Source organism: Mytilus galloprovincialis, chromosome 6 (genome assembly GCF_965363235.1).
Source record: "Mytilus galloprovincialis chromosome 6, xbMytGall1.hap1.1, whole genome shotgun sequence".
Taxonomy (NCBI): Eukaryota; Metazoa; Mollusca; class Bivalvia; order Mytilida; family Mytilidae; genus Mytilus; species Mytilus galloprovincialis.
Genome location: NC_134843.1, coordinates 55730362 through 55802450, shown reverse-complemented (window position 1 = coordinate 55802450; position 72089 = coordinate 55730362). Strand labels below are relative to the sequence as shown.

Genomic DNA, 72089 nt, shown 5'->3' with positions numbered 1-72089 from the left:
TGACTATAAAGGTCAATAACTCCTAAAGGGGTCAACTGACCATTTTGGTCATGTTGACTTATTTGTAAATCTTACTTTGCTGAACATTATTGCTGTTTACAGTTTATCTCTATCTATAATAATATTCAAGATAATAGCCAAAAACAGCAAAAATTCCCTACAATTACCAGTTCAGGGGCAGCAACCCAATAACGGGTTGTCGGATTCATCTGAAAATTTGAGGGCAGATAGATCTTGACCTGATAAACAATTTTACCCCATGTCAGATTTGCTCTAAATGCTTTGGTTTTTGAGTTATAAGCCAAAAACTGCATTTTACCCTATGTTCTATTTTTAGCCATGGCGGCCATCTTGGTTGGTCGGCCGGGTCACGCCACATATTTTTTAAACTAGATACCCCAATGATGATTGTGGCCAAGTTTGGTTTAATTTGGCCCAGTAGTTTCAGAGGATAAGATTTTTGTAAAAGTTAACGACGACGGACGATGGACGACGACGGACGACGACGACGACGGACGCCGGACGCCAAGTGATGGGAAAATCTCACTTGGCCCTTCGGGCCAGGTGAGCTAAAAAGGGCCGAGTACAAAAAATAAATAAATGGTTCAGACGGCAAGAAATTAGGTTTTCACCCATATCAGTAATACTGAATGAGAAAGGTACCATTCGTTGATGAATACCCGATTAAATCTGTATAAAAGGTGAGTTTATACACTTCAAGCATTGATATTTAAACCAAACTTTCATCTTCACAAGTATTATAGATGCTGTGCTATGAAAAGAAAAGAGTAAAAATAACTATGAACTGTTACTTAAGAGTCAATGTTGAATTAAGATACATATATGCACACATATTAATTAATACAATATATATACAATATTACAAATTTACAAATTTACACTCTTCTAATTAATTACCATGATTACTAGTCTACCTTTTCATATCTGTCACTTTGTATGCTGTAAGTGTCTATATCTGGTTGAACCTCTAAATACTCAGGTGATGTGACATTATAACATCTGTTTGACTGGTATGGTACTAATTCATTGTATGGCATACCAGCAGTGTCATGATCCCTAGTTGCTCTGTTTGGTACGAGATCATTGCATGGCCTACCAGTAGTGTCATATTGATGAGTAGCTATTTGGTCTGGTTCGTATATTTGCAGGTAACTGAACACAATAATGAAAAATATCTTCAATACAACATTATGTTTTTGAAAATAAAAGATTTACGTACTTATACAACAAAGCTTCTTTGTGTCATGATCCATATAGCAATCGACGATATACTATAGGTAAAACGCCAACCATCAACCAATGATATTACTAGGTAAAAGTGTTAATAAATACAGGTGATCGCATGACTTTCAACAATGAGCAAACAAAATATGGTATTCTAATCTTCAATCAGCCCAAAAGTTAAAACAAAACATAACTCGACGGCCTTATCACATATGAAATTGCAGTCAAATAATTATGCAAAAAGAAAACTAAAACAGGAACATTGTCGTTAAACATTCTATACACAAAGATTTGTTAGAAATCACATTAGTTTTCTTTTCTCTTTCAAAGTTGTGCTATAAGAGACTAAAATCTTAATAATCGCCAGTATAAAATAACGTACCATTTAGTAAATTAAAGATGTTGTTTAAACTATAGCTACATAACACCAATGAAATTATAATCAAATCTAACTCTCTTACCGTTCATTTGTAGAATTTGTAGGATGGCCAACATCTTCAAGCTGGACAGTATGTGAGGCTGTTGAAAGAACAGTTATTGAAATAAAAATATGCTGAATGTTTGATAGGATATATTTGAATTCTTTAGAATAGTAACTAATGACATTTCCCAGACAAAGATTACCTTAGCCGTATTTGGCACAACTTTTTTTGGAATTTTGGATCCTTTATGCTCTTTAACTTTGAACTTGTTTGGTTTTATAAATATTTTGATATGAGGGCTAGCGTCACTGATGAGTCTTATGAAGACGAAACGCGCGTCTGGCGTACTAAATTATAATCCTGCGATAACTACTATAACGCTCGTTTATCAAGGATTGAGGATCCGTAATTTCTATATTCATGAATATTCTAGACATTTTTCATTATATCTTACGATAACGCTGTAAAACTCTCATGAAATTATTTTTTCTGTTGAATATATTTGTAATTATATGAGCGCTTTATTCTTTACATTCTTCATTCGATGATGTTCAACATTTATTCTATTTACTTTTGCAGCCCATTATGCTCTATTCTGTATTGGGAGCCTCGGTGACCGAGTGGTCTAAGTTGTTACTACTATAATTACTAGCCACTCAGCACTAAAGTTGTGAGTTCACACCCCGCTCGTGAGCGTGCACTCGACTTCTATCTTAATTGACAAGGATTGTCAGTTTTTTATCGAAGGTCGTGGTTTTGGTCGGTGGTTTTCTCCGGGCACTCCGGCTTCCGTCACCAATAAAAACTAGCCGCCACGAAAAAGCCCAAAGTGGTGCTCCAAAGTGGCGTTAAAACACAAACAATCAAATCAAATCAAATCTATAATTCTTCATTTTGTTTTTGTTTTTTCCCTATACATTTTTTATTGTGCTAACCTCATTCAGAACCTCATACACTGATAAGGACACTATTAATTGAAGAAATGTAATGATATTAGTAGTCCTTTCGTAATAATATGACACCTTAATTATATTATATTACTATAGCGATGTTTGGTATTATAGCGATGTGTGGAATACCCATTGGTGGCCTTGGGCTGTTTTATGATCATTAGTAGGGTTGTTATTTCTTTGACACATTTCCATTTTCCATTCCCAATTTTATGTTTTTTCATTCATTTTTGTTTTGTTTTTGTTTTTATGTTTGAATATTTTGTATACTTGACTATCCCAGCTTTTTGTTCAGATTTATACCTACTGATTTTTCTAAAGCAAATGGCATGCTCCCTGAAATCAAAATCAAGTAAATAAAATGTAAATACAACCTCCTTTAAAGTGTTTTTTCATAACTCCTACTAATGTCAGGACAATGGCAACAGCTATTACACTAGGTACTATAAAAAGCATTATCCAAAAGACGCTGAAACCCTTTCCTCCTTAAAAGAATACATATATATCAACATATTTTAATAACACAAAATAAGTAATTAATAATCATAAGTATATTGTATTCAATGGATACCAAACATAAACTATATTGTTATACCTTGTTAGCTCTGTTTAATTTATTTATGTATGTTTAAAAGAAATGACATGAGTATACCGTGTAAATTTCTTTCAAATGTTTATTGCTGTCTGTTATAGAAATTGATAAAAAATTAAAACAAATCTATTCAGTATATTAATGATATTTATGGAAGATGTGTTTATGTGTTAAAATTCATGTTTTCCTTAGTGTGACGTTCCGTTTAGCATCATTATTTCATATCACATTGAAAACAACAAGAATGCCGACGTCTCTAAAAACACGACAGTAAAATGTTGATTTATTTTTCTTATGTAGTTGCTAAATACAATGTTTTGTCTTAACTTTAAGGACAAGGACGGGACATAAGAAATCTCAGCACTTTTGACAAAAATGCATCATGACTGAGTGATGAACTGAGTTAACAAGAATGATACCCTGTTCCAGTAAAAGGGTGGCTTTCTTACTTTAGTTGAAGAATAAGAATCATTTAGATCAGGAGGTTTCTGTATTGGTCCCGGTACGATTGAGAGCAGCTACATTGAGCCAGTTAATTTAGTTCATATACTATAAATAAAAAAGTAGATGTGGTATGATTGCCAATGAGACAACTCTCCACAAATATTGTATTACCTTTAGTGAACAAAAAACTAAATAAATATCGTATTACCTTTAGTGAACACAATTTTCTCACATATTACAGCATAATCATTAGACAAGCAGATGCCATAATTGTCATTTAAACACTGATTACTGTGTGTTGAAAGGTAAGTCTTGTATACAGAAAGTGATATTTGTTTGCTATAAATCTCGATATCTGTAGGTGTTTCCTCGAGGTTACTCCCGATGATTGAACTATTCATTGGCTTTCCATTGCATTGCCAGTTTACAGATACCAGGGAAGAACTTGTATAAAACGTCACCTTTATTTGCTGACCAATATCAATTTCCTCCACCATTTTACTCAAAATAATCGGGGGTCCTTAAATGAAAACATATCTTAAGTCAGGAATCTGATGTACAGTAGTTGTTTTCTGCTTATGTAGTTCATACGTGTTTCTCGTTTCTCGTTTTTATATAGATTAGACCGTTGGTTTTCCCGTTTGAATGGTTGTACAATTTAGTACTTTTTGGGACCCTTGCTAGCTTGGTGTTCGGTGTGTGTCAGGGCTCAGTGTTGAAAGTCTTACCTTGACCTATAATAGTTTACTTTTATAAATTGTTATTTGTCTCATTGGCACACATTCCTAGATAAAAATAAAAAGACCTGGTATGATTGCCAATAAGCAACAATGAGATGACATTTACCGTACGGTCAGCTATAAAAGGTCCCCAACATGAAAAATATGAAACAATAGACCACGTTCGAGTTCATCCGTCATCGGAAAAAAACTCGTCAGTTATACGCGCCTTTGTGACGTCATTTACCAGATAGAGGGGCTCGCCTGTATCCCTGCACTATTTACGTTCATCAAGCGTCTTAGTGATCGTCATTGTGCAGGATAAACTAGAAATAAAGTGTGTTCAGTAGGTACTCAATCACAATAACCTAATGACAGCGGTGCAGATTGTCAATTATCAGAATTTTAAGTTTTGCCGAATAATACGTGCAATATAGCTTTTAAAGTTTTTCAACCACTCGCTCAACATGGAAACGGAAGTAACGACGCACCTAAACGCTCGAGTGACGTTCACTAAAACCAAAGTTTTTATACGGAAATGCACCGAACTCGAAAGTTGTCTATTGAATCGAAAAAAATTAACGGCATAATTTATAACAAAACATTTTACGAAAATCAAAAATGACAGACATGAACCAACGACAACCAATCATGCCAATGAAATACAGATTCCTGACTCCTGTTTGTGAGCGCTCAACCATTCCTTAACCCCAGATTGGGAATAAAAGTACATGATAAGATCAACCTTAAAAATTAGTTAAACAAGACTCATCAGATGGATACAACTATAAATACATCAGACTGAAACAGAGTGGACGTGTACGGTTACTTTTACATCATTAAATCAAAAGGACAGTAAGTACATAATTATGTTAGTTTCAGATACCTTATTAACTCAGATGCTCCATTACTCGAGTACTCGTTAACATCCCTATATATAAGTGAAAAGGTTACATCTCATATCTTCCAGTACATATATACATACCAGCAAACGTTAATGTAGTTGTTAAGTTTTCCAAAAAAATGCTGTCTCCATCATTATTCCAGACGGAACATGTATAGTCCCCTCCGTCTTTAAAGCTGCACTCCTTGATAATAAGAAGTGAAATATATTTGTCAGTTGTTCCAGGTAAAGAACGAATGTATTGACCATCAACGCTGTGTGTCCATTGTGCGAAACCAAACACTCCAAGGCCTCCTCTTACTGAACACACTAGAGCTACAGCTCCAGAACTGTTGCAATGAAATTCTGTATTCAAAGTCAAAATTGGCTTATCTGTAAAATGAAGTAACATACATGATTCACCTACTACTGATAATTATTATAGATTATCGTTGATCATCTCAACGAGATTGATTTTCTCACTTGAGCCGGGACGGCCAAAGCGAGCAAAGCATTCGAGTTGAGATGACTAATGATAATCTGTTTATCGCTATTTTACCTATGCCTAGCAATGCCACCTTGCTCCCTTAGTTTCTTATCACTCGACTCCGCTGAGAAGGAAAATTCGCAGACAGTAAGATCAAACTTGAAGATAAAATTTGTAAAATAGCGATAATATAAAATTCCAATCTTACATTGACCTATCGCATTGGAATATCTAAACAATTGTTGACCATTACAATGCTTTCTGTCAGAACTTTTTTTGATAATACAATCTTATGTTTTGTACAGAGTTAATAATATCATGAATTTTAGGCTGAATTGAAAACTAGTATCCTTAGTCTGTATCTTAGCAACTTATGAGATTGTAAACAAGGTATTGGATAAAGAAGTATCGATGTTAAGTAAAAAAAATTAACAATAGACAAATATATATATTGTAAACGCGTTCCTTGTCCGATAGTCAGTCTAGCTGTTGTTAATGGAATGTACACTACCCTTCAATCAATGGCATGTTCAAGTGAGAAGGCTAAGCTAAATTCGGGATATTTGTGTCTGCGTCTTCAACGCGTTTACATAATGAATAAACTGAGTATTATGCAAAATAAGAAATTGTATAATTAAGCATCCTGTTAATTGAAAATGTGTTCCCACTGTTTCATGTTGTAAATTTAATAATGAATAAAACAATCAGTAATAATAGTTATAATAATAATTATAATCCAATATTGTGTTTATTATAATTGTCTATGATAGAATATTAGGTTTGAAGACAAAATTATCGACCCAGCCTCGGTTAAAGATCAAGAAACTGTATCTCAACTGCTAGAATACTATTAACGTATTTACAGAAAAAAAATATTGTGTGTCTTAATCAGAGTAAAACAAAAAACTGCGTATTTGTCCAAATGATCCATCAGGAACGACTGGATTAATCTTTATGTTTTTCCTCAATGCGTATGTTTTTGTATGTCAGTTTCTGCTAATTGGTTCACTACTACTTCAGTGTTTGAACTAGTTTTTGTTCCCCGATCTTGTAATCAAAACGAGCCACAATAAATAAACTTACTTCGAACATTTAAAATGATAAAGTCAGACACTGCAAAATCTACTTCTCTGGCATGTAAACTGCAAATACATTGGATACCATTATACGTTGCATCTATTTTCAACTCCAGAGTTGACCAGGCAAATGTTAAATTATACATTGTATCCTTTTGATATGTGACATGACCACATCTCCATACAATAAAAAAACTTGAATTGCTCTTTGGTGCAGAACAAATCAAATTCACAGACGTCCCAGATATCAGTGGCAAGCTTTCATTAACTTGTATTTTCGGGGAGGAAATATCTTGAAAAGAATAACGAAGAGTTTCTCTGTTAATTAATCAGTTGAAATTAATATTTTTCAAACTAGCAAAACATTCTAAAATTCATAACCATTATTTGTTATGGATTTCATTCGAGACTAACATTTTTTGTTGATTGTATTTTATTTTGACCATAAAGCTTGATCTTTAAAGAATTGTTTTGCCTTCTGCAATATATATATATTATCACCTAAATAGTGTCTTTCTATGTTGAGATGTTACACTATTGTTTCAAATAAGGGAGAAGGTTTGGTACCATTCAAACGTTTAATCCCGCTGAAATTGTTTGCACCTATCCTAATTCAGGAATCTGATGTTCAGTAGTTGTCGTATGTTTATGTGGTTCATAAGTGTTTCTCGTTTCTCGTTTTTTATATAGATTATACCGTTAGGTTTCCCGTTTGAATGGTTTTACACTTAGTCTAGTATTTCTTTTTGGGCCCTTAATAGCTTGCTGTCAAGTGTGAGCCAAGGCTCGTATTGAAGACCGTACTCTAACCTGTAATGGTTTACTTTTATAAATTGTGAATTGGATGGAGATTTGACTCATTGGCACTCATACCATATCTTTCTATATCTACAATATTATATATGTTTGGTCTATTGATATCAACTGAGACTATGAACATTGAACTATATAGTGACTAATGGGTCTTCAGTGAGAACATACCACACCCGGAGGCATGCTTCAGCTGGCCCCTTAATGAAAATAGTACTAGTTCAGTTTAGATCTCAACCCTCCCCTGTGCCTCTAGCCAAAGTAAAAAACAACAAACAGCAACGTTTTACTAAGTTATTGTTTGTGCGTTCATTTTTTCTTGACGAATTACTTACCTATTATCGTTGCAACAATCTCCTGGGATAATACTACGCTACCACCACTAAATTTCATTCTACACATAAGATTAATGTATTTACTATTGTATGGTGGTTTGAAAATCGCCATATACGATTTTTTATTCACTGCACATCTACATGTATCATTGCCGCATGTTTCTTTTTGTTTCGTATCAAAACAAACCAAATTGTGTTGCCGAATATTTGTTAACGTCATATTATTGACCAAAAATTCTGCGGCTTGCCCGACGGGCACAACATCTGAAGAACAATTAAGCTTTAGTTTTTGTCCTCTTTGTGTATATGTATTCGCAGTAAGCACTACTGTTTCCATCTTCGCACCTAAATGAAAGGAAATATATAAATGGATACTTGGAAACATTACTTACTTTTATATAAGTTAACAGAAAGTGCTTGCCAATGGCTTAATGAAACAGGACATCGCGATAGTTTAGTTGATACATATGTAACTTTCATTCCTAATTTAACAAATATTTCTGCATCGAATGTCCTAAACGGTGATAGAATATATACGGAAATTCGTTGTTAAAAAAAACATCAGAATTTGACAAACTGTTATTGTTCTGGAAACTAGCCTTATTGTATTAACCTTAACCAGAAAAAGAACAGGATCAACAGCTTCGACAGCATAAACTGTACGGACACCAATTAAACAAAATAGTATCAGAAGATACCTATAACAAATAGCAAAAAATAATCCAATCAAAATTTTAAGTTCTTTTATATGTTGAATTTTGCTTTTATTTGTATGTCCTTTTTTTGTTATATTTTCTCTATCGTTTCGATTGTTACACATACTTAGTTTTCAAATATACGACTTTGAGCAATCTGATGGAAGTAAATCATGAAAAAAAAACCGGTTTGTACGCCCGACATTTGTTCAATGCAGTTTCTAAATAAGCACATGAATCTCGAACATTCGAACCAACAGATGAAAGAATTAACGCGAGAACATGTGCATTACTTTTGTGAAGCACCTTTCCCGGACATATCACACGGTCTGTATAAACTTGTAATATCGATTTAAGTGCGTGCATATACATTTCATACTTGTCGTTCATAAAACAGAAAACAAAATGAGTATGAATATAAATTACTTTTACAAGATATTATTGCGTTCTTAGTTTTCATTTCATAATTTATAATTAGCAAAAGCATCTGTATTCTAAATCCAATTGTCAGTTGATGAGTAATAACGGCGATGATAGTCTACTAGTAACATCTAGTACTCTGTTATAGTAATACAAAACAGGATAAACGACTTTTCAAAGTATAAGTCAAAATTAAACGACTACAGCGTTCAGCATGGCAAATAATGACGAACAGGAAGCAGCTGTGTAAACATTCTACACAGACATTATAAAACTGATTGACTCGAATTCCAACAACAAACTTGGAAGTAATTGTTACAGAAAGGGATGCCAATTTTTCACAGAACTAAAGTTTGGAAAACCAGAGCATGTTATTACACATAGAGACAGTTGTTGGTGTATCGACGAGTGTATTTTTTTCAGTTACAATTACAAGATAATTATCACCTCTAGTATTTTAGACCACCAGTAAAGATATCAACTTAGCAAGTTAAAGAAATGGAACATATAAAAAGCTTGTCAATTGATGAATATGAAGTTTTTAAAAAAACTATCAAACATTGTATTGACATGTATTGCGATTTTTTATATTCTTTGTCAAGAATACTTTCAGAATTCAATTACAAAATATCATTTTGTATAAATCGACAATGTTTTGTTAAAACAAGTGAAAGGTAAAGATACAGCCAAGAAATATTACGTAAAAATAACTTACTGTTGAAAATGCAAAATAAAATCGAGATTACAAAGAGTGACTCCATTATTTTACTGTAATGAAGCAATTGAAAATTTCCAATCTCTATGGAACTTCTACGAATAAAACAAATTATATATTTGAGATTAAAACAATAACAAATCTAAAATTGGTTAATTGGTATTTCCGCGTAGGTACATGTATTTATAAACATTTACAATTGATTTACAGGAAGCGGAATATCAAAGCTGGCCTAGATTATATAAATCTAGATTTCTATTGCTTTATATTTGATAAATCATTAAAAATATTATTAATAAATATTATAACTGCATTTTCAATGGAGTATTTTTGTAATGGTTTCATCGTCTGTTAATCCTGTTGCCCAACTTTTTGCTAAACTTTGTATAGATAACGTTTCTTTTGTTCATTTTTTGTGAAATAACTGACACCGACTGCAACTACTCGCAAGAATATTAGCATTCCTTAAACATGGTGATGTTAAGTAATCTGGCTTTGTGATTGTGGCATTTATTTTTGACTGAGTTTTGATTCGCATGATAAGGGATTTGTGTAAACTAAGAGTTGTTACCTTGTCTTCACACCAAATGTAAGGCATTTCGGGTTCACCCGATTCTCTTATTTTCTGATTCTGATTTTACCATTCAAATGAATTTATGAGATTTCAACATCGATTAGCTATTGTAGGAAATTCGTAGATTAGACACTACTTCAATGCTGTTGAAACAAATATATACCTTGTAACTATTTCGTTTACCATTCAATTCTGTAAGCAGATAACGAAAATCCGCCTCCTAAATGAGAATTGTGCAGTTATAAATATATAGAAAAAGGCAACAGAAGTCTACCGCTTTTTAATATTCATAAAAAAATGTAAAACTGCGAAAGTACTTTTACGATAACAATTTTCGATATTTTTTGTGGATGACTTTATCAATGAGTTTGAATGACTAACGACAGATAACAGCTGTTGCCAAACTCAAGACACGGAAAAAAATCACCTTTTTAGCTCACTTCGCCTAGGGCCAAGTGGGCTTTTTTCATCACTTATCGTCCGTCGTCGTCGTCGTCGTCGTCGTCGTCGTTAACTTTAACAAAAATCTTCTCCTCTGAAACTACTGGGCCAAATTGAACCAAACTTGACCACAATCATCATTTATGGTATTAAGTTTAAAAATGTGTCCGGTGACCTGGTCAACCAACCACGATGGCTGTCATGACTATAAAATAGAACAATTGGATAAAATGTAGATTTTGGCTTATATCTCAAAAACCAAAGCCTTTAGAGCAAATATCACAGAGGGTAAATCTGTTTATCAGGTCAAGATCTATCTGCCTTAAAATTATCAGATGAATCGGAGAACCCGTTGTTGGGTTGCTGACCCTAAATTGGTAATTTTAAGGAAATTTTGCCGTTTTGGTTATCTTGAATATTATTAAAGATAGAGATAAACTGTAGACAACAATAATGTTCAGCCAAGTAAAATCTACAAAAAAGTCACTTGACCAAAATGGTCAGTTGACCCCTTAAGGAGTAATTGCCCTTTATAGTAAATTTTAACGATTTTTTGTAAATTTTTGTTATCTTTACACAAACTTGTCAAAAATCATTGGGTTGTCCGATGACCCAGCCCGCGAACCAAGATGGCCAAAATGGCTAAAAATAGAATATAGGGTAAAATGTAGTTTTTGGCTCATATCTCTGAAACCAACGCATTAAGAGCAAATCTGCTGGAAAAAAAACATTGTTCATTAGTTCAAGATCTTTCTGCCCTGAAATTTTCAGACCAATCGGGCTAATTGTCGTCTGATTGCTGCCCCTGAATTATTAATTGTAGCTTTTGGTTATTATCTTGAATATTATTATAGATAGAGATAAACTGTAAACAGCAATAATATACAGCAAAGTAAGACCCACAAATAAGTCAACATGACCAAAGTGGTCAATTGACCGCTTAATGAGTTATTGCCCTTTATAATCATTTTTTTGACTATTTTCATAAACTTTGTAAATTTTTGAAAATTTTTACATATTATTTACATAATTTTTTCCACTGTCACTTCTGGGCCAAGTTCATTATACAAATGTAGATAGAGATAAACACATCACCAACACTAAAACACAATTTCGTCATGAACCCATCTGTGTCCTTTGTGTAATATGCACATATACCAAGGTGAGCAACACAGGCTCTTTAGAGACTCAAGTTTGATTGATAACATGAATACAGGCATAAAGTTTTCTTTAAATAAAACGTATATTGCCTAATTTTATATCTTTGGTGATAGCCCATTTGTTGACCATTCGATGTCATCACTTCTGATAACAGGTGTGTAATAATTTACATGTTAAATTTGCTAAATCCTTTTCTTCATTCCAGATAATTTGTAAGTATAAACGAATTAGCATACTCCGAAAGCAATTATTTTATTGGCGAATATTTTCCAAATAAATTTCAACATCAGTTTTCCCCAAATTTGTAATAATTAAAGAAAAAAACTTGAATGCATCGTTTCAACGATATATATTTATTGTCTTTAATGCAATTGTTTCCTGCTAAAGTATATGCAAAACCTTTCATTTCGTTTTTTTTTATATAAAATTGTAATCAGCACCCTTGAATGTAGTTGTAGCGGTCTTGACTCGGATGTGAAAAGTCATGGGTCCCAAAACCGGACAAGCTAAACCACAAACTTGGCAATTACCATGTGTTTACTTCTCCAATTAGCATGATAAATTAAGTAAAATGAACACGTTTTGTTTGGTTCGAGTTCATACAACGTGCCAATGCAGGATGCCGCGTCTTCATGTTGACTTGCATGTTTAAATTCCGGCTGAATAAGTTGGTTTAGTAACTAGAACGGTTCACATCCACATCATTTGAGTTTTGCGACATCCTAATATGCATGTAATAGTTGCCGGTATATTATGGCCTCATATTAATGTGACCACAAATCAGCCAATTTACAAAGAATATATACATGCATCAGCTGTTCCATCATTCAGAAGTAATGACAAAACTACAAAATATCCAATTTCAGACGCAAAATCAATACGATCTTAATCAAATCCAGTGCTTGAATATAAAGTTATCTGTTCATGAGAACAAATCAAAGAACTTATATTTACTATGAGACAATTCTAATGAGACAGACGTATACTCTACAACACGGATCAGATACACCACCAATAGATACACAGTACATCGACATGACTCAGACAACCAGTAGTGCCCACTATTTATTGAAAGTATAGAAAAGATATAGTTACAACCAGAACTATAAGACCAGTAAACATTGATGTTTCAAGCTTAACTGGCTAATATTTTTGGAAATAATGACTGTACAGATAATGTCAACCATATAAATCGTAAGACGCAAAAATCACACCACTAACAAATTCGAACAGCCAGTACTAATGTTCCAAAATGAACTGGCAACATACTTTATTAACAAAAACCTGGTGAAGGAAGAATCGAGTGACAAATCTATTCTAGCATATTATTCTATATATCTTCCGCCTTGTGAAAAATCACTTGTCACTGCTTAAGAAGACTAATTCACCCATATGTTTAACCATGAATAAATTAATAACTTCTAATATTGAGGGTGGCAAAAGAAAATATCAACTGTTCAAAAGATTTTGAGAAAAGTTCATATAGTAATTACTAGTATCTGTCTTCAAGAACAATGGTTGTGGGGATTCAAAAAGGAATTTGTTTACATTTGAAACATTTGCCCTTACATTCTATATTCATCTGTTCCCACGACCACAATAATCCTATTCTCAATAGCAATGAAACACAGGAACAAGCAAGAACTGCAATAATGTCGCCACAATCTTGAATAACAATATACCAAAACTCTCAAATTACAATGACCGGATCATCAGTATTAGCATTTAACGTGATATTCAAAGTCAATGCCTCGTTATCACCTATGTGCAAACAACAATGTCTAATTATGTGGTGCAATCTTATATGTAGGAACAATATTTTGATTTAATAAGAATTATATGCAGCAACCTAAATGGACCATTACACGTTTACAATCAATCCAACATGATAAAATCCTCGAATACAAATTAGTAGTCAAAATTGAATAAATGAATGAAACTTACAAATGAACTCATCTTAGATACCAGGATTACATTTTGTATTTACGCTAGATGCGCGTTTCGTTTACAAAAGACTCATCAGTGACGCTGATAAAGTAAAATAAAGTACGAAGTTGAAGAGCATTGAGAACCAAAATTCCTTAAAGTTTTGCCAAATACAGCTAAGGTAATCTATTGCTGAGGCAGTATTTCAAAAATTCAAAACTTTGTAAACAGTTAGTTTATAAATATGATCATATCAATGATAATTCATGTCAGCACAGAAGTGCTTACTAATGGGCTGGTGATACCCTCGGAGAATTAAAACTCCACCAGCAGTGGCATTGACCAAGTGGTTGTACTTATTTCCCCCAAAAAGGTAGATCAACATCTCAGACTGACTATATCCTTGCCAAGAATGACGTCCCTTCTGATTACGTCACAATTTTGGACATATAAGGTACAAGCTTATCAACAAGTACTAGTAAAATGTAGCCTACAAGGTAGCTGTCATTACACAAATGTGAACAATTCCAACAAAGAAAGCTCCACTACAAATTATAAATTACAGTTGAAAATACAAACCAGTTTTAAAACTGACAAAGAATCTAACAACAACAGCAATAGTTGCTTTGATCGTTGGCTGTCTAAAATAATAAGAGAAACAACAAGTTTCATGTAGGATCTTAAAAACTAAATGAGTCAAATATTTTAAAGATGTCATCAGGCTATTTAATGTAAGCAAATATAAACACAAATTATTTGATACAAAGTGTCGTCTTAAAGGAAATGACAATTAATACATTGAATTAAAGGAACAAAACATATTGCCAAGAAAATCTCCCCTTAAAAGGAGCCATTGCATTATTATTTTTACTAACAACTTAAAAAAACACCTGCAAATATAACATTTTACAAACTTTTTAAAAGAAATATTGGCAGATCAAATCTAAATACTACAATCATTCAACATGGAGATAAAAAATAATATACAAAAGAAGGAGATGTGGTTAAATTACCAATTATACATCTATCCAACAAGGTTCAAATGAAGTGGATGCAAGCAATTATAGGCGGCCGTAATGCCTTCAACAATGGCAAAAACCAATACCGTAGGACTGGATATAAAATGCCCCAACATGACAAATATGAAACAATTAAATTGAGAAATCAAACGGCCTTATTTATTATGTTTATATAAGTTAAGAAAACAAATCAGGAATCAACGACAACCACTGAACTACAGGCTCCTGACATGGGATAGGCACATTAAAAATGTCCACTTGTTTCTAAAAAAAACACCACAAAATACAGTGAAGAAGATATCATCAATATATATGCTCTTCTGTACGCAATGTGTTTGTTACAAATGTAAAAAATAAACTTCAAACAGATCATTTTCAAAGTCAGAAGCAAACATTTTTACTAGTTATTAGACCTCATTTACGGAATTCTGTGTTCTCAATTATCATATACTTGATTTTGCCTGATGTCAGATCATTTTTGATTTGGTATCACTACTATCACCCGTCGTGTGCCGTAACACACCTCAAGCAATACGTCACGCTAATTAAAGGTCACACTATAGGGAATTCAATAACATTAATTTGGTCCTTACACTTTAACTACAACAAGTAGGGAGAATGTCTGACATAGACACTGCATATGTACAACATCAAATCATATCAAGAAATAGTTGATAAATACAAGTAAAATTACCAAATATGTTCTTTTTAGATTGTGACATACACATTGCGGGTGATGCTTGATTTGTAGACGCACCCTCTATTTTCTTTTTGAATTTCAAGCTGTTCTCAGTTTAATGTTACAATCATTTGTTTCTTTTAAATTGATTTATGAGATTTAAACATCGATACACTAATTGTTACCTCATATTTAAAGTTTGGTTACTGGTGTATTGTTATAGGGAACACATGCGATAGACATATCCGGACCATTGATTATCAACGATGGCCTTGACACTGTTATTCCATATCTTTATTGGGGTTATAACCATTTAAATGATTAAAACGCATCTAGTGAAATTGCTTTGTTGATAATGATATTCAACAACACACTACTATATAGAGTATTGTTATAACAACTGTTGATATTATGTCTCTGTTTTGTCATACACTATAAATCATGTGATTACAAACTATAGTGTTCGTCTTATTTACGAATTTCATTTAAATCAATAATATTAAAAAATCGGTCAGTTCAATGACAACTTTATCATATTGTTCTTACACCGATTTAGGTTAGATTGGCATATAAACATTGGGATTTAAATAACAACAATCGGCCTATAAACAGTATTTAAATACTGTATTACGCATTTTAAAATGCACAGCAATATAAGAGAGAAAGCTGACATGTTAGATTCAGACATACAAGGCAAGATTTTTTATAATTTTATTATCATTTAAGAATAATGCAACCTAATAAAGTTTTGATTCTGACTTTCCACAAAAGTGTTTTAAGAAAGGATTGTGCTATGTATCTGTGTATTATTTAGTGAAACATATTGCTTTAATGATGTTTCGTGGTGTAAATAGTAAACAAATTATGTTGACTTTTGAAACTGTATCGTTCTATTGCTTGAAACATGCCAAGGAGAGATACAAAAAAACTTCGTCATTAAATTTATAAAGGTTTTTCTAATTCTAGCAAAATATTAAATTGATTTTTGGTTGGGCGTACTAAGACAAACTGACCTTTTGAAGACCAGTTTTCTTCCTGTCTTACACTATACTCCCCTTGACACTTTTTTGGAATTGGTTGTAATCGTTATTATCTATTACAATATTCGAGATAAGATCAAATAACTTATACTTCACCAATTATAATATTATGTCCATTTGACTTTAAATTTGATATATAAAAGCGTCAAAAATATGTTGTTGCATGCACTAAAAACAAGTACAATAATAGTGGTTGGAATTCTGTTCGACGAAACAAGTACAGTCATGAATAAATAAGCTTTAAATGTCAAATGGAGTATAAAAACAAACATGAATATTTTCATCTTGCTAAATTATCTGACCTTTTAAATTTTTGATTTGCCGTCAATGGTGAGTCTGTTTAATATAACTTTTTTCGATTTATTGATGATTCCTGTCACCAAACAACGCATATTTCAATGAGTGATTGCATATTCTTCATTCAAGTTAACTAACTAGAAGACAAAAGATACAACCGAAATTAAAAGGTCTTCTTCGATATTGACACATTATGATGACCCAAATCAAACAATTGATACATGTTAGCATTTGAACTTATTCTCAAAGCCTTATTGCAGCGGTTATCCCCCTTATCTCCCGTTATAAGGCGTTACCATATCTCAATCACTTCGTTATAATATTTTACTTTTAAGTGGTCTTCATCAACCGGGATGGTTAAGGTAGATCATTAGTATAGACTTTTCGAAACAGAATTTTCTTATAAATTGCCAAAATGAAGATTTTACTATGCTTTTTTTCAAAATTATATTGAAAAGTATGGGTCACCGTGCTTTTTTTTAAGCTATGGATCGTTGAAAAGTGACTAAATTTGGTTAGATTGTTAATGAAAAAACACATTTGTGTGCATACAAAATTCTATCAGATAGAATTTTTAAATAAATTGCAAGAAGATAGGTTTTATTTTATGTTTTTTAGAAAATAAAAATAAAAAATGATGCCACCAAACTTATTTTCTTGCTACAAGTAAAAATTAAAAAAAATCCCTATTAGTCCAATACAATGCTTTACTAAAAGAATTATCTCCCCTTAAATGGCTCATTTGAAAAACTGATTCTTAAAACAAACAAAAATGATACAAGATGGCGGTATACCATGAATCTATTGTAAACATAAAAAAAAGCAAAACGAGGTATAAGGAAAGACATCGGTAAAATGAAACTGTATATGTATAACGGTGTATCTATGATGAGTTTTGTTTTATTTACCATCATTGGATGACTAATACAACGTCTTTGTATTTCTACACTACCGACAAGTTTTTTCGGTCTTATATCTTTAGGTACCAATAAACGTCTGATATGTAAGATTATCGATTGTGTCATTTGTTCAATTGTGACATTTGACCGACAGTATAAATACTCATGGCATGTGGTGCTTCTATAGAGGAAGACTTTTACGTTGTTTATATCCCATTAATATCCTTTTAGTAATTATATGATTACAACTTGTAGCCTACTTTGTTTGTGTACAAATTTCGTTTGTATCAATACTCTTGTTATGTTATTTTCTCTCTGAAAATCAGTCAATTGAATTACTTCTAGAATAGTGTTTTCCCAACGATTTAATTTGACATATTTGCTTGATTTTTAAATCCCAAGAATCGAACTATAAATAGAACTTGAATGCCGTAAAGTGCAATTGAAAATGCATAATAAAATTGAAGAGAAAGCAGACCTGTTTGATTAAGGAATTTAAGGTGAAGTCTTTTAAATATTCAAGTTTCCGTAATATGTCATATGTTTTCAAGCAAATTTTTAATATTCACTTTCACCTACAGTGTACATATTTGATAGTTGTTTAACACATCATACGAAATACACTGTCAATTTAAATTACTGTTATTATTTCTTATTGCCAGGTTGATTACCCATGCCAGACAAATTGAAGGACAAAAATTCAATTCAATTATTTCAGTAGATGTATTAATATACATTTAAACAACAACGACAGTATAAATAGAATACACGTCATTTCTATGCACTGGTATGCTCTTATACTCAACATGCGCAATCAAAACTTTGTTTACAGTTAACAATTTGTACGCATTTGACCGGAGGAGAGATCGAGGCACCTTATTACTTTTAATATTCATTATTCAAAATTAACATAGGAAACAAAGATTAAACTGAATTCGATATTCTAAATTAAACACGGTAATGTTGCAAAAGTTATATGACACGTCTGGTTTATCTAATTATGTAATTAACAGATGTTAATCTTGTGTGTTTAAATCGAAGGTTTTCAGTGACGTGAGGGCACATTAATTTCGTTACGTCACAGGTAGTTATGTATTTTAAAGTAAAAACTATTATATGGATGTTACATTTAGCTTGTAACCCGGATCTATTTTCTCTCAATCGATTTATGACTTTTGAACACCGGCAACTACTGATCACTACCTTTGCTTTTATAGTGTGTGATATGATGTAGCGAGCAAATTAAGTTTTACGAGAATTGATTGTCTGATGTTGACATATATTAATGTTTAGGATAATGACCTTTTGATTTAATAAAACGTATTAGGTGTACAAAATCAAAAATAATGTTTACTTTTGAAGCTGTACTTCCTATTTCCTTATTCTGAAAATGATGCCACAACATATATACATATACACACAACGAGGATTGGTCAAAGGCCGACAGACTTGCTCGGGAAAGTTTTTGGATAAGAAAGCTCAGGACAGTTTCCCCAGAGGGCATTAATGAAAAAACATAGAAGAGTAACTCATTTTCCCTACCATCACTAACTTCCTGCCATCACCCGTGTCCAGTAACTCCGGCTTCCGTACTGGACACTTACAATTTTCAGGAATTTTTTAATTATACTAGTTTTAATTACAGTTGGCAGGAATGTGTAAATACACAGCCACGTTCTATTACTTAACCTTAGTAAAAATGTATTACTCATTTTTCTTTTTATCTAATTATTATATATTTGAAATGTTTAAATACGCAGTCTCTGTTGCAATTTTTCTACCGCTTCATATTTATAATAGTATACCAGCGTAAATCGGTCAGGACTGTTTATTGGGACTGTATTCCCACGCAGTTGTTTAACATCTCAACTATCACTAACTTTGAGAATTCAAAAATGTACCAGTTTACATCGTAAATAACTAATTTTATTTTGGCATATCTCTGTAGTCTTTGCGCCGTGTTTGGAAATTTTAACATTGTTCCAGCGTTCGCTTAAATTGTATTAATTTCAAGATTTTGATACAGTCTTAATTTGAATTGACATGATTCATTTGTCATCGTGCTATTACCGAGGAAGGATATCTGTTATCCGAAACATCTAACATATTGTTCGTTTTATTGTTTTTTTGGTGATGCTGTACCCTTTTAGACTTGTTATATATATATATATATATATATATATATGTTGTTGTGTACAAGTTGTAATGTTATACAAATTATAATTTGTACAGATTTTTGATGAACTGCTTAACACAAATGGATAATGCAAACACACAGTCTTTTGATTCACATATTTTTGTCTTATTTTCACAACTACATGATACAACCTAACACTGAGCATTGATACAATAAACTTTATAAGACATAAAAAAGGCTTTTTATGGATATGTATGGTATCAGGAGAAAAATTAAATTAGAATTTAAACCATTCAGATATCCACATTTTAAGTTTAAGGATAAGAGAATAGCAGTAAATGTTAGGTTGAAGTATATAAATTTGAAGGTAAAACATTAAACTAGTACATTTTAGAAGATACCACCCTGTATCACCTAGTGCAAGAAGGTATGTGTCAACAAACTTATAACTTGTACAAAAACCATGTACAAATTATAATTTGTTCAAACTTACATCTTGTACACAACATATATATATATGTCAAGTCAATGCACTATTATTGTCTATATATATATATATATATATATATATATATATATATATATATATATATATATATATATATATATAGACAATAATAGTGCATTGACTTGACATATCAACGATATAAGGATGAGGCTTAGAAACGGGGAAATGCGAGGCTGGGCCGAGCTATTTCCCCGTTTTGGGCCGAATCCTTATATCGTTGATATGTCAAGTCAATGAACTATTATTGTTTTTATACTGCAATCTAAAAAAATATTTTTAATTGTTGTTTAATGGGTTATGGTTCTGTGGTTATTTATTTTATTTTAAATATTGGGGGAAATACCCTTTTAAAAGGCCTCACAGCATGCATGCTCGCGGAGAAATATACAACACAATGAAATTTACATTTACCTGTTGAAACCAACACTCGATGGTGAACGAAATCGTTCGAGTATGGACTTAAATATCAACCATAAGCATAAAACATAATGATTTATAGGTTGCAAACAAAAATTATTAACAGATTAAATATGTTTTTCCAATAATAGCAAAAGAAACAATGTTGAGTCGTTCCACGTATCGTTGTATGTATTTGAAACAAGAACAGGTTGAAGAGGTCGTATGATATTATTTCGGCAATTTCTATTTAAATATTCATGAAGAAAAGTGATATCGGGTCAGTGACTGTATATGACATAGAAATATACAGTCAAAGCATTTTGACTGCTCAAAAAGAACGAATGCAGTATAAATATATATATATAATATGTATACATAATTTATAGACATGATTCATTTTTAGTGATAATACTGATGAAGGATATCAGTTATCAAAAATAGACAGCATTTGTTCGTTTTATTGTTAGATTTTGGTGATCATGTACCCTTTTAGTCTTGTTATATATTATATTTTGTATTGTACTGTATCATAATTATATGATCCATCGCCCCGTTAGATTGATCGTTCGCTATTATTCAGTCATTTTATAATATATAGATATAGGCAGATGTAGTATGAGTGCCAATGAGACAACTCTCCATCCAAATAACAGTTTATAAAAGTAAACCAAGGTCAGGTCAAGGTACGGCCTTCAACACGGAGCCTTGGCTCACACCGAACAGCTACTATAAAGGGCTCCAAAACCATTCAAACGGAAAAACAAACGGTCTAATCTATATCAAAAACGAGAAACGAAAAACACATATACACATTTATACTGCACTCGTTCTATTTGAGCAGTCAAAATGCGTTGACCGTATATTTCTATGTCATATACAGTCACTGACCTGATATCACTTTTCCTCATGAATATTTAAATAGAAATTGTCGAAATTATGTTTAATTATTCATACGACCTCTTCAACCTGTTCTTGTTTTCAATATAAACGACCCAAACTTGTTTCTTTTGCAATTTTCGGGAAAACATATTTCACTTTTTAATATTTTTTTGTTTGCAACCTATAAATCATTACTAATATGTTTTATGTTTATTGTTGATATTTTAGTCTGCAACGATTCGTTCACCATTGATTGCGGCAATGATGTACATTTCATCGTGTTTTATATGTCTGTGTGATATGAGGCCTTTTTAAGGGGGGATTTTTCCCAATATTTAGATAAAAAAAAATAACATTAACACAATAAACAACAATTGAAAATGTTTTTTTTTTTAGATTGCAGTATAAAGACAATAATAGTGCATTGACTTGACATATCAACGATATAAGGATTCGGCCCGAAACGGGGAAAATGCTCGGCACAGCCTCGTATTTCCCCGTTTCTTAGCCTCATCCTTATATCGTTGATATGTCAAGTCAATGCACTATTATTGTCTATATATAATTAGTTACATGGTGTGTTAGTGACCTAATACGAGATATATGGGGTCATTAAATTCCATATGGGGTGAGAGCGATTTCAGATTTTTCTTCAACACCGTGTTGATTTTATATTAGGTTGTGGCATAGTTGTTGTTTTGAAAAGGAAGTAACTCCTTACTAATCCTATATGGTTGTTAAGGCCTAACCAGTAACTAACCATGTGACACCCTATATCAAATAAACATAGTCACCACGTGTAGTCCATTAACCAATCATATCCACATAAAGCTTTTGGAGGTAAGATAAATATATATATGTTGTGGCATAGTTTTCAGATTAAGGAAATAGAAAGTTCAGCTTCAAAAGTATATATATACAAGCCTAAATTGAAAACAACGTTCAAACCCATGATTGCGTTGGATAAAAAAAAAAATATTATATACGTGTGCATTCAAAAATTTTCATGAAGAAGGGTCTAAATACAGCAAAAACAACATGTTCCAAAAGACTAAAAAAGAGAAAAAGTATGTTTTAACAAAGCACAATTGACTAACAGTTCGAACAACTGATGTTGTTTAACCCTGGTGAAAGCCAACAAAACGTATCATCAAATGTGACAAATGGATTAATTATTAATATAATACCAAACACAAAACAATAAATTTGCGGAAAGATTGTATACCACAAACATGAGCTGCAAAAAATTTGTACACCATATCCGGATTTCGACAATTAATGTCTCTTCAGTGATGTTAATAAGAATGGAAAAGGTATTTAGAAGGCCATATATTTTACCTGAATTTAGGATAGACTCATCAATTCTAAAGAGTCGAAATAGGAATAACAGATTATATAAACCTGACAGAAAATATAATACAAGCCCAAACGAAAAAAATATGTAAACATGTCTAAAATGAAAACAACGTTCAACAATGTATGATTGCGCTGGATTAAAACCGCAATTGTATTTGTAATTCTAGCAAAATGTTTAGTTGGTTGTTGTTTGAATGTTATACCATGTATAACAAAAAATTACTATAAAAGATTTGTTATTTACCCTCAGACATTGCACTCCCTGACACTTTTTTACAAGGATTGGTGATCGTTATTTGATCTTATGAGATTCAAAATCGGATCAAGTTTTTTTGTTTGCTTCATTATTGCAAAATCCAGTAAACTTCATGTACATGTATGCCTAACAAAGTAACTCATATATATAATGAGAAAGAGAGATAGAGAGAGTATGACTTGCTTAAACAGGTTCAGATCTACTTATTGTTTCTAAATGTGAAAACTGTTTTTTTCTTTTATTTGTTTCCTTTAATCTTGCAAACTGTTATCGATTGGGTAAGAGTTACCTTAAGATAGGAAAAATATCACGATGATTACTACCGATTGTTCGCATTTAAGCCTACGATGTTAAAAAGTATATACATAGATAAAACATATATAAGCAAAAATGTTTAATAAGACATATCCTACATACATTGTTAATGTCAACTTGACTAAAGTCGATGATTGCCTCCTGATTTAAGTTATTGATATTAGTAAAAAATTTAGTACAGATTAGATCATAGTCAACAACAGGTAAAGACTAATATTAGCTTACAAAACGGTTAAAATAGAAAACTAAAAATGCATACAACTTGAATTAACACGACCAAAGTTGAAACTTAGTGCCGCAAAGGAATAGGCAGTTACTATTTTCACTATTTATACCAGTCGTGTTATTCCTGTTATAATCAGTTGAAGAATCATATCATGTTTCACAAAGACACGGAATTTTTGATAGCATTTGTCTACCACTAATACATTATCCAAATTTATTAAACATTGTTACATATAGATTCACAGACATATAATAATGTGACAATTTTAAGAAAAACTGTCACATAAAAACCTAAAGCAAAAGCGATACAAACATGACAAAAACCCTTAAAACGAGGGTGAGCTCTTTCAATGTATTTATAAAAGAATAAGGCCGTTTTTGAATACTCAATCACAATTCAACAATCAGCTTGTCCGGGAATGGTGCTACATACAAATCGAAAGTTCATAATAGAAATATCGAAAAAAAATGATATCGGTCAAGTTTGGTTCCCTACCGAAAAAGTCAAGATATGTTGTTTAATTCAAATTTTGTATACCGTAAAGTAGAAAATTATCCCTGTAATTTGAAACATGAAATAAATGTATGTCTTCAATCATGTGCATAATTTCAGACATACTGCAATTATTTTCACTACTTTATTTATGCTTTATTAATTCTAAAATAATCTAATTATCTGCATGTGTTACATGTTTTGCTACAAGTAAATAATATATTAGAGAACAGCATACACAATGTCTTAGAATACATAAACTCAAATTCCTCTTTATATGTATTTTCAGAGAGGTGTCCACTTTCAACATTCAAATATTAAGATGGTGTCCATACCTATATTTCTTCTTCTGCTTGTTCGGAATTTAGGTAAGTCTTAAATTAAAGTTGACATGAAATAAGGGTCATACTTATCACACAGTGGCAACAACACAACTCGTATCAAGATTCAATTTATCAAAAATTCAAATTAAATTTAAGAGTTTTTTAATTGTTTAAAGAAAGTGAAAATCAACCTTTATCGGTGTTCTTAAATTATTACGGACACGAAACATACATACCACATGCAATAGATGGTTGAAAAAATTCTGACAGAGGGACATGTATTACTATCTATAATGATGTTTAAACATTTAACTGAAATGAAGTATTTTTTTACGCCAAACACTTTTCAAAACCAGCCAGCTATTAATTTAAATGTTGCATAAAAATGTTTGGTTTGGATTACATGTTTAAATCAGACTATTTTACCTTGGGTGAACCTTTTATCGCGTTTTCGGTTGAACAGTTCAACATCTTATTTTCTATAAATGTAACGGGTTTTTATTAAAGAGTGAATTGTGTTATCTGGTTTGTATTATCCACTTATAATACTAACAACACACTCGACACAATGCAATTTACATTCAACGTGTTGTTTCAAACTACACTAATGGTGTTTTACGAAGTCCGAAGCAGCTGCTGCAAGCTATTAAATACCGAATGGGTTGGGGAATGTATATCCCGTGTGTAATTGAAGTTAATATATTGAAACCAAGGTGGGGACATTGATAATTTTGAAATTAAAATTTGTCTCGTTTGTCATATGTTTTCGGATACTTAATTAGATGACCGCCTATGTCAAAATTAAGGTATAGATCTAAAATTGAAGCAGGTGAAGCTGCGTTTGTTGTTTCTATAATTTCTAGTTAAGGAGGATATATCTAGTAAAAAAAAATGGATTGCATTGGATTGAAACGACAAGCCCGGAGGTCGAATGGTTTGATTTTTTATGAATCAACTCCTATCCATTGTTTATATAACTGTAACTATTGTTAATGATTTCTTTTCAAAATTACAAACTTTTTTTTATTAGAAGGTATTGTAAGTGAGTTTAATAACCATAATATCGTTTCCAACAATGCATTAACATTTCTAAGATCACAATTAATTGGGTTAATAAAATACAAATTTAACACGTCTCCTTTTAACAATCTTTATGTTATCAGGCATCGGAAAATTATATGTTTTTACAAAATAAGATATTTTGAACTTATTTCTAATAAAAGTGCAAAAAGAAATCGGGAATTTGTCAAAATGACAAGGACCCGACCACAGAGCATATATAAAGTTTATATAATAAGTGTGATACCGTAATCTCCTCCGCAAGAATTCTAATTCTATGCTGATCAGAATTTTCTCGTATAGCATTTTGCATATGATTGTATGGAAAATTATGTAGTAAAAGAGATTAAATCATACTATGTTTCGTATGCAACAATGGAAAAACAGAATGTTAACATTTTCGTTTCAAATATGAGTAATAGCCAATAATACTCCCCAAGTAAACGGTAAAACTTGATTTTATAACAAAAATATCCACAATAACATACGAAGCAAGAAAAACAGAACAAAAAAACCCAAGGAAAACCAAAGAAAAGGAACAACAAAGAGAATACAGGATTCGAAAATAAACCGACATTTAGCTCAATGGTCTTAACCATGTTAACCTTGCGGTTATCGACTTATACAATACAGCCTACATTGTAATATGTATCTTTAATGTTACAAGCCCTTATGTCCGTTGTATCGCAGTGTATTCTATGTTCGTTTATTATATATACTATAGTGTTATTAACTGGCTGTTTCTGTATTGGCACTGGTATAGATTCAAGGTGTGTTGCATTGGCCTCGAGAGCAATACAGCTGACCGAGATTCTATACCAGTGTCAATACAGAAACAGCCAGTTCTTAACAATGTTGTTAAATAACCATTTTTTTTCAATACAGACTTGTTTTGAATATTGTGTTACGTACATCAAATGTGAATATACTGGCAATGATGGGAATATGGAGCCAATATTTCCACTACGGACTGTCAATGAATCCCGGATTACATGCACAATATATGTTTACATGTAATTCAGGATTCATTGCCAGTCCGTATTGGAAATATTAGCCCGGGCCGATAAGCAGTATAGATCACATGATTTATATGACCAGGACGACGTCACCAGTATTGCACATGCCGTTTTAGTGGAATTAAAATTGTTTTAATCGTATTATTTGATATATACAGTCGAACCCCGTTGTGTCGAACTCGGCTATGTCGAAATAATGTCTCGGTCCCCGCATACTTCCCGTTTGATCAATGCATTTAAACCTCTGATGAGTCGAACTCGGATGATTCGAATTCTCGGTTAAGTCGAGGTAATTCTTAAGTCCCGTCGATGTTAAATTGATGTAGATTGACCCCAATGTCTCGAAGTTGTGTGTTGAATCTTTAAAAATATGGAACATAAATACACAATCATATATTATCATATCAAAAAAAGCACAATGATCAATAAACGTGCATCTAGTTTACAGAAATCACATATTGGTATTTTATACATTTCAAATATATGACGTCACACTCGACCTCGGATAAATTGAACCTCGGATGAGTAAAATACTTTCGTCTGGTCCCTTCTACTTCAACGAGGTTCGACTGTTTATATTTAAAATAGTCATACGAAATTACAACCCATTGTTAGCCGAGAGGTTTCGTGAATGTGTTTATTTTAGTCAACATCATATATTTCAAGAACGGATTCGATACCAAGTTAAGGCTGGTCGTTTTAAGTTGAATTTTGATCTATGAGTTTGACTGTCCTTCTGGTATCTTTCGCCCTTGTTTATATGAAAAATACAAAAATCAAAGGAATGTTGTTTTTTTTAAATTAATTCCATAAGGGAACAGAAATCAGTAACTTAGCAAATTCAAACTAAGAAATAAGGCACACAAAGGAAACAATCGAATATATTTTGGTGATTCCATTTCAGCGACAGATTTAGGAAGCGTTGATTCTGTAATAGATATCCCATTCGGACTTGGTGACCATACACTGACAAAGCAAGTCCGAATGAAATAACTATTTTACATTCCAGCTGTTCCAGATTAGATAAAAAAAAAACATAGGCTTCATAAAATCTAGTTTTAGACACCTCATTTAATTAATCATTATAGTATACGTTACATATCACTTTATAGTATATACCCTTTGCGAGCCCCGGAAACAATGTTTAAATATGTTGAATTGACACTGAGTTTGTATCCAGTCTTCCTTGTGTAGGGGTATTAATTGGGAGTCTCTATGTATGTTAAAGGTATTGAATTCGAATCCTCCCAGCACATACATTTTTTGTTTCTTCATAAGTTTTGATAGTAAGACTTATCCGTTGAAATAATTCTTAGTTTTATTGTGGATTTGACATTCCTGAAAATAAAAGAATCCACGATATATGAAAAGGTTGATGTCACGACAATGGTTTAACACTTATTCTGATGTGTACCATGTTACATACCAGTAAAATAAAATACTCTCAGATCTGTACCTTTTGTCTTTTATTTCGTGGGGGAGGTATTAATTCCCTGCCACGTCATGAACAAGACTGTTAGTTTTCTCAATATAATTGTTTCACAATTCATGTCAGGCTGTAAGGTGTTGTGTTTTCTCCTTGTAGAATGCTGTACGATTTTCTTCATGACTTTTTATCACTTTATTTGAACACTGGGTGATGTTTGTCTCATTGGTAATTATGTCTTCTCTTATAAAGACTATTTACGAGTCAGAGGTTTATCTGTGTCATCTTGGAACGTCTTTAATATCGATATTTAAAGTAATTGGGTTTGTTTTAATTGATAAAATAGAAAGATATCAAATATTTATTCGTCAACTTGATTAAAGTTTTATCTTTCCTTTCTGAATACCTTTTATATGAATTAATTTTAACAGAACAAGTACAATATTTCCTGTATTTCTTTTAACAAATGTATTCATCAAATATGCTTGTTACATTGTTACTTCAAGAGCAAATATGTTATTGATGTATCCTGTAATATTCCACTAATTACCCAGACTAGTAGTCAGCTACTGTTATATATGTATGTACACATTTCCTAAAATACAATCGTACAACATTTTTAGGAAGTATGTATTAATCTATTCAATCCTTTATAATTCTTTTTAGTGACTTCAGTAAAAGATTTAATTTCATTTTTCTGTTTTCGTTATATATTTTAATGCATTCTTGAACAAAAAATTGATAAACATTTACATTTGTCAATTTCTGGTTAGATATAAAATATGATTTGTATACAGAAAAATCTAAAATTGTTAGGAAATAATTCAGATCAAAATAATTGTTGTCAAAAATTGTTTATACGAAGACTAATTGCTTTAACGATACTCTTAAATTTAATTTGATTTTATCACTTAATCATAAATACTTTGCCAAAATTTTTCTAAAAATCGACGAAGAATTACAAAAGTTGTTTTAATCTTCTTCTTCGTTACATAGTACATTATATACTGTAGACCGTAATTCTTCTGTTTCCATTTACACAATAAGTGTTTTGTTGGTAATACTAATTGTAAAATTTTTCCTCTATATAATTTTCACTTATTCTCTTCTTAATAATGATATAATAAATAATTTCCTATAATTTTAGCACTCATCGGTGGACAAGAATTTATATGCATTGATAAAGACATAAGAAATGAGAGGTTCCAGTTGAGTTGCACTGTTGATAGACTTGCTGCTAACATTGATTTTAAATTTCCCAATAAAAAATTAGGATTTGCATATTGTATAGCGCCAACACCATTCACAGAAGAAACTGGCGATTGTGATTGTAAATGTATGTCGACGCCTACATGTAAATGTAAAATTACGCAGAATATAGGCACAAAAACAACAACTCTTGTAATTACAGATGTTAATCTAACCAAAATGTTTGGCACCTACAAGTGTGAACATGGATCCTATTCTAAATCCATTAGTGTGGACAACTCGGACATCGTTTCAAAGGTTGGGGGTAAGATAAAAATTAACTGTGAGCATTTTAATTGCCAAATTTCACTATTCGTAAATGTCCAGATTAACAAATACATTGTTTACCATAGTAGTTTTATTTATATTTGAGAGATATTTTTATATTTATCATAGAAGAGCTGTGGTGTCATTTTCAGTGCATCGAAACCACTAATTCAAAGGTTCCTGGTCCGATTCTCGATCCGGTGAGACAATTTCAGGGCATCTTTTGCGAGAATGATCTTGAGAAACGATAACAGTCCTTCGGAAGGGGACGATAAATGACTTACCCGTGTCAAGAGAAGGCACGTAAAACACCTTTGTAGATGTTGGAAAAAAGCAGGCTAATGCCGCTACAAGGCAGCAGTCGCACCCGCAATGCGAAAAGAGATTAAAATAAGTTGCTGTAACTTGTTTCAAAATCGACTATTAATAACTATGTTTAAGTTAAATGAATATATTTAACACATATGATTTGGATATTGAATCATTTTATTCATTTATTTTCGGATTTTCAAAGTAGTAACTGTTTTCACTCATTCAATTTGACTGTGGTCTTGTCTATACGATAATATCATTCCAATAAATATTTTCCACACGACAGGACTATATAACAATTATTTTGCTTATTGTTGATAATCGCTCGGTGACATAACGTTGCTTACATCCACTTCATTTGGAGTTTTGCTGCTTGTTCCTATATGAAATAGGAAAGATCGAATATCAAATATCGTTGTTATAGTTTACAATTTATGGCCTTCAACAATGAGGAAAATCCATTCCGCATATTTAGCTGTTGTAAATTAATAACACTAAGATAACAGAAATGGATCTCTATATATGTATACGTTACTAGGTTTCTCAATGCAGAAAGGCTTTGTACGTTTCTGTTACTGTTTCGGTTTTAATTTTTACGTATGCACATACAAAAAATCTTTTTTATTTACAAAGTTCAATTTAAAGAGTCCATTACGTCGAATTTTAATCTTTTAATACACGAGATGCAACTTTAGAAAAAAACTCAATGAAATACCATTCAAAACACAAAAAATACAATAAACAAAATATTTCTATAAACCAGGACGCAAATTACGAGATTACCAAGTTGCTTCCGATGAACAATTGAGGAGTTCTTGTAAAGCTTTTAAAGCAAGACAAAAGTCAATCTGAAGGTAACCCAGGTACAAGGGATAATGAAACAGGTCATATATACTCTCAAGTTTCATTTTATGATAAAGCGTATAATACATATAAAAATCCGCATCACATGCCGTTTCCCCCGCCACCAATGTATCATCCATCGGGGCTAAAGGCCTTCGTGCTGATATTGGTATCTCGAGATGATAAGGCATATGATACGGATTTTGCCATGTATATACCAGCTTTATGTATATCAAAGATAATATTTTCATAAGGGCTACAAAGTAAAAAGATGTGTATTGTAAGTAGGATGTTTGCATGTGGAATGACACTAACCTGATTGTATAGCTGTCGTCCAGTACACATGCCAAATTAAATGCATCTTCAGGACAAATTATGATTACTTGATATAGAAAAATAATCCTGCTTTGTACAATATAAAAAACACTGAGCCGGATTTTTAACGTTCTAGGTCACCAGGTACCCTAACCTGAAAATATTTTTGTACTACCAGTCAATCAGTCTTTGCTATTTGTCCTTTGTGTTCTTTGAGGAGAAGCATTTAATGCCAATTTACAAGTTAGTGATTTGACCATGTCGAATTCTCACCCACTACCACCGGCACTCGAGTCGCGCACGCTACCACATAACCACAAAAGCTGTTAACACAAAATCGTTTAAAGGTAAATAGTATGTTGATTTGTAAATCAAGACCGTAGTTTAAAAGAATCTTATTTTGGTATATGCATATGTAGATATTGTATAATTGTGTTATTCATACTTTAAAATAATATGTGTTCGTATTATTAACACCATCATATACCACTTGCTTACAAGTCCTTTCAATATTTTCAGGATTGATTAAGAACCAAAATTTTATATGCATGGAAAAGGATATAACAGGTGGTATGCTTCGCCTGAACTGTACTGTGCTTCGACTAACTGCTAACATCAATTTCAAATATCCTAATGAAAACTTCGGATTTGCTTTTTGTAAAGCTCCGTCAGAGTTAACAGCAGAAACTGGTCCTACTTGTGACTGTGGATGTAATGCGACATCCACCTGTAAATGCAAAATAACACATGATATCGGCACAAAAACTACAACTCTAATAATTACGGATTTTGAATTGACAAGAATGTTTGGCACATTTACTTGTGAGCATGGATCGCATTCAAAGTCAATCGAGGTGAACAACTCTGAAATTATTTCAAGTGAAAAAGGTAAACAATATAGGGAGTAATACACAACAGATTTGAAGTGACATTCATTTTCTTATTTCACGCTTAATATTGTTCAGATCTTAGTTTAGACTTTTCTCTTTTTATTTGACAATGGTGACATGCACATGTATATCACTTCCAAGTTGACATTTCCTACTTCCAACTAAGTATTTCTCAGTTTAAAGTTTGCACTTTAACTTCCTAATTTGCACTTAAGACGGGGCCTCTGTGGCAGAGTGGTTTGCGTAGTTACTACTGAATCACTAGCCAAATTGTAAGTTAGAACCCAGCTCGTACGGATGCACTCGACTCCAATCTTAAAGTGAATGGGATTGTCAGATTTCCTATCGAAGGTGTATGGTTTCCACAAATAAAAACTGGCCACCACGAAATAGCCCAAAAAGGGGTGCTTAAAAGTAGCGTTAAAAGACAGAAAATCTAATCAAATCAAATAAAAATTATCACTTGAAAGTTCGAAATGAAACGAAACGAAAATGCAAACGAAAAATGCCATTTTGGAATTGAAAAATATCTAGATAGAAGCGAAAAAATGTTTAGTTAGAAGTTATTATATATGAGAAATGTAAACTAGGAAGTGAGAGATGTAATGTTGGGAGGGAAAAATTTCGAATTCGAACAGATTAATGTCGAGTTGTGACTGACACATGTTAGCTTGGTAATGATAAAAGTAAAGTAAAGTAAGCTCGGAATTAATAAATGTCAAGTTGAAAGTCGGAATGTAAAGTTGGAAGTGAGAAATATCACAATGGAGATGATGCATTTAGAATTCATTTTTCGTCGTGGTTTTTGTCTTGCCACTTTTAGAAATGCAGATTTTAATTTATTGTTGAAGATGGACGAACGATACCAGAGAGACATTCAAACGTACGAATAAAAAATAAACTAACAACGCCATGGCTGAAAAAGAAAATAATACCAGACAAACTATGGTTCAAAAGACACAATATAGAAAACTAAAGTCTAAGACTAAGACTAAAGAAGTATCTCCGACGACACCTAAGCAATACACCTTGTTAAATATGATAAACAGTCTTGGCGATATAAAATAAAACCAACGATATATACGGTTTGGAATTTATGTCAAAAAGGCTATCAACCAACTATAGCTACAAAAACGAATTTTACACAAAAAACATCGAGGTGAAACCGAAAAAAAATTTGGCATACTAGTATATCTTTTGTAAACTCAAAATAGTTGATATCTAGAACAGACGTTTTGCAAATCATCAGCACGCACAAAACAGTGTTTAGAATAACAATTTTAATACTGATATGATAGTAATTATTTTCTATTACATATCTTTTTTTTTTTTTTATCTCGTACTAGCTGGAAATAAATGATAACTAGAAAAAATCTTAAACTGAATGGCGTTGTAAGTATTTAACAAACTTTTAAACAAAAACAGAAGTATCCGTGAACTTTATAATTAAGTGTTCATACACTTTACCTAGTCTTTGTGTAGTTGTCTTATTTGCAATCATATAATTTTTCATTATTTTCTTATAGAAAATGTACAATGGTAACGAACATACATGTAAACATGCGTTTACCACTTCGTTAATAATATTATTATTACACTATTTGTTTCATTCAGGTATGAATATACTGCTCATTATCGGGATGACATTGATGTGTCTGGGGTGGCCCTTCTGTGTATTTCTTTTATCACATTACAGAATAGGACTTTTCGGTAAATATGATTTAATATGATTTTAGAATTTTGTTTATAGAACATAATATTTTCGTTTCAACTTCACACGATTTTATGTTTGCAATGGTGATATCCGTGTAATCTTGTTTTGCATTTGTTTTCAATACTCAATGTTCCTTTAAAGTTTATGCAGAACAAACAAAAATATACTTAACAACAAAATGATGTTCATTTACCTGTGTATAATATTGATATTGAAAATTGCGTATTTTTTTTCAAAGATGATGTTTTTTTTCTAAAATTGTTTAGCACTTCACAGCAGTATAATGCTTTTATTTTAATTACTCATCCCTTATTTTTATTAACTTTGTATTTAGATTGTATCATAGATGATCGGAGAGTAAACATCATCACATTGGTGTTTGTAAATGATAATTATCATATGTCATGTAGATGTAAAAACCAACTGCAATGTTTTATTTGGTTTCACTCACTTAATCAAAATCAAAAAGATGTATAAATCTACAGCTGTGAAATATGTAAATAAAGAAAACATATATTTCAATTAATACATATGAAATATTTTGTCCCATATCGCAGGTTCCTTTCAATTCCCCTCCCCTCCCGCCCATAAGTAACCGAACAAAAACTATTGATTCAAATGTATGAACATTTTAATATATAATGTTATCACTTCAAAATAATAGGTAAACTTAATTTTGCCGTTCTTGCTTCAAGATTACAAATTAACATTCCTTTGTCTGATAGAGATGTGTATGCAGTTCAGCTGCATTATGCGAGCACCCTAGATTTGTGTCCTACCCAAATACTTGCCATTGTAATTACATAGCTGGCTACTATGTATAACTAATTAAACACTTTTTTAATACTTTTAATTCTGGATAACAACAAATATGACCAGAAAAACCATTAATGAAGGCGAATCACCCAAAAGTTTTGAAGTTGCACATAGCAAGTAGTGCTCATTAGGAATCCTTGTGTAGTTTATTATGATTGTGCTTTTGGCTATGATGTCAAAGAACAATTGTATGAAATATTTAATCGCCGAAAATCTCTAAAGACAAGTAGTTTAAATTTCCCAAATGGCAAAAGTCGTAGGAATATTGTTTTTCATCAATACGTAGTACAACTACGTCAGTATACGTAGTCTATTAAATAATAAGTTCAACTGTTCATGCTGTTGGCGGCAATTTCAAATAGACGACGGAATATTTGTATCTTTTCAATTTGGAGGCAGGGGTTCAAATTAGCGGTGGTCCGAAGTCCGTGACCTTCCACGTTTGCAAGCGAAATTTGGACTTGATTTCTAGCTACGCCCGACGAAAGTAAATAAAAAGAAACACTTTGGTAACCTTTTCACCAAAGTCTCCAAATAAACGATCTTAAAACTTATTTTCATCATTATTATTCATGACAGCGATGTTCATTTTGTTTAACCGCTAGCTTTATACAGAAAATCGCCGACAAATAATGTGTAATTTCGAGTAAAATCATATCTGACTGACATAACAACATTGTAAACACAATAACAATGGCTGCCGTGAAGACAAAATTTTACAATATCGGATCCGATTCCGGAAGCGGATAAGGGTAATCCGGGTTTTGCCGATCAACTGTAAAAAAAATCCAGACAGGTGACAAAATACATCTATGCATGGTAAATGACTATAAACACTAGAACTAAAAAATATATGTAAAAGAAAGAAAACGCATGCAGAATATATTTTATACAGAAACTCAAAATTACTTTTTGACAAATTTTACTGTCAACTTGAAATCCAATACAGCTCAATACAATGTGACAGTTGGGAACAGTATATCTAACAATATATACGTTCATGGTCACAGTATAAATTTTTTTAATCAGTGATAAATGATGATAATGCATGTAAGATGATTTTAAAGTGTAAACATATTACTGCAATTTTGAAGGGGATTTTTTTCTCAATTTTGAAGGGTCAGTTAAAGTAGTTTGAATTTTCTTTCAGCTTTATTTTCACAAATAATGCAACTATATTATATTATACCTGAATGTCAGCAAATCATATGATATATATGTGGCGTCCTTTGGGCCAATCTACCCTTTCCTGTTGATTACTTTGAAACGGTCGAGATCCCAACCCATAAACCATATATTCAAGTATAGGACAATATGATAAATCAAATGAAATATAGGGGGAGTCCCTGTGGTCACTGTACACCCTCCAGTTTAAGAATTTGCAAATGGTCGAGATCCCCATCCCTAAACCATATACTCATGTATTGTACTATATAACAAATCAAATGAAATATAGAGGGAGTCCCCGGGGTCACCCACCCTTTCCTGTTTGGGAACTTTTGAAACTAATGAGATCCCCACCCCTAAACACAATATATATTTAAGTATGGGACAATATATAATCAATCAAATGAAATATAGAGGGAGTCCCCGCAGTTGCCCCACCCCTCCCATTTGAGAACTTGGTAATGGTCGAGATCCCCACCCCTTAACCATACATACCCATGTATGGGACTGTAAAACAAATCAAATGAAATATAAGGGGAGTACCTGTGGTCACTGTACACCCTCCTGTTTGAGAATTTGGAAATGTTCGGGATCCCCACCCCTAAACCATATATATTCATGTATGGGACAATATAACAAATCAAATGAAATGTAGGGGGAGTGCCTTGTGTCACCCACGCCTCCTGTTTGAGAACTTGGAAACCAATGAGATTCCCACCCCTCAGCCATATATATTCATGTATGGAACACTATAACAAATCAAATGAAATAAAGGGGAAGTCCCTGGGGTCACCCTACCCCCTTCCTGTTGAGAACTTGAAAACTGTCGAGATCCCCATCCCTAAACAATAAATATTCATGTACGGGACAAAATAACAAATAATTTTCATTTACTATGGGCAGGTCAGTCAGACCTCACCTTTGATCCCTGTAGTAGTGAGCATTTGTCTGATTCGTGTCTCATAACTTTTGTACTATAGAACACAAACTCAGTTTTCTTTCCAGGGTGACAAGTCCATTCATACTATTACATGAGAAGGAGAATGAACACTCTGCCTGATACAAAATTAGCATCCCCAGGATAGCAGTTCGATCAGAGAAAAATGATAAAATTATAAAGAAACCGACATGTTTATAACCCACTTGACATTTCCCTCTGATGTACCGGGCTGTTACCGCGTCTGTATACGGTGAAAAAAGATAAAGAAATGACAAAGTTATGAGGGTTTAAAGGAAGGTTGGTGTGCGATTTTTTTTCAACACTACATTGCTTTAAACAAAGATTTACGCATCACCTTTCAATTTCTGTTTATGAGAATAGACAGGTAATAATCATAGAAAATATACAAATATGCAAAGTTCTTTAGTTACGGTGACCGGTAACGACCGGAAGGAATATTTGCAATTGAAACATAGAGAAATTTATCGGGAACAACGTAAAAGTTACTTTCTGCTGATACAAACATTGACGGCAATAAGACGGATATTCGTTTCATTTCAATTGGTTATCAGTTTACTATTAAACATAAAAGTTAAATTTTTAATTATTTAATAAAAAATATCACAAAAAATCTTTTTAACATGTCAATATTTGTATATCCGGTCAGTTTATGACACCTCGGGTGTTTCCGTTCTTCCGTGGGTATGTAATAAGGACAAAATCTCCCTTTGTGACAGAGACGATCTCAACTAATTAACACCCATTTACAGAAAAGTCGGTAACATTTTATGTGTAATTATCGTCTTTCGTCCTCTCTCCTTCCCATATAACCTCCTTGTTCGTACTCAGTCAAATTGTACTACATGTACTAGCAGTCAACTTAAACCAACGTTAACTACCAAAGAAGAACAACTGAAATCATCGGAACTTGTACAACTGCAGACTCGCCATAAAATATATATACATTGATATATACATCGCTTTTGAAACCTTGATAACATATAAATTATTTGCCTTAATAATTAAGTCATTAGATAAACATAAATGTACTATATATGAATGTTTAATGTTGAAGCAACATTGCCACAGTTTTCATACTTACGTTTTCCTTGGTTTATGGTTAACTGCCTTCAGCGCTTAAAGCGCTTTGATTTTCTCGTGCTTTTGTTTGTCTTCATTATGTAGAAGACATATTCACTTGATAAAGACGTTAATACAATATGGACAACATCAGTTGTAATTTCCAATCAGCAAACGATGATGTGCATGTTAAATTACCCTTACTTGGTTGAAATGTCTTAACTCTTTTAAAACAGTTTAAAGAAAATGTATTCCAAATCAATACTTCCAATTGACCAATCTGCTTAGTATAAATTTACAACATCAGCAATGTAAAGGTGTACACATCATTGCACAATGATAGACGATGCTTACACATGCTTACACAACAATTGAATCATTATCATTTATTTATACTATATCTATTTATATATAAAATTCGTCTAAACATCAGCCCAACAATGTTAGATCTGTAAATTTGTTTTCGCAAATATTTTGGTCTTCCACCACCGGGATTCGAACTTATACTACTGAGATAGTTTGGCATCAAAATCGCATTGCACTGTACATAACACGGTAGACCACCCGACCACCTAGGCTTCACAAATATAAACCTTTCGGTGACCGGACGTTACCTTTCCTCGTCAGTTTTAATTAATAAAATACAGAACATGATATATAAGGTATGAAAAGGAATTGTTACAGATCGGCTGAATTATCTATTGTAAAGGATACTACAAATAACTGCAAGATATTATATATATATATATATATATATATATATATATATATATATATATATAATCCCGGCGAGGGAAGAACAAAAAATTGGCGAAAGCAAATTTACAGATCTAACATAGTTGGGTTGATGTTTAGACGAGTTGTATATACAGAATGTAGACAGCCATGTATCACCATCACTACTGGTGATCCGATGGATAAATCTGTTGTAGAGTTGTCACTGGTTATAAATATCATTATTTCTGTGACTGTATCCTACATTAATTTGCAGGATCCTTTACTATAGATAATTTAGCTGATCTGTAAAAATATCATCTTCATGCCTTAAATATCATGTACTGTAGTACGACGCTAGATTAAAACTGGCGTGGAAAGGTAACACCCGGCCACCGAAAGCTTCATATTGAAGCCCAAGTGGTCGTGTGGTCTTGCGCGCCGGTAACAGTGCAGGCGATATGGTGTCACGATATCTCAGTAGCATGGGTTCGAATCCCGGTGAGGGAAGAACAAAATATTTACGATAGCAAATTTACAGATCTAACATTGTTGGGTTGATGTTTAGACGAGTTGTATATACAGAATGTACACAGCCATGTATCACCATCACTGCTGGTGATCCGATGGGTACATCTGTTGTAGAGTTGTCACTAGTTCAGACGTACTTATCAATATAATTATTTCTGTGACTGTATCTTACATTAATTTGCAGGATCCTTTACTATAGACAATTTAGCTGATCTGTAAAAATAACATCTTCATGCCTTATATATCATGTACTGTAGTACGACGCTAGATTAAAACTGACGTGGAAAGGTAACACCCGGCCACCGAAAGCTTCATTTTGAAGTCCAGTTGGTCGTGTGGTCTAGCGCGCCGGTTACAGTGCAGGCGATTTGGTGTCACGATATATCAGTAGCATGGGTTCGAATCCCGGCGAGGAAAGAACAAAAAATTTGCAAAAGCAAATTTACAGATCTTACATTGTTGGGTTGATGTTTAGACGAGTTGTAAATATATATAACTCGTCTAACGGCTGCAGTGCAGGCGATTTGGTGTCACGATATCACAGTAGCGTCTAAACATCAACCCAACAATGTTAGATCTGTAAATTTGCTTTCGCAAATTTATGGTTCTTCCCTCGCCGGGATTCGAACCCATGCTACTGTGATATCGTGACACCAAATCGCCTGCACTGCAGCCGTCCCGCTAGACCACACGACCACCTGGGCTCTCATAAAAAGAGCTTTCGGTGGGCATGTGTTACCTTTCCACGTCAGTTTTAATCTAGCGGCGTACTACAGTACATGATATATAAGGCATGAAGATGTTATTGTTTACAGATCAGCTAAATTATCTATAGTAAAGGATCCTACAAATTAATGTAAGATACAGTCACAGAAAATAATTATATTCATAAGTACGTCTGAGTCAGTGACAACCCTACACCAGATGTATCCATCGGATCGCCATCAATGATGGTGATACATGGCTGTGTACATAATGTATATACAACTCGTCTAAACATCAACCCAACAATGTTAGATCTGTAAAATTGCTTTCGCAAATTTATGGTTCTTCCCTCGCCGGGATTCGAACCCATGCTACTGTGATATCGTGACACCAAATCGCCTGCACTGCAGCCGTCCCGCTAGACCACACGACCACCTGGGCTCTCATAAAAAGAGCTTTCGGTGGGCATGTGTTACCTTTCCACGTCAGTTTTAATCTAGCGGCGTACTACAGTACATGATATAAAAGGCATGAAGATGTTATTGTTTACAGATCAGCTAAATTATCTATAGTAAAGGATCCTACAAATTAATGTAAGATACAGTCACAGAAAATAATTATATTCATAAGTACGTCTGAGTCAGTGACAACCCTACAACAGATGTATCCATCGGATCGCCATCAATGATGGTGATACATGGCTGTGTACATAATGTATATACAACTCGTCTAAACATCAACCCAACAATGTTAGATCTGTAAATTTGCTTTCGCAAATTTATATATATATATATATATATACTCGTCTAACAATATATATATATAAGTCTGAAAATTACTCCAAACAGTGTTAGAGTTAGATTTTCTACTGACAATTTTTTTTTGTTCGTCCCTCAGCGGGATTCGAACTCACACCTTTGATACACTACAGCACCAATCGCTTAGCCTCATGTCCAGCGCTCTAGACCACTCGACCACATCCGCTATATAAAAATATAACTTCAATAGTCGTAGTGTTACCTTGTCACGGAAGGCTAATCTAGAGATAGACATGAGACACATGTTTTTAAGCGTGTGTAGATGTTATATTATTATTTTTATACACAATGTATTTTTCAATTGTCAGTAATCTAACTCAACAATTTATATATATCATATGGGATCATGATGCATTTCATTATACAGTCACTAGAAATAAGTATATCATACAAACAAGTCTAAACAAGTGACAAACCATACAATATATATGCCCACTGGATCTCAGAGTGATAGAGATACATGGTTAATACAAATATTTATATAAGTCTGAAAATTACTCCAAACAGTGTTAGAGTTAGATTTTCTACTGACAATTTTTTTTTGTTCGTCCCTCACCGGGATTCGAACTCACACCTTTGATACACTACAGCACCAATCGCTTAGCCTCATGTCCAGCGCTCTAGACCACTCGACCACATCCGCTATATAAAAATATAACTTCAATAGTCGTAGTGTTACCTTGTCACGGAAGGCTAATCTAGAGATAGATATATATATAATGACAGGAAAATGAGGGACTCATTCTATGTTTTTTTCATTTATGCCCTCTGGGGAAACTACACTTGCAAGCCCGACCTACCCGTAAGTCGTCATTTGAGATCACCTGGGCACACACAAGCTGATCTCAAAAACCTTACCATCACAATCATAGACCACAACGAAGGTTGGTCGAAGGTCGACAGAGTCGCTCGGGAAAGATTTTGGATAAGAAAGTTACGAACAGTTTCCCCAGAGGGCATAAATGAAAAAACATAGATTGAGTCCCTCATTTTCCTGTCATCACCTGTTTCCAATAACTCCGGCTTTAGTACTGGCTTTACAGTTCGAAATTATTTTTAAAAATAACAGTTTTAATTGCAGGGCTCCATTCATTCGGGATGGATGTATAAGTACGTAGCCACGTTCAATTATTTCACCTTATTAGATAAAACATTATTTTTCTTATCATTATTAGACTGATATTCATTTGGGAGGCTTAAATATGTAGTTTCTGTTGCAATTGTCCTACCGTTGTCAAATTTGAAATATTATACCAACTTGGATCGGTTAGGACATTTTTGATTTTTTCGTTTGAGGACTGCCCTCAATGCAGTTACAACATCTAAACTGTCACAACCTTTGGAAATTTAGAGTTGTGTCAGTTCACATCGATAATAACTATTTTCATTTGGCATATCTTTGTAATCTTTGCGCCGTGTTTGGAAATTTTAAAATTGTATCAGCGTCTGGTGTTCGCTTAAATTGTATGAATTCAAGATTTTGAAACAGTTTCTCAGTTTGAATATATTGACATGATTCATTTAACATCGTGCTATTATTGAAGAAGGATATCTGTTATCCGAAATATCTAATATTTGTTCATTTTATAGTTATTTAATGGTGATGTTGTACCCTTTTTGACTATTTTTAAAGGTCCAATATTTTCAATTGCTGATTTTAAGTATGATAATTCATGTATTAATGCTCAATAAGGACGACTGATTGCATAACGGAACTGTTAAGCAGTAAAACGACCCGAAAAGTGTTTAGTATTTCATCGTTGAGTTCGACTATAAACGTCATTTGAATCAAATTGTCTGTGTTCCTGTAAAATGATGGACTCTTATAACATAACTATGTATATTCAAGAAAATATGTTAATTGGTACATATATTTGAAGAACTTCCCTCACTAAAATTGGCTTTCGTGATGATAAGTTGGTTAGTTAGTTTTGATAAAAACAACTGTTGATTATTCTTGCGGTTAAATATGATTCAATCGGGGAATAATTGCACTGGAGATATCAGATTTAAGAATTGATCAGACTCTCAACTATTGTCTTCAATGGTGGCTTTAAACATGTATATGTTGTTATATAAACAAATACAATGAAGTCATTCATTGAAAATTTTCCAAAATATGAAGAATTAAGCAAATATTCCACTCCATTCTGGGTTTTTTTGTCATTTGTCACAACATCTTTATTTCATATAACAACACACATCTGACCTTTAACTTATGGCATCACAACGATACTGATGAAAGTATGCAAAAGATGCATACATGTATCATGAAACCTTATAAAAAGCACATATCTATAAGCAAAACTACAAAAATACCGAACTCCGAAGGAAATCTTTAAACGAAAAATTCCTAAGGAAATGACAAAATGAAATGCTCAAACTCATCAAACGAGTGGATAACAATTGTCATGTGTCTGACTTGGTACAGGCATTTTACTATGTCAAAATGGTGGATTAAACCTTGTTTTACAGCTAGCATAACCTTTGACTTGTATGACAGTCGCATTCCATTCTATTATATTGAAAATGATATATAAACAAAAACAAAGTCATAATAGGTAAACATGTGTTTTATTTCTTCTTTTTCTTACGCATGAACTTCAACATGAGGTGATAGAACATGTATGATGATACATTTTTGTATTTGTATATTTCAGGCAAATTATACCGATTGATTAAATGCATCTATAGAGTTCAAGATGAACCAGGTAATTTGAAAAAGAGTTTTAGATGGAAGGATGGTTTTAACTTACAGTTTATCACTATTGACTGAACAGGAGGATCGAGCAAAACTTCTTTATTTCGAAAACAAGACTATTTCATTTTTTTTAAATTCTTAATGATTATAAGCGAATAATCAACTATTGAAAACAATTAGTGACCTATTTTGTGACCAAAAGGATATTACAAAACGCGATAGATGAGTACTCTTCTGAGTTTGTTTATGATAAAGGCAATCGTTCAATTTAATTTGTGAAGTTGAAATTTACTGAAAAGTAATTTGGCGTATTTAGATGAGATAAATAGAGGAAATGCCGTGCCATGTATTTGCCATATCGGTTCTACACCTTTCAATTATCAAGACATGTGAAACTGAATTGTTCGTAGGAAATGATTCTCGAATAATAACCATAAATAATCTGTACACTTACTGATTTTTTTGTAAACAAATTAAGGATAATGCATTCCCCAGAAAACACGTAATTGCATATACAAATGTTGTAATTTACATGATACTATATATTTTAGACACAGCACCGTTTACTAACAAGCAAGACTGCCATACATGTCGAGGGATTGCTGTCTGTGCAATTTGTATAGACTGTAAATATACATATTGTGAAATATGTTGTAATGCACATACTCAATATAACATGACCCATCGTGTTTGTCAAATACAACATGTAGCTAGAAGTCAACAGGAAATCGTCTGCGACAGATGTAGGAATACAAGGGCCGATCAACTTTGTAAAGAATGCTGGAACCCAAAGTGTGAATCGTGTGCACAACTTCACAACCATAAAGGACTTGAGGTAACAAAAATGATAATGATTTACCAAGGACCTCCCACCGTAAAAAGACAAAAATCCGAACAGAACATACAGAATATGAAATACCTTTATAATATATCCATAAATAAAGAGCAAGATGGTGACCCAGTTCGTATTTGCGGAATATCTTACATAGAAGATGGTAGAATTGTAATAGTTGACAGTAATAATCGTAAGTTGATTGTTTTTAAAGACGGAAAAGAACACCTGAGAATGCAGTTAGATGAAGAACCACGTTCAATGACTGCTGTGACTGGGAACCGAGTTGCTGTAACTTTTGCATATAAAATGGAAATACGGATATATCAAATCCTTGACAAAAAAATCAATGAAAATCCTGAAACTATCAATCTACCGGCACTTGTACTCAGAAATTTAAAACCATTTAGTATTGCATTTGATAAAGGTCTATTTGCTGTTGAGTTGGGAGAAGGTGATGATGGAAGGGTTGTCATTCTCGACAATACGAAACTTTATACAACAATTTTAAATCACAAAAATTATGCATTCTTTACTGGAAACACAATTCGCCTTGCGCTTGAAGTGAAAGCACGGGATCCATTGGAAGGATTCATTTTTGTATCTGCAATGAGTAAGAAAATGGTATCTTGCGTTGATTTCAAAGGCAACAAACTGTGGACAGTACCGGTCCCAAGCCCAAGAGGTTTGATTATTGTTCCAGACTGTACACCTGGGAAAAATATGGTCCTCTGCAGCAGACGTTGTAGCGCCATTTATGGATTAAGCAAAGATGATGGAACCGACGAAATTTTATTAGCTAAAGGTAGGATAAAATCTCCAAGATTTGTTGCATACAACAGCAGTGACAAGTTGCTTTGCATTCAAGTTGCAAAAGGAAACGACGAAGACGAGTTGACAATCTATGAATTTATTTCTACAGAAGCCTCTAGCTCTAGCTCAGATACGTTATTAACAGAGTATTGATTACAATTACAAGGGTTTTATAATGCTTTGTGTTTTTATATGTTTATAGATCTAAGCTTGTCTGATCTTTTTTTTTTTTTTTTTGCCTTTGTTTTAGTGTTATAATGTGTAGTAAGAAGTCTTAAAAATAACATTTCATCAATTAGAATATGTCAGTAGTGTTGGGCAAAAACCCATCGACCAACAGTCCATAAGTAGACCTGCTAGATGAAGTTTTAAATGCTTTATATAAACCATTAATCAGGTACCATTTGATTTTAAGGGAGGAATCTAGCATGAAATTTGAAAAAAAAACAGGACGGAGCTTAGACTTATAAAAGGCAGGATGAGCAACTTGGCAAAAATATAAAGGTAGGATGCCAATTTATGTGAAAAAAATTGAGGAAGGACTTATAAAAAGGCAGGACAGTTTAGAGTGGAAAAAAAAAGATTACAAAAAAAATTCAAGACAAAAGTTTTCATCAAAGCCACCCACTTCCCCATTAAAATCAAATGATAGCTCCCTTGCTCGATATGTTAAATATCAGTAAAACTAAAAGTTGAATTTTTATCCTATTAGGTCCGAGTACACAGTTATCGTCCCTTGATTTTCGTTGTCCACGCATGTAGTCCACAGTGTGGACAGTGTATCACTTGCCAATTTTGTTTATGTTTATTGTTTATACCCCTTCCAAATGTATTTCTCCCTGTGTTATGACTCAAATAATAAGTCAAGGGACGAAATTACACTGTCAAAATATTTGGGTAATGAATTTTAAAGTAAAGTAGTGATTTGGTCCAGTTTAAAAAGGTTAAAAATTAGCACTTCGGAAGCTGTCAAAAGATTTCAAGACCCCCTTAACATAAAATTGTCCATATTTTGAGTTAGAGCTGATGAAGTTTTCTATAATTTTGATATAATTTGTCCCAAAAGTAGTACATAACGCTGTAAAAATATTATTGAGAAAACGCAGGACTGGTGTGATTTTTTTTTATTTCCATTTATTGTCTAAAAGAAACGCACTACGAAATAACTGTGTACTCGAACCAATTATAACTTTAATATTGTTTGGTTAAAGTTTTCGTTACATTGTTCAAGTAATCATACTCCTATCAGAAATAAATTGAAATGCAGTAAAATGAAGGGGAAAATATTCGATTTACGCATTTTAATAAAATAGTTTTGTTTGTCAAAATCATTATTTTAAATTTGTTAAGGATAGCTATTTTTATCTTCTACATATCTATGAATTTTATATGTTATAATTACATGTATTTTCTTTATTCTTTGTCTATAATGTAACATATAATTACACATATCTATAGTATATGTTTTGATTTTGTATATTATGTTTTTTTTACAATTTGTTGTTTTGTATTTAAGGAGATTTTCGGGGGAACCTTTTTATTCTTTTTATTTTGACTTTTTTTATGAATATGTTTGTCTATCAACTTAATGTTTTAATGCAATATAAGTAGTGGCTTGGTTCAGCCAAGGTTTCGGCGAAGCAACTTTGAAATTATTGATATTTTCCTGATTTAAGCAAGATACCTTTTAGGATAATATTAAAGAAAGGTTTGCTCGGTTTCCGGAGTCAAAATAAAGTATCTGGGTAGGGTGAACTGTATTTTTAGTCTGGAAACCTGACGTAATATTCTCAATACCGTAAGCGGACTTCCGATTCCCAAAAAGCTTTATTGAATTGAACCTTAGCAAAATCGAAAATATTTCATCTGGATTACAGGTTAAACTGTTTTTCTGAGGACTGCCAACTTAAGAACTAGCGGCTTAAAATCCGTTTCAGTATGTCGATCGATTACAAATTAGGGTTCCTATTATTTTATATTGACATATTCGTTTTCATATATGCTTGTTATACTTGCCGCTTAACCATGATAATGTACATGTACGTTTGTGAACTCATTATTAGAATATAATTCTTTTAACAAATCAGAATGCCATGATATATAAAAGATGTGCTGTACTTCAATTTTTTTTATTTCCAAATGATACTTAAAATACATATGTTGAGTTATGCGTGTGTGTGCATTTGTTAATATGATATAAAAAAAAATTGTTAGTGTTTTGTTTAGTTATTTTCTGAGAGATTTATGCATGTGGGACTGTTACAGAGAAAGACTTGGGAAAATATGAAAAAATAAATCATTTTGAAGAATAAGCAAACACAGGAAAATGCTACATTGGTTTTGTTCATTGTTAGAGTCGTAAGGTGACCCATAGTTGTTAATCTTTACACTATTTTTTTTTTAATCTCTGTTGGAGAGTTTTCTCATTTGCATTGTACAATTTTTTTTAATTTTTATACAACAACAAAACTGTACGATCACATCATATCATTAATCTCAATCAATCAGCAATCTAGTACATGTTACAAAACTCTAAGATACATCATTTCGTCTGGTGCTATATTTTAAGATGACTTCACTGATTCTGTGTACATTGAATTCTCGTCTATGGCCAATTGCCACGTTAGTGCTTATCCAATTTTAATATAATTCAATCACTTGTGCATGAACTGTCTAGATTTATCTTCATTTTTCGACTCGTATCGATCTGAAAGGGTTAAGCCCTTTAAAAACTGATTTTTAAAGATTATTGAAAAGGTTATGTTTTAACACTAGGGGATGTTCGGAGCCCACAAACATTATATAGTCTATCGTGTTTATGTTAGTTTTATGTACGTCATAGCGATCCTTTGAGTTAAGGTATAATGAGCTTTACAGTTTGTTCATATGTAGTGCTGTCACATAACAGTGCTATGTTATAAGTTTTCAGCTTCCAAAATAAACATTCATGTCGGTCTTTTTTTTTTTTTTTTTTTTTTTTTTTTTTTTAATATTTAACATATTTTATTAACAATCACCTGTTACATCAACCCTCAGTTGCCCAGGGAAGCAACTAAGGGGTCCCAATTTTTACAGTCTCATTTGTTGAGGAAAAGCAAATGAGAAAAAAACTCCCACTATAAATTATTAACATCAACCTTTATAAATATTATCTATCCTTGTACAAATGTACATGTACCTGCAATCATTATCTATCTATATACATGTATCTATACCTCTCACCATATATAATTATTTGAATAAAGTATGTTTTTTATCTTTATTTATTTCTCAGAAAGGCTACCTGTATTTATTAAGCATGTCGGTCTTTTTAATTATAGCTAACTTATGCGGTATGTGTTAGTTTTTTTTTTTGCCTTGATGAAGTCCACGGTAACCAATATTGGCTTGACTTTTTTTATTGAGTTAAGCCTTTCAATTGATATTTCAAAGTGTGTCTTTCTATGTTGTGATGTTATACTATTTTTCCAGAAAAGGGAGAAGGTTTGGTACCATTAAAACTTGTAATCCCTGTTTGCACCTGTCCTAAGTCAGGAATGTGATGTATAGTGGTTGTCGTCTGTTTATGTAGTGCATAAATGTTTCTCGTTTCTAGTTTTTATATAGATTGGACCACTGGTTTTCCCGTTAGAATGGTTTGACACTTAATTTTGGGGCCCTTTATAGGTTGCTGTTCGGTTTGAGCGAAGGCTCCGTGTAGAATGCCGTACCTTGATCTATAATGGTTTACTTTTATAAATTGTTATGCTCATTCTTGTTGATACATTGTAATAGTTTCATGTGCAATCATACCTCGTATTGCATTTTATATACATGTAGGACTCCAATCCATGTTTGGTTTCAGAACTATGGTAGATTCTCAATCTATGGTAAACATGATGAAATGCAAATCCCAAGCAATGGCAGATATATTTAACTTCAAATATATGGCAGATTTATATTAAAAAAAAAAACATCAAATCAATCGAAAATATTCTACATTGAAGACCTGTTGGTGATATTCTGCTGTCGTCTTTTCTATGGTCAGTTTGTTGTCTCTTTGACGCATTCCCTATTTCCATCTTCAATTTAAGTGACCAAATCGTGACGTCGTCCTGTAAAAAGAGTGAAGAGGGAAAACAGAAAGTGTTTCGTTGTGTATTCTGTGAGGTATTGTAATGTGACGTATTTAACCGTGACGCTATATAGTTTATTCTTTTCCCCGGACAATTATGCAATACAATTTGGAAATCTGCCAATCTCTTTACTAAACAGACTCAACATCAAATTCAGAAATAATATTATAACAAGCAATGACTCCATCTATAAATTGGTTTATAAAGCAGGGTTTCTCGTGAGTCATTTTTCTTTTTCGCATCTCTTTCGCCAAAATAATATATTTTTCGCCACTTTCAATTTTATTTCGCTAACTAACAAAAACATAGTCAGATATATAGGGCCCGAAATGCCAAATGTTAATTAATTCTAACTAGAAAACTAACCGTTTTTCTTCTAAATTAAAATATCATAGAATGTATAAATATAGTCCAAATCAATTTTCGACCAGATGTTTGATAAAAAAAACCATTTCAATTAAAGTAGTACAATGCATATGGCGGTTTATTTCGTCAATCTTGATACTTTTTTTTAGCTCACCTGGCCCATTAGGGCCAAGTGAGCTTTTCTCATCACTTTGCGTCCGTCGTCGTCGTCCGTCGTCGTTAACTTTTACAAAAATATTCTCCCCTTAAAATTACTGGGCCAAATTAAACCAAACTTGGCAACAATCATCATTAGGGTATCTAGTTTGAAAATTGTATCCGGTGACCCGGCCAACCAACCAAGATTGACATGGTGTAAAATTGTTAATCAGGTCATGCTCTATCTGTCCTGAAATTTTTAGATGAATTGGACAACCGCTTGTTGGGTTCCTGTCCCTGAATTGGTAATTTTAAGGAAATTTTGCCGTTTTTGGTTATTATCTTAAATTCTATTATAGATAGAGTAAGAGATAAACTGTAAACAGCAATAATGTTCAGCAAAGTACTAGTAAAATCTACAAATAAGTCAACATGACCAAAAACGGTCAGTTGACCCCTTAAGGAGTTATTGCCCTTTATGGTAAATTTTTGACAATTTTCATTAATTTGTTAAATTTTTGTAAACTTTACAAAATATTTTCCTCTGTAACTTAAGGGCCATGTTTATTATAGATAGAGAAAATGGTAAGTAGCAATAATGTTCAGTAAAGTAAGATCTACAAACACATCACCATCACCAAAACACAATTTTGCCATGAATCTATTTGTGTCCTTTGTTTGATATGCACATAGACCAAGGTGAGCGACACAGGCTCTTAAGAGCCTCTATTTGTTATAATTTCGTTGGCCATAATGTGGTCTCGTACAGTTTAATAATAAGAAGTAAGGATACCTTGATTTCTGTTTAGTGAATATGCATTATACGTTACTGCATTACATGTTGCATACATGTATTATACATACACATTCACCACAAATACTACTTTTTGTATTCTCGTATACGCACTAAAAATAAAGACAAAAATAAACAATGTACATGTATGTTGTAGCAAACGCAGCCCTAAAAACGCCCACTGTAATGCTTTAAATTAAAGAAAACTTTCCGCATTTTGTGAAAAAGAAACTTTTAAGGTACAGGAAATAAAAAGTGAAGACACTAAAGAAGATTTGAATTAATTTGACAAACCCTTTAAAATTCTTGTCTTTGTATGTAATCAATGGAGTCTAACATACATGTATATACAAGTCAAAGAAAGTTAACATTCGCAACCAGCAATGACAAGTTAACGTTATTGAACGACTTTACTCCTTAGCATGCAGGGCCCGTATGCATAAAGCTACTTAAGTTAAGATTTTCCTTAGTAAACACTTATTATAAGTTAAGGAAACTCCGCCCTTTTTATCTAAGTGGTATGCATAAAAAATATTAAACTAAGTATTTCCTAAGTAAAATCTTAGTTGTTTTAAGTCACGCCCACAAAACTTAAGTGGTATGCATAAAACTCCTTATACTAAGAAAACGCCTAAGATTACACTTAAGTCTAAGGTACCTATAGAGCTTCCTTAAATTTTCAAACATAGTTTAAAATCAATCGAAAGTATGCGTTTTTTGCAGAACATTAATAGGTTACAATGTACCTACAGTTAAATTGATTAATAACTATATCAGTATAATTAAAATACTAATTATTCGTTTATTTATTGCTAAATATTAACGATGATCGTAATTTTCTTCAAATCACGTATAATCAACAAATCAAGAGATAACAGTGGGTAGTTATATACTCATGCCAAGAAATTGCCTCCGTTGAAATACTGCAAACACCCCATAGAGCAAATTACATGGATGATTAATTTTGACCATTTGGTATATGGCCGTGTTCTAAGCGACACGAACATGAAGGTCATACATTAATTTCTTGAATGAAATCAAATCTTTAGCTACTAATGACTGCCGTAGGGGGTCGACCGGAAATTTTAGCGAGGATTTCTTGGCATGATTTCCCATATCTCGTGTGTATACCGAAAAGTACTCAGTTTTTATACTCATGTTATTCATGGTTCTATTTTTCTTTTGTTTACTCTGTACGTGCACGTTTTTTAGATTTTAAAAATACACCGCGCGTGTATCATTTGTAACTGTAAGTTCAAACAGAATTAAGGAATGAAGAGAGGGCACGCAAAAAAACATTTTTTATATCATGTGTGTGTGTGGTTTTTTTTGTTGTTTTTTTTTGGGGGGGGGGGGGGGATCATTTGTATTTTCAATTTAGTTTTATTTTAAAGATGTAGGGCAAACCCTAAATATTTTTCACTTACAAGAACAAAATCGAAAAGTTTTAAGACCTACCAAGAGGTGGATTTCTTTCATACAAAGGGGAGAGGTGGACATGGACCTCCATTTTGTTGAAACAATAAGCTAATTGTTTATGGAATCACTGTTACGGAAGTGATATAGATACAATGGATAAGCGTTGATTCTTGAAAAAGAAACCATGAGCCCGCAGGGCGAATGGTTTGTTTTTCATGAATCAACGCTTATCCATTGTATCTATCACTTACACTATTGTGATAATGTCTTTTGAAAATTAAAGTCTATTCTTAATTAGAAGGTATTGTAAGTGAGTTTAATTAACCATGATATTGTGTCAAACAATCCATTACAATAAATTAGATATCACAATTAAATATTTAAAAAAATACAAATATATTATAACACAACTCGTCTGCCCTTAAAGATCTTCATATCATCAGGCATCCGAATGTTATCTGTTTTTACAAAATAAGACATATTCGAACTTATTTCTATTTGAATTGATCTTAATGGAAATGAAGAATGTGTCAAAGGGACAACAACCCGACAAAAACATTATATATAGTGCATATAATAAGTATGTTTCCGGAATTTCTAGCAATAAGCCTAATTCAAGACATATCACGATTTTCTAGCATAGGAATTTGCGAATTAAAATTTGTAAAATTATGTAGTAAAACGGATGAAATCATATAATATTAATTTATAAAACAAAAATGGACCATTATTATGCAATCCATTTTTGTTTTCTTTGAAACATATGGAATAGAATAGCCAACCATTATCCGATAATAAACGACCAAAATCGCTTTTTTACACAAAATATCCACAATAACACTCAAAACAAGAACAAAAACTGGAAATCTAGACTAATTTGGAACAACAAAAAGAATTCAGGGATTCGAACCTAAACAGACAAGTCCTTAGCTTTAACTCGTTTATCTGAACTACGAAACCTCGTGGCTATCAACAGTTACTCATACTATACGATTACCTATTATGTATATATTAAGGTACAAGCCATGTGTGTCCGTTGTACCGATGTATATCATATATTCATTTATATATATATAAAATAGACTTTTAAATCGTAACCGATTGGTAGCCCAGAGGTTTCGTCGATATGTTAATGTCAGTAACAAGTTACAAAACTTATGGACGGGTTCGATTCCCAGTGAAGGCATATAGAAATGCCATATATTAAAGGTAAGTTTTTAAAAATAATTGCATTAGTGAACAGAAATCAGGAAATTAGTCAATTCAAACTTAATGATATTAGGAACACAAAGGAAACAATAGAATATAATCTGGTGAGTCCATTTCAGCGACAGATTTAGGAAGCGTTGATTTTAGAAAAAGAATCCACGGTAATTGAATAGGCTGACGTCACCACAATGGTTTAAGTCAAAAGTCCCCACTGCTACACCTCATGGAATTCGAAGTTTATATAAGATATTTATGATACCTTACTCGTATCAATTTTTTTTTTATATTTCATTATATATTCAATGAGATATATTGCGGTTTCGAAAATATTGCTAAGCACGTTAAGATGTTGAGAATATACTTACTGTCATAATTTGTGTCAGACAAAGATTGGAATTTTGAAAAATGTCTGTGTTTTTATATGGATTCCTGGAAAAAATTTCTACCCTCCCCCTTTTTTTTTATGTAAAAGGGAAGTGATAAAAATGTGAATTTCACATCAAATATAGATTTTTTTCAAACCATAAACAAATGTAAACAAGGGGTCTGGATAGGGAGATGTCAGCGCATAATAAGCTGAACAATAATTAGTGAACATTTTATTGAAAAAAAAATGTTTTGTAAAATGATTTGCTGACAATGTTACCCTTAGTCTTGTGCTACGCCACTAAAACTTTGATCATGTTTTGTTAGAGTTTAAAACATATTGTTGTATCCAAAAAATATTACACCCATTAAAAGATGATTAAAGATCATTCATTTGGGTTACTGAAATATTTTTCTTCCAATGCTCATCCGTAAAAACATCAACCTTGAAAAGCGTTGTCTTATATGCGCCTATTGTTCATCATTCATACTATGTTTATACGTTCTTTTGAATTGTTTTACATACCAATATCAATTTAACCCCAGCTCTTTAAAATAAAAGCATGCATTGATCAATAAATTTAAATAATCAAAACAAACTTTTACACGGATGAGTACATGTGATGAGCTAATATCATACGGTAATTAGAGAAAGGTTCCGATTTAAGTATTCCTTTGAGTAAGTTTATGCATACCGCTTAAGAATTTTACTTAACTAAGGAAATTCTTAGTGAAATCTAAGTTTAAGGAATACTTAAGTTAAGATGTTTTATGCATGCGGCCCCAGAACTATAGAAAAACAGAACATCAACGGGTGTTACATCATGTACATGGAATCTTTTTAGATAAAATAAAAACTCGTTCACTTTTTTATGAATAGAATCTATGGTGCGTGAACAGTGAGTTCATTGGCACATTCAAATTTCAATTAGATTAAAACTAGGTTTTTTTCATCGACATATTTCCTGGTTTTTTTTTTTTATTAAATATTTTACATTGGCATATATTTTTTTTTTCAAACACTTCCCATTAAATTACTTTACACATCAGTACATAAATTGGAGATTTACCAATTTATTTCATATTGGGCTACGGATACTGCATTTCCGGGATCATTCGTGAATTTTAATCAGTAGTGGATCCGTCGAAGTGATCCGTTAATGTTTGACCAAGGCATAAATGTGTTTTTTCTTCTCGATATATGGACATTTATCTTATTCTGGACAATGTTGAACGTACAAAAATTCTAATACCGACGTTTTTATTTCGATAAAGAAGACAGAAAATGTATATATGAAAAAATCGTACCAAAAAAAAAAAAAATCCCTATCAATACAAAAATGCATGATTGATCCTACAAATACAAAGTATCCTTGTACAAACAAAATTATAATACATGTTTAAATAGGCAGCAAATCTCGAAGAAAATCATTCAACTCCTATGGGGGATGGAATGGCACGTCCTGCATTTTGTCAACAACAAAAAAGGAACAAGCCGGTTTATTTGAGAATTATCCCCCTTTTCAATTTCCCCCCAATAAATCAAATGTAAGCTTGATTACCCCTAAAAAAATTGTACAATTTACATACTTGCGAAGTTGAATTTTTAATGGTCTCAACTGTGTACAACATTCATTGTTGAATTGGTTCTTTTTTTATAGAAATATTAGTTTCTTGAATTTTTTAAGAAAAAAACTCTCGGCTGAATGGAAACGAAAAATATGTTTAAACGAATTATTATTAACTTGTATATGGCAATTTAAGTTTCTCTAGTGTTTCGTTCGGCTACCTCTTCTAAAAGCAAAATGTACTACTTCTTTCTTGAAAAGTCTTTCAAGTCGGGTAACAAAAAAAAAAAAAAAAAAAAACCCAGGTCGGAACAGCCAGCCGTATATTCTGCACTTGGACCTTGACCTTTATAATCGCGCAGAAAAACTATCCGACAACGGGTGTTATCGGCATGTTTCTTTGGTATCTTTGTACATGTTGTATTGTATATAATACGAAAACAACTGAAATACTTCTATAAAATATAAAAAATAAATTATGTTTCAACAGTTCCGAGTTGTGTATCTGCACAACAATAACCTGGAATTAGAATACTTCGATATCGATGTAATGATTAATTTCGTCATCATCTTCACGTTCTCCACTTTCTTCATTTCCTCTTTGCACTCTGCTGCGTGTTGCCTGTGGAATGATTATAGGTTCATCATATTCCAATCTTGTAGCGGCGTAGGGAGAAATGTTATATACTGACGTTGGGGCTGCATAGTATCTAGATAAATACAATGGACAAAAGTTATCATTATCAGCTGACTTTGGGTATCAATTATAACCTAGGATTAAACATAACAGCAATTGGGTATTTAAAAGTATTGCTTATTTCATTGTTAGAAACATAAAAAAAACGTTACGGTTTATTAAAAACTTTTAAAGAAATCCTTTGAAGCTTTTTCGATATTTTATTGAAACATCCCATTGTGTATCATCATACAAACCACGTTGTTTTTAAAGACTAGTTTTCACTATGTTTTTTTCCTTCTTATTCTTTTCTCCTTAGAATTCATCTAGATGTTGCGGTTTCTCAAGCTGAAAAAATTGACAGGAGGACATAATCACTAATACCGCAGTCCCACTAGGCCACGATCGTACTACGATCTGTGAAAAAATGCAAATGTTGATGATCGTAGTACGATCGTGTAGATCGCAGTAAGGTCGTATCACGGTCGTGGTGAGGTCTTCAAGATCGTGATGAGCGTGGCCAACTTTGAAGATGTTCAAAACAATCGTATTGCGGTCGTGGCGAAATCAGGTCGTAGTAGAAGCGTAGTGAGAGCGCACTAAGATCGTAGTAAGATCGCAAAGGTCGCTGTACCATCGTAGCGAGAGCGTAGCAAAAGCGTGATTCTATTCACAGAGACTGCGCTACGATCTCACAGCGACGTTATTACGACCTCACTACAACCATCACGTTCTCACCGCGACCCAACTAATGTACGCTTCCACTACGACTATACCACGCTGTTCACGACCATAGTACGATTCTAGCACGCCCTTGTCGTCCTCATCACGCTCTTCTTACGACCTGACTACTTTCATACTACGACCATCATTCTCATTGTCATTTTCAAATAAAATATATTAAATCTCTCCAGGTTTTGTTTGTCTTATGTAATTACAAAATGTAGGTCTTTTTGTCCATTTTCTCTAACGGCTCAACCATGCTTCTAGTTTTTATATAGATTAGACCGTTGGTTTTCTGCTTGAATGGTTTTACACTAGAAATTTTTGGGGCCCTTTATATCTTGCTTTTCAGTGTGAGCCTAGGCTCCGTGTGGAAGGCCGTACCTTGGCCTATAATGGTTTACTTTTATAAAATGTTACTTGGATGGAGAGTTGTCTCATTGGCACTCATACCACATCTTCTTATATCTGTTGACACACCTGTGTCATCTCTGCTATCGTTTACTAAAATATCGTCATTTGAGCTTTTTGGACCAGTAATAGGTTGTAATTTAGGTTGGATTGGTCGGTCCGACATCTGTGCTTGATCAGGATTCGTAACTATCAGAGCTTCCTCTGCCTCTACATCAACCCCTACCACCACGCCCATGTGTTATAGTAGATTTTGTTGGCATGACTGTATTGTTTCCAAGAAATCTACTTTTTAATCAAAAATAGAAGGAATTGAACTGTATTGATATGGAACACGATGTTGACGTTATTGCTGAGAACGTAGTAAGATCGCGGTATGAACGTAGTATAATCGTGGTAAGATCGTGCTATAATCGCAGTAGAAGCGTGGTAAGATTGTATTGCAATCGGATAACTCGTGGTATGGTCGTATTGAGAACGTGATGAGCGTAGAAAGGTCTTGATAAGCGCAGTGAGGTCGCAGAATAAGCGAGGTAAGAACGTGGTATAATCGTAGCGGATCGTGGTAGAAGCCTTATGAGAACGTAGTAGCATCGTGAAAGCAACGAAAATGTATATTTTTATTCCGCTTATACCGCGACCTCACCACGATCTGAATTTATTTTAGATCGCGGTGAGCGTGGTGCGATCGTGGTCTAGTGGGACGTGGGACTGGGGCTTAACAAAACTTCAGAAGGATTTAGTCAGTTGAAAAATAACAAAATGTGGAATTCACTTAATATCAGAAAAGCATCATGTAATAAAAAAAATAAGCTACTAATATTGATAATCTATGGAAGTCCGGATCCTCTTCGAGATTTAAAAAAAAATAGGGCTGGAAAAGCTGACTTAGACTTTTATTACCTTATATTAAGTATGGGCATTATTTGGATCTAAAATCGTAATAGAAGAAATCTAGAATCTGCTTAATGTTTTTATGACCGTCAATGAGCTATTGAAGTCGTAAAAGAAAAGTAGGGGATAAGTGGCAAAAATACTTTTAACTTGACGTATTTTGAAAAAAGTCTGAATATGACAACAGTTCCTAAATCTGAAATGATTACAATAACTGACGTTTTATCAATGAAGTTATTAATTTTGTTGTGTTTAACTATATATATCAAGGGATAGGTGGGCGCAAAAGGCTATTATGTACAGTATGTACAATCAATGCAGTTCTAGGTCGCTACATGTATGTTGTAAGCTGTTTTGTAAAAAATCGTAAATGGTTCGAATCTTTTTTTTTTATGTTAAATGGAAAATTTGTTAAAAACAAGCGTTTTAATAAATTATTAAGTAGAATCAACGTTTCTTCTGTCAATATGCTAATAGTTTTTGTCCAATTTTGTAATTGCTTACTACAATGTACCTTGATTATAACTCACATTGAGGCGTTTCTTGCATTTTCAAATCTTTTCATGTATATTCTGCCTGTACAGATAAGAATAAAAGTATTTAGTTTTTTCACAATTGTTTCAAACATGTAAATATAGGTAGTGAGTTTCCTGGAAAACGTTATAATACCTTTGACCATCATGAAATATTAACAAATCTAATAAGAAATAAACAAAGAGTCAATTTCGTAAAAGGGCATGATAAAGACAAAATATTTAAGATGCATATTTGTCGGGAAAGGATTATTTCTTAGAGTTTCATACATTACTACATTTAACTGAGGCACCGTTTTTATTTCAGAAAGTATGAAACAAATAACATGGATTTTATAGGATTTTTCAAAAGTGTATTTTTTAAACTATATAATATAGTTTGAAAGTAATGAAAGGAATTACTTTTTTTCACTTCTTTCATTTTTGTAACCTTGATGCAATTGATAAACCAAAGTTAAATGAGAAGAAGCCTGCATAACGGTAAAAAAAATATGCAAGATAATACGCGGGTGTTGTTATATTATTTATAGGATATTTGAGAAAATAATTGTGTCTTATCTGTTATATTTATTGGTAACTGGGGTCTGTTTAGTCCTAGGCTATACATTTATATATATTTAATAAAAATCTATTAATAAAAATTTATGTCTATCAATTTAAAAGAAAATTGTCAACATTTAACATATTTCGTAAGTTTAAAGTGTTAACGATATACCATATCAATATAGTAAAAAAAAAACTCCTTTGCATGCACATCTGAGACTACTTTAAATTACATCGCATTAAAAATAGTTGATATAAAATTGAGAATGGAAATGGTGAATGTGTCAAAGAGACAACAACCCGACCAAATAAAAAACAACAGCAGAGGGTCACCAACAGGTCTTCAATGTAGCGAGAAATTCCCGCACCCGGAGGCGTCCTTCAGCTGGCCCCTAAACAAATATATACTAGTCCAGTGATAATGAACGCCATACTAATTTCCAAATTTTACACAAGAAACTAAAATTAAAATAATACAAGACTAACAAAGGCCAGAGGCTCCTGACTTGGGACAGGCGCAAAAATGCGGCGGGGTTAAACATGTTTGTGAGATCTCAACCCTCCCCCTATACCTCTAACCAATGTAGAAAAGTAAACGCATAACAATACGAACATTAAAATTCAGTTTAAGAGAAGTCCGAGTCTGATACTATTTTTTCTTTTTTTATTTCCGATTTTGCACTTCTTTGAGACATTTTATAAATTAATGCGAGCATATTCAAGGTGACAAACATTGATAAATAATCAACTGTTTTAATTCAATTAAAGTACGTTACCTATTTATTTGTACATTTGTCGTTTGTGACAGGTGCTTTAAAATTTGATTTTTTATGGAACTGATGGAATGCACAAAAGTTGTTGAATCCGGAAAACTTACTTCTTCTACTGAACAAAATCGTAGCTATGGTAACAGTCAACAAAAATACAGCCAAGCATACAAGTATCCAAACAACTGTCCTCAAACTGAAATTGTCTTCTCCTGAAACGATTGAAGTTATGAATAAATCGTATTCAGATCAAATGATTATCATATACTTAGACTAAATAACATAATTTATGTAATTATGATTTTTACCGTAGGATAATACTAGTCTAAGAATAAAATTAAAGTAAATACTATATTTTTCGAATTGGTGCTTATCGGGCTGATATGAAATATTTATCACATGCTTCAAATATTACCACATGCCTTTCCGTAACGTTATTGCATGCCATTCCGGTGATACTCGGCAAATTACGGAAAATACACATCAAAGGTACTTATCAGTGAAAAAGGGTACAAAACAATTATTTCGAAACAGGAAAGTATAGTACTGTTTGTAAAATTCAATAAAAACTAACAAACAAAAAAAAAAAAAAAAACAAACAAACGAACGAACTTACAAATAATTAAATAAATTCATTTAAAAAAAATTCCAACATATTTTAGAAAGTTACTTTAAAATACTGACTTTTCCAAACAGTATTCATGATGAACATGTATATTGTTGAATTATTTTTTAATCGTTCTTATAAGAATATATCATACTGTTGTTTTTCTTCTCTGTTGAGGCATTTGATAGAAACATTTCATTTTGTATGTACTACCTTTGGGGTCCGACGTCTGTAAAATATTAACTTTTTGAACTTCTATTTTTCTTATTCTATTTATATATTAAATCTGTTATTTTCTCCATTGTTGAAGCATATGACAAAAAGATCATAGCATGTCATTTTCATATCGCATGTACATGTTTTATTGGTACTAGTCCTCGGGGATTTTCAGCCCTCGAGCCATGCGGCTCTTGGGCTGATATTGAACCTAGGGCTGATAATACATGCGATATGAAAAATGCCATGCAATAATCTGATAATATATTATTTATAGATTATTACATGGCATTTTCCATATTGGTCGTGGTATCAGCCCTAGGGCTTGATATGGGTCGATATGGCATTGCACGACTATAGGCCTATTCACCTACAAAAGAGAACCAATTGATTCATTCAAATAGAATGGCCTTTTCCGGAGAAAAGTAGATTATTTTATTCGAATTTTTGAGAAAAAAAATCATGTTTGTTTACATTTTTGATGCCATTGAAATGTCGAGGAGCAATCTACCTTTTGTTGTTTTGTAAAAACTATGTACTTTTAAAACTGTATTTTCTCACATACTGATCAGAATGTTGAACCATTATGACAGACAGTTTTATTTTGTTGTAAATTTGTCCGTGTAATTAATTAAATTAGATTATTTACTGACATTTCATATATATGTCTTCTCGATTAAATTTTTTTCACGATCCGGTACCAGAGCTTTTGCGATCGTCTCGCAATACTTGACCACTGTTTCATATTCTTTCACGATCATTTCTCTTGATAAACCGAATGACACCCGTGAAGGTAGGTCACCTGTTTCACTGTCATGGTTATGTCAGATATGAAAACGGATATGTACATCCAGTTATAGCAACATGTTACTTTTATCTCTATCTATAACAATATTCAAGATAATAACCAAAAGCTTCAAAAATTTATTAAAATTACAAATTCAGGGGCAGCAATCCAACAACGGGTTGCCTGATTGGTCTGAAAATTTCATCAGGGCAGATAGATTTTGACCTAATGAACAATTTTATCCTTTGTCAGATTTGCTCTAAATGCTTTGGTTTCAGAGATATGAGCCAAAAACTGCATTTTACCCTATGTACTATCTTTAGCCATGTCGGCCATCTTGGTTCGCGAGCGCGGTCATCGGACACATTTTTTTCTAAATTAGATACCCTAATGATGATTGTTGACAAGTTGGGTTAAATTTGTCTTAGTAGTTTCAGAGGAGGAGATTTTTGTAAAAGATTACAAAAAAATACGAAAATTGTTAAAAATTGACTATAATGGGCAATAACTCCTTAAGGGGTCTTATTTGTAGATCTTACTTTGCTGAACATTATTGCTGTTTACAGTTTATTTCTATCTATAATAATATTCAAGATAATAACCAAAAACGGCAAAATTTCCTTTAAATTGCCAATTCAGGGGCAGCAACCCAACAACGGGTTGTCCGATTCATCTGAAAATTTCAGGGCAGATAGATCCTGGCCCAAATAAACAATTTTACCCAATGTCAGATTTGCTCTAAATGCTTTGGTTTCAGAGATATAAGCCAAAATCTACATTTTACCCCTATGTTCTATTTTTAGCCATGCCGGCCATCTTGGTTGGTTGTCCGGATCACCGGACACAATTTTTTAACTAGATACCCCAATTATGATTGTGGCCAAGTTTGGTTTAATTTGGCCCAGTAGTTTCAGAGGAGAAAAATTCTTGTAAAAGTTAACGACGACGACGGACGACGACGGACGCCGGACGCCAAGTGATGAAAAAAGCTCACTTGGCCCTTTCGGCCAGGTGAGCTAAAAACAAAACAAAAACACAAATAAACACAAAATAAATGGTTTCCGTGTTTGAAAACGTTATTATCTCAAATGTGCAAACCCAAATTTGATAGTTTCTACTGTTTATCTTTTGATTCATGTATAGTATTCACAATTTAAGATTAGCTTCATAAAATTTGTATGACACTTACCGGCCTCTATTATAAACTGATTACTGTACTCTCCGAATTGATTTTTCAGCACTACTGAATAAACAGATGCAGATCGTTCATTGACAGTAAGGGATGTTACATGACCTTTGTGAACTATTGAATTTCCATACATTTCAATAGTTATATTCTTTTGATATACCTTAATATCAAGACCAGTAACATTGTCAACTGGAGTAAAGTCTTTTGACCAGTGTACAGACGTTGGTGTCTGTGGAGAATAAAAACCCACTGAAAAAATGGTCGGTTTTTCATCTTTTTCCGTAGATTTAATCCAGAGAACTGTTGGTGGACCTGGAGAAAAAGTCAAGAGATTTGCAAAACTGTAAAATTAATGTTAATATATTGGATGAGTAAAAATCTCTGTTTTATCCCCCGTTGTATGACAGATCGATGGAAATAGAAATACGGCTTTCGACAGCCAAATGTAAATGGCTGTCAAGGTCACACATATACCTCCCATTGGCGTTTTGTTAGAAACATTCATTTAAGGTTACACTTACAAATTTTAGTACAGTTTCGAAAAAGGTGTTCTTAAAGAAATATTGTTTATAAATTTCGAATAAACATTGATTTGGAAATAAAAAAAATATAACATTCTCGCTCCATCCCCCATTACCCAAATGCAGAATTTCTATGAAAGGGCTGTTTGTCAAAATCTTCGGCGCGAGTTTAAAATGGATGCTCGTCGACAATTAGAATCAAAGCGCTGTAAGAGCTGAAGGCAGTTAACCAAAAACCAAGGCAAACGTAATTATGAAAACTGTGGCAATGTTGCTTCAACATTAAAAACATTCATGTATTTTACATTTATGTTTATCTAATGCATTAATTAGTAATGCAAATTATTTATATGTTATCAAGGTTTCAAAAGCAATGCATATATCAATGTATATTTTTTATGATGAGTCTGCAGTGGAACAAGTTCGCAATGATTGCAGTTGTTCTACTTGGTTGTTAACGTTGGTTTTAGTTGACTGTTAGTAGTACAAGTTGACTTAGTACGTACATGTAATAGTAAAAAATGTATGAATGGGCTGGTTTCCCTGGAAAGAAAACTAAGTTTGTGTTCTATATAGTACAAAAGTTATGAGACACAAATCAGACAAATGTTCACTATTTAATACAGGGATCAAATGTGAGGTCTGACTGACACGCCCATAATAAATGTAAATGATTTGTTATATTGACCAGACCCATACATGAATATATATGGTTAAGGGTGAGGTGGTGATCTAATCGGTTTTCAAGTTCTCAAACAGGAGGGGGTAGGGTGACCCCAGGGACTCCCCCTATATTTCATTTAATTAGTTATATTGATCCATACATGAATATATATTGTTTAGGGGTTGGATCTCGAACGTTTCCAAGTTCTCAAACAGGAGGGTTAGGTACGCGTGACCACAGGAACTCCCTCTATATTTCATTTGAATTGTTATATTGTACCATACATGAATATATATTTTCAAGGGGTTGGGATCTCAACGGTTCTCAAATTTTCAAACAGGAGGGGGTGGGTGACCCAAGGGACTCCCCCCTATATTTTATTTTATTTGTTATATTGTCCCATATATGAATATATATGGTTTAGTGGTGGGGATCTGAACCGTTTTCAAATTCTCAAACAGGAGAGGTGGAGAGACCCCCAGCGACTCCACTATATTTCATTTGATTTTTATTTATATTCTCACAAACATGAATATATAAGGTTAAGGGGTGGGGATCTCGACCGTTTCCAAGTTCTCAAACAGGCGGGGTTGACTCCAGGGCCCCACTATATTTTATTTGATTTATTATATTGTCCCATACTTGAATATATATGGTTTAGGGGTTGGGATCTCGGCCGTTTCCAAGTTCTCAAACAGGAGGGAGTGGGGTGACTCCAAGAACTCCCACTATATTTCATTTAATTTATCATATTGCCCCATACATGAATATTTATAGTTTAGGGGTGAGTGGGGATCTCATCCGTTTCCAAGTTATCAAACAGGACGGGGTAGGGTGACCACAGGGACTCCCCTATATTTCATTTAATTTGTTATATAGTCCAAATTGAATACTTGAATATATTTTGTGTTCAGGAGTGGGGATCTCGACCGTTTCAAAGTTCTCAAACGGGAGGAGGTGGGGCAACTCCAGGGACTCTCCCTATATTTTATTTGATTTATTATATTGTCCCATACTTGAATATATGGTTTAGGGGTGGGGATCTCGACCGTTCAAAGTTCCCAAACAGGAGGGGGGGGGTTGACCCCAGGGACTCCCCCTATATTTCAATTGATTAGTTATATTGTCCCATACTTGAATATACATGGCTTAGGGGTGGGAATCCAAACCGTTACACAGTTCCCAAACAGGAGGGGTTGGGGTGACCCCAGGAACTTCCCTATATTTCATTTGATTAGTTATATAGTCCCATACATACATTTATATGGTTGAGAGGTGGGGATCTCATCTGCTTCAAAGTTATCAAACAGAAGGGGTAGAGTTGCCCAAAGAACGCCACCTATATATCATATGATTTGCTTACATTCAGGTATTATATATAAATAATATAGTGGCATTATTTATGAAAATAAAGTAAGAAACTAACTGACCCTTCATAATTGAGAAAAATACCCCTTCAAAATTGTAGCAATATGTAGCAAAATTTATACTGTGACCAGGAACATATATACTGTTAGATATACTGTTCCCAGCTGTCGCATTGTATTGAATTTTGACATTAAAATTTGTCAAAAAGTAATTTTGACTGTCTGTATAAAATATTTTCTGCTTTTTCTTTTTTTACATATATCTTTTGGTTTTCAATTCTAGTGTTTATATTCATTTACCATGCATAGATGCATTTTGTCACCTGCCTGAATTATTTTGTAGTTGATCGCCCAAATCCGGATTTACCCTTATCCACTTCCGGAATCGGATCCAATATTGTAATTGATGGTATCCATTGTCCTTGTTGTCAATGTTGTTTTTGTCAGTCAGATACGATCTTACTCGAATTTCACGGCCGACACTCGGCTAACCGAGAGATTGGTCGGTTAATCTATATTGAGTATGCGGCTATATCGGAGGTTGGTCTGTTTATCGGGTTGGCTAAAGTCTGTTAATCAGGTGTTATCGAGAAAATCATTGAAAGTTCAGCATGTTTCATTGTATAACTTTCTAAATATATTTTCAACATAAAAAGTATTCATGTCTAACAAAACAGTTCAATGTACTGAATTCAGTGGTGTAATTATTATTTTTCTAGCCTCGATGTACGATCTATAAAATGAAAAGGCGGGTTACTCATCAATAAATTTATACATGTGTATTTTACACACATAAAATGTACACAAAATGACACATTGGTTAAATTTACTTGCATTCAATAGTGTGAACATCGAAAAAAGAAAGGCATTATGTTTGTTAACCATATTGATATCATTGTGTGAAAAATCTACACGAAAATCTGTTAATGGGTCGGATGTATAAAACCCGATCTGTTAATTGGTCTGTTAAGAGTTATGAATGGCAATAAAAGTATAATTTTATTGCTATATGGGGTGTTATCGGATCAAATGAGTAGGCTCAAGACGAGCGGCTAAAATATACGAAAACAACACATGAGCAATGAAACATAACATATACGGAAACAACACATGAAATTGAAAATTGATAAAAATGGTTTCAAAAAGTGTAATATTAAAGTAATATTAATTTCATCCAAGAATGATCGCATATATCATGGTGATTTTGTTTAATTGTCATGAATGACACAAATTTGTCATCTACATTCAATTTGGTAACCAGTATATAAATCAGAGATAAACGTCGTAATGTTACTAACATCAGTAAAATATATTGGGATGACAAAATATGAAAAATAAAGAAAGAATAATGAGTAATATAAATAAAATGTAGAAAAAATGACATAACAATTTAAAGAATACAGAAATAAACAATACCCCCAATCCGGACCCTCTTGGTATACACGAAAATGTAGTTGGAAACGCAGAATATAGAATAATATATAAGGACAGTTGAGAGTGATACAAAATGATTGCTAAAAACGAGAGAAAAATAATACTTGTTTAAGAATACACACATAAAACACCGATGGCTGTGGAAACAGTAACGGATTGCGATGTACTTATATTGGTGACAAATTCTAGAAGTTTACATGCGGACAACTATGGTGGCAGGTTAATGCCATTTTGCGTTTTAGAGCTTTAGCATTTTCGCCTTACATATTCTATATGGCCTAAATGCGAAATTGCGAAGTCGAAAACGCGAAACCGATTTCTCGTTTTCGACTTCGCGTTTTCGCGTTTTCGACTTCGCGATTTTGCCTTCTCGCGATTTCGCCCTATAGAATATGAAAGGTGAAATCGCGAAAACGCGAAATGGACTTCACCGGCCAATATAGACAACTGTAGTTGTCCTCTGCACTTATGTAGAAAGGAACTAAACGGATTAAAATGAATTGAAACTTAAAATAACCAAATGTAGCTGCATTCACTCCTTTCCGTTTACTTCTTTAGAGTGATTTGTAAACAACGTATGATTAAGTAATAGAAGAAAAGAACCAATTGGATGATGTTGACGAATTAGGGTTTACGTACAGTGACAAATATCATGTTCACATGTGAACGAGAACACGTTATATGTACCCTGGGTTGTATAAGAAAGACACTTTCAGTCGGAATTGAGAACGTGCTACTCTGAACAGACACAAAAATTAAGGCTGATTGAAAACGTCAATAAAAAATTCATGCATATTCCAGAGGCCAATCCATATCACGCTATATTGAAGTGACACACCCTTCAATAAAATGCTAAGAAAGTCAAAATAAAAATGTTCTTTCTAGGATACTGTTGCACCGTATTGTCATTTTTGTTTCCTCAGGAACATCTCATTCTTAAATTTTTCAAGGGGACAATATAAAGGTAGCAAAATTATTGTAGTGGCTAAATAACTCTTAACTGACACAATTTTAATTGTCCAACCCATTAACAGACTTTATTCCCATAATTTTCACTAAAACGTGGTATTATTCACGTTATTTTACAATTATGAAATATTTACTAATGTCAACTTATTTTTTAGAACCACAGTACTATTTTTTCTCCTTTAAATGATATGTAAATTTGTTTGTTTCGCCTTTTGTTAAAAGAATTGCTACGCGTATAAGCATAAATACTACATACTTGCGCGACGCCTTTTAGTTTTACTGAAAACTGCACAGACTAAGAAATGTTTTTACAAATGCAAAATGTTCTATGATAGATATTATTTTGTCAGACACTTTTCTTTTTTTGATTTGGTTCTTATAACTTGCCAAAAATCTGTATATTTAATAGAGTTTAACATTAAATTAAGCGTTTTACTCTTAGCAGACGTATAACCAACCCGATTAACAGACCAATCGCCCATATATAGCCGCATACTCAATATAGATTAACCGACCAATCTCTCGGTTAGCCGAGTGTCGGCCGTGAATTTACACATTATCTGTCGGTGATTTTCTGTATAAAGCTAGCGGTTGAACAAAATGAACATCGCTGTCATGAATAATAATGATGAAAATAAGTTTTGAGATCGCAACACAAATCTAGGGTGCTCGCATAATGCAGCTTAACTGCATAAATATGGTTTCCATCCGTTATTTCGTTAAGGTAAACGTGATTGGATGAATGTATTGGTGTATCCAGTGGCAAATATTTCATGACCATTACGAAGATAACATGTTTACGCAATCTGCATGATTATGAAGCCTGTTTTATAACACATTTACAGAACTAGTGGGATTATAACGTATTTTTATTTCGAAATTTGAATTAATTTATGTTTTTGAACTACCTATAAATTAGACTAAGATTTAAAAAAAAAAAGAAGAAAAAAAGAAAACATTCAGTGCGATTCGATAGTTAAAATGACATAATAAAAGAGTAATTGATATTGATGGTTCAAGTGAAGACAACCTAAAGAGCTATTTCACTACATAATCTCAGGTTCTAACGTTGACTTACTAGTAGATGAATTTGGTTATTCTTGTTAGATCCCCTTTTGGTCGTATGGCTACTACTTTGACTGTCAAATGTATTTACATATCTCTGGCTTTCAAATGTTTAAAATCACGTTTGAGCGTTCCCAATAATGCTTAATGCAGAGTACAGTTTCAGTGCTCGAATATAATTAAGTGTTACTTTCCTTTACTACTCGATGCTTCTCCTGGTGGAATATTGGTCCCATAAGAGTATCACCAACTTAATTGTAGACATGATTTATAACATATATTTCTAAAATTCCCTGTCATAAAGTTAGAAACTGTTCGATACAGATGTTCTGACTAACTAAATTAACTAAAAATAAATTTGTTTATTCCTTTTTTCGGTAAAGTGTAGCTCCTATCATGTCTACGTATTTTTACTTGCCTGGCTTTCGAATGTTTAGGTTCTTGAAAAAGCTTTAAATCCGCTTCGGAGGCATGAAATTTTAAAATAATCTTATTCATTTGCATTATTATGGTCACTTTGATACTAGGCTGAATTATATTTCCTTGACTATATCTACTCTAAAATCCTGAACATAAATCCTATTCCGAAGAATGTATTCTGAACAAATTAGGACAACAGATCATATTCAGTGCATGGAACTGTACTACATGTATCTTTCAATATGTATAAACTTTCGAGTTTACTTATCTAGTGCCAGCAGGAGCTTCTATATCAAAATTTTATTATATCAAAAACTTAAAAATATATTTCAACAATTTTACATATTTCCATATAAAATTGCAAATACTAGGATTTGTAAAGTGAAGCATCGAGAAACTCTTTGAAACTAAAATATATCAATAATGTATAACAATAAGAAAAAAAAACATACAGAAATAGTCATGCGGTGACATAATATAGCATTACACGTACTTAAAAGCAGATTGAAGTTTGATGTTGATGACGGTGATCGCATTATGTGTGTAACGTGTTAGTGGCAGCTATTACGTACATACCAGGTATATAGAAAATATAATTATTCGTTTTATATAAATTTGAACCCTGGTTTGTACTAGACCAATACACTGAGCCGGATTTTCAATGTGCTAGTTCACACGGTAACCTGACACTTTCCACACAAGAGGCCAGCCAGCACGCTCTCGCGAACGACGAAGACGTTTGTTTTGGTTAAGGGTGTCCTTTTTATTGACGTGTTGTATGAATACTTAAAAGCCAAAAAAATATGTCAAAATTCTGATTTGAGCTAGTACATGTATCTCCAGGCTTTTATAATTAGTTATCCATTTCGAAATAAGCCATACAACTATTGGCATCTCAAAGTACTGTGAATTCAAGTAATTTTTTAAGATTGGAATAATTTTTGAAAATGATCTGGTCCAAGGACACATTTATCGTTCTTTGGTTAAGTCCATAGTGTGAACAGTGTATAACTTGCAAATTTTTTTCATACACTTTCCTTATTTATTTCTTGATATTTTATGCACGAAGTATGAAGAAAGGGGATGAACCTACATGTTAAAAATATTTGAGTGCTGAATCTTTATTTTAAGTAGTGATTTAGTCCAGTTAAAAAAGGTCAAAAATTAGTATGTCTGAAGCTGCCAAACTGAATTGCAGTCCCCCTTAACATGGAATTGTCCATATTTTGAGTTAGAGCTGGTAGACTTTTCTATAATTTTGATATTATTTGTCCCAATAGTAGTAAACTACATTGTGAAAATCTTTTTGTGAGATAGGGCAGATGCGATTTTTTTTATTAGAGTTTATTGTCTAAAAGAAATGCACTACGAAATAACAGTGTTCTCAGGCCATCTTTGTGTGAAATAAATTTAAAGGAAATTGCCATTATTTCTTTGAAAGTATATATATTTATATGACGGACGTCACAAAAAGATGTCTATGAATTTTTATACTTTTATACGAATGAGAACCCGGTTTAAGTCTAAAAGATGACAGATCAATTTGCCCTGCAACTGGCACAAAATAGCGAAAACAGGTATCAAAGGTGATGATTCTCTAAAAATTGTTAAATATTTCACAGTATTATATATGGGTATCTTACCATAGCTTTGTTTTATCTTGTTTATTTACTTTTGACCTTAAATGTTTATCCCTGATAACTTTATTTATTATGAATTTGCATTCAGGTATCGAAGATCAAATTTATTCGTTCATAGTTTGTTAATTTTCGTTTTTCCAATTGATATTTTATCGTGTGTTTTTGTTGTGATGTTAAACTAATAATAATTGTTTCAGAAAAAGGGAGAAAGTTTGGTACCATTAAAACGTTGAATCCCACTGCAATTGTTTGCACCTGACCTAAGTCAGGAATCTGGGGTGGTGTTCTCGAAACTATCCTAAGATTCGTCGTAAGTCATAGATAAGACCGATTTTAGGATGGACTTAGGACACTCTTAAGTTGCGTCTCGAAGCTATCTCAGACGAATCTTATGTTAGGACGTCCTAAACATATCCTAAGTCGAAATTTTAAATCGTTAAAGTAATTTTTTGATAAAACATTTATTGATGACGAAATTATTTAATAAAATTGTTTACGAACTTTATAATAACATGTATAGAATTAAATGCACAATTACCAATGTAATTATAAAAAAAAGGGTCGTAGTTTAAACTAGAAAACAATTTGTTTTGAAATGAGAATTAAATTTGTAGCGTAATCGTATCGTGAAACACGAAGTTCAAAGTTTAAAATCATGCACAATTTCTTTATATACGAGTTAGTAACCGATGGTGCGTTTCATTTCATGTTCATTTTCACGTTAAATAATGAGCAAAAAGCGAAATCCAAACTTTTTTATGCTAGGATAAAGATAGGATGATCTTAAGACACCTTATTGGGTGTCCTTAAGTTAGGACGAAAAATCAGATATATCACAAGTTAAGAGAGCTTCGAGAACACGACTTAGGACAAAGACTTGTCATAAGATAGACTTAGGACACGTCCTAATCCTAAGATAGCTTCGAGAACACCACCCCTGATGTACAGTAGTTGTCGTTTGTTTATGTAATCTATACGTGTTTCTCGGTTTTTTTTATATAGATTTGACCGTTGGTTTCCCCGTTTGAATGGTTTCACACTTAGTCTAGTAATTTTGGGGCCCTTTATAGCTTGTTGTTCGGTGTGAGCCAATGCTCCGTGTTGAAGACCGTACCTTGACTTATAATGGTTTACTTTTATATATTGTTATTTGGATGGAGAGTTGTTTCATTGGCACTCATACCACATCTTCCCATATTAAAATTTTCATAGTTTATTTTATCTTGTGAATTAATATGTATATAACATGTATAAAAACATAAAGTTGTAAAGCTATTTTCACATAAGCTGTTGGCAATTTTGAACGCTGTTAGAGCAAATTTTATGTTTTGTGATTAAAGGATATCCGGCCAAAAATAACTTCACTTGTATTCTAACGACAAAAAAATTGTTTCCGATGGCAAAAAGTTCCTCTTTTGTTAATCAGTTGAACTTATTATGATGATGATTTTCATAAAATTGCTTTAAATCGAATCTCTTGTCATTTTTAAGGCATCTATCATCTGACTTATAAAAAAGCATGTCAAAGCATACTATGCGTTTTAGTAGATTAAATTAGAAGAATAAATATAGAAATATAGCCTTTTTTACTATAGTTTTTCTGACATTTACAGAAAAAAAACTTCCTGTCGACAAATTTATCGATTATTTTTTTTTGTGAATTTCAAAATTAGAGTGTCCGATAGATAATTTTTATATTTCCGCATACATTTGTATTCATATTTCACTCAACAAATATATGAGACTGAACAAACAGGCATCA

The 72089-nt window shown here is 32.8% G+C and overlaps 2 long non-coding RNA genes across 2 annotated transcripts; one reads left to right on the top strand and one right to left on the bottom strand.

Moving 5' to 3' along the window:
- Nucleotides 1–1715: 1715 nt before the first annotated feature.
- Nucleotides 1716–8302, bottom strand: LOC143078206 (uncharacterized). Its single transcript, XR_012979107.1, has 5 exons — nucleotides 7964–8302; nucleotides 6826–7110; nucleotides 5358–5648; nucleotides 3862–4173; nucleotides 1716–3102 (listed from the first exon to the last, which is right to left on the bottom strand). It is a non-coding gene; the product is annotated as an uncharacterized LOC143078206 (long non-coding RNA).
- Nucleotides 8303–16000: 7698 nt separating this feature from the next.
- LOC143079916 (uncharacterized) lies at nucleotides 16001–47145 on the top strand. The gene is made up of 7 exons (XR_012979536.1): nucleotides 16001–16286; nucleotides 24687–24765; nucleotides 29369–29734; nucleotides 31726–32094; nucleotides 33711–33806; nucleotides 43242–43292; nucleotides 43834–47145. It is a non-coding gene; the product is annotated as an uncharacterized LOC143079916 (long non-coding RNA).
- Nucleotides 47146–72089: the final 24944 nt, after the last annotated feature.